The 72,089-nt window shown below is 45.0% G+C and overlaps 1 protein-coding gene across 1 annotated transcript; it reads left to right on the top strand.

The window, feature by feature from the left end:
* Positions 1–26,157: 26,157 nt before the first annotated feature.
* Positions 26,158–32,859, top strand: LOC123394951 (GRF1-interacting factor 3-like). Its single transcript, XM_045089857.1, has 4 exons — positions 26,158–26,328; positions 27,250–27,326; positions 32,041–32,125; positions 32,209–32,859. Exons 1-4 carry the CDS (start codon positions 26,242–26,244, stop codon positions 32,518–32,520), a joined length of 561 nt encoding a protein of 186 aa, XP_044945792.1. The 5' UTR covers positions 26,158–26,241; the 3' UTR covers positions 32,521–32,859.
* Positions 32,860–72,089: the final 39,230 nt, after the last annotated feature.

The raw sequence follows: 72,089 nt of genomic DNA on the forward strand, positions 1-72,089 counted from the left end.
TTGAGTTTTGTGTGCTGAAGTTTTCAAGTTTTGGGTGAGACAATGATGGATGGAGGAATAAGAAATGATAAGACCCTAAGCTTGGGGATACCCAAGGCATCCTGATATGTCTCCTTCATATCTATAATTTTTTATTGTTCCATGCCAATATTATACAACTTTCACGTATTTTTGGCAACATTTTGTATGATTTATTGGAGTAACATATTGATCCAGTGCCAAGTGCTAGTTCATATTTGGTGCATGTTTTTTGTTTCATAGAATATCCATATCAACCAAATTCCAAACGTGATAAAAATTTACGGAAAATTATTTTGGGATATATGTGATTTTTGGGAGGTGGAATCAATGCAAACGGAGGCCCGTGGCCCCCACTAGGTACCAGGGCGCGACCCATACTCCCTAGAGTGGGGTGGTGCCTAGTGGCCACATCGGAAGTCGGTTGGGGATCTTCTTTTGGCACAAAAAATCTAATTTCTGGATAAAACTCACGTCAAAATTTCAGCCCGATCGGAGTTACGGATCTCCGGGGATTTAAGAATAGAAGAGAACTGAGAGGGAGATCCCATCTCAGAGGGAATCCCGCCTATCCGCCACCATGGAGGCCATGGAACATAGGGGGAACTCTCCTCTCATATGGGGGAGGCCAAGTAAGGAGAAGGAGGAGGAGGGGCTCTCTCCCCCTCTCTCCGGGTGGCGCCGGAGTGCCGTCGAGGCAAAGAGCGTGACGGTGATCTACATCAACAATCTTGCCGCCGTCAATGCCAACTCTCTCCCCCTATATGCAGCGGTGTAGCACCTCCTTTCCCGCTGTAACTATGTACTTAAGCATGGTGGTCAACACTACATACTATTTCCCAATGATATGTGGTTATCCTATGATGTTTGAGTAGATCCGTTTTGTCCTATGGGCTAATTGTGATATGATGTTATTGATATGAGTTGTGTGTTGATATGGTGTTGTCCTAAGGTGCCTTCCGTGATGTGAACACATGAAGGATACACGCACGAGGGTTTGCACTATGTTCATGATTCGCTTATAGTGGGTGGCGAGAGTGACAGAAACTTACACCAGAGTAAGGGAGTTGTGCGCGTATGAGAGTAAAGAGGACTTGATGTTTTAATGCTATGGTTGGGTTTACCTTAATGATTTATAGTAGTTGCGGACACTTGCTACAGGTCCAATCATAAGTGCATATGATCCAAGTATGGAAAGTGTGTTAGTGTATGCCTCTCCCTCATTGCACATGATAAGTATCTATCATGTTATATTCAATTGCCTATGGACAATTTTTTTCTTGAGGTACACAAAAAACTTTCTACTAAACAGCCCCTAAATTTATTTACTTGCACTTTATTTTCTTGCAAAGTACTTCTAATTTTATTCTTGTTTTAGGTAAAGAAAATGTTAAGTGTGCGTAGAGTTGTATCGATGGTCGATAGAACTTGAGGAAATATTTGTTCTACCTTTAGCTCCTCGTTTGGTTCAACACTCTTACTTGTTGAAAAAGGCTACAAACGATCCCCTACACTTGTGGGTTATCACATCCCAAGTAATATTCAAGCAATACCCAAGCGTCTAAGCTTGGGGATGTCCGGGAAGGTATCCCCTCTTTCGTCTCCATTCTATCGGCATGTCACTTGGAGCTACATTTTTATTCATCACATGATATGTATTTTGCATGGAGTGTCGTGTATTATAGTTTTCTTTTATTTTAGTTTGCCACAATCATTGTTTTTCGGACACACCTATTTGATATAGACACATGTTCATCATAATTTATTAGAACACTCTATGTGCTTCACTTATATCTTTTGAGCTAGGCAGTTGCTCCAGTACTTCAGTTATATCTTTTAGAGCACGACGACGTGTAGATTTTATAGAAATAATTATACTCTGATGATTTACTTAAATCTTTTTGAGAGTATAAAAAGGGAGTAATGGCAATATGTACGGGTTATAAGATTAGTCCAAAAAGGATATGTATTCAAGGACGATATAATAATAAAAAATCATGTAGCAAAATAAAGGGAATCATGGATTAATTATATTGATGTAGTAATATGAAAGGACATGCATACATGATTGTTTGTTAGTATAAATATCGGTATTAAAGCTTGTATTAGTGATCTAAATATAGGTTATGGCATGATGATGATGTGTGACCGTTCTTATGTCTGAATGAAATCCTATGTGCTATTTGGGTCAGAGGCGCACGATGGTTAACTCCTACCAACCTTCTCCCTAGGGGTATCTGGTAGTACTTTACTTCGAGAGAGATAACATGATTTGCAATAAGTATATGAGGTCTTTTTCACTAATGTGAATCCATGGATATGCGCACTCTCACATTTCCATATTTTCTAGCCTCTTCGATACCTTGCATTACCCATTACCACCTCGAGGATCGGTGCAACCATCGCTGTTGATCCACACCCCATGATATGATATGCTCTATCACACATAAGCCACCATACCTACCTATCATGGCATTTCCATAGACATTCCGAGATATATTGCCATGCAACTTCCACTGTTCTGTCTCATGACTTGTGTGTTCATCATCTTATTGCTTTACATGATCGTGTAGCCGATGTAGTATTTGTGGAAAAGGTACCATTCACCATTACCTACATGTTACGCTAGATCATTACACATCCTAGTACACTGCCACATGCATTCATATAAAGTCATCTTGCATAGTAGTTTTCCATACCGAGTTGTAAGTACATAAAAATGTGATGATCATCATTATTAGATGTAACGCTCCTGGTTATCAGCTACACTAACCAATGCAATCAAACTACAATGATATTCAAGATTAAGCTAATCCTTTTGCTAAATAGTATTTGGTTATCTTGGAATCATATCTCATTTCAAATTTTGTTTAATAAGTGGTTTAAATGTTTTGGCAAACTTGAAAACTAAAATCATGGTTGGGTTGCAAATATTCTTTAAGTATTTGTCAAATTGTAACCAACATTTTTGTAAGTATTTAAGTACCTCAAAACAATTAAAGCAGAGGCCAAAACAATTAATTAAATGCCTTTTAAATTATAGGTTTTCCAAATCTTTTAAAATGGTCCTCAAACTTTTTGTAGAAGTGATAAGTATTGCACTCAAATTGTGTGGCCAAGTCTCATAATTTTACAAAAGACTTTTGGTTTTAAATCATTTGCAAAACAGAATTAAATAAATAAATCTAATCTAAAGCAGAAATAAAAAAGAAAGGCCCCACTGTGGACTAGGCCTAAGTCCATAGTGAGGCCCAGCCCACTAGCCCCCTCCTTCCTCCCCTGTTCATCACAAGAGATGTGGAGGTCGCCGATGAGCGCCGCCGGCCACGCTGTCGACGTGGCGGCCATCCACCCCCCTCCACAAGGCCTATAAGGCATCCCCCGATGCCCTGAAACCATACCCCCCTCGCATTACTCCCCATCATGGCGCCAGTTTCCTCTGTCGCCATCGCCGGCTCGCCCATGTAGCCACCGAGCTCCCCTCGCCTCGCCGACGAGCCCGTCAGCTCCGCCTCGCTCTACCACTCCTTCCTCACACATGATCACGAGCCAGAGACTCCTGCATCACCCCCGCTATCGTCTTCCTCATGTGCGTAGCTGGACCTCCGCTGCCACGATCCGCCCCAACAAGCCCTCCAAGAGCCCACCTTAGCATGCCTAGATGTGACGGTGAGCCCCTCTCCCTTTTCCCTCACTCCACTTGCTCGATTGCGAGCTGTAGCAGTCGATCCCGTCGGAGCCAAAGCTCACCGCTGCAAGAGCTCGTTGTTGTAGGTGCTCCGGTGATGAAATGGTCCCGGGCCCCTGCCCATCGTCATCGTCGCGTTAGGTAGATCACCCTAGGCCCCCTAGTTAGCTCGTTAGCGCCTCGTAGCCCCGACCCCAACGGCACCTGAATGTCGGCGTCCGCCTTTCTCGATGCTAGCGACATTACCGGCCACCTCCGACGATGCAATTGACCTCATAGGACGCAGTCCATCCTGCCGGTTTGAACGCGCCAAGTCGCGGGCCAAATGTCCCTCTCTAGCCAAATTCCGGCGACCTCCTGAGGCCTCCCGTTGTGGTTTTGGTCACCGATTGAGAGCCTCCGGCCGCCGCTGACTTTGCCGGCCAGGGGCCACCCACTCGGTCACTGCCCGTGGGCCAAGGGCCCCCTGTTGACCAGTTGACCGTGGTCAACTAGCTGACTAGGTAGTGCCCAATCACTTCTAGTGGGCCATACACCCGTGGGCCACTAACATGTGGGCCCAAGGTCATTAGCCCTAATTACTCTGTTTAGTTAAATTTAATTATTTAATATGAGTAATAGTTTAGTGACATGTGGGCCCTATTTTTGAATTAGTCATTTAGATTAAAAATAAACCCTGATTAACCCACTGTCTATGATAGGTGGGGTCGAGGTGTCAGGTTTGACCCGAGTCAGCTGGGTTGACTACTAATGTCATGATGACATCATGCTGATGCAATAAATGTATTTTTTTAATTAAATAAATCTGTTAATTTAAATTTATGAAAAATTATATAAAATAATTTATAACCCAGATGGAATTATTTTATATATGAAAGTTGATTAGAAAAATCCAACGAATCCGAATACGTTATCCGTTCATCTCTCACATGCCTCTAACATGACGAACATGGAACTTTCCCCTACGATTCATTTGTCTGATAAATGCCTCAGACCCTGGAAATATCGTCACTTGTTCTCCCAATTCGTGTGCAACGTGTAGTAATGTGTTAGTGTGACAGCCCGATGCCGACGTTCCAGAAGATTCCCCTTTTCTTTCTGTTTTCGTCGTGTGTCTATTTTCTTTTGTCGCATCATCATCGCATCATGCGCATCATCTGCATTGCATCGGCATCTCCGTTACTGCCAGTTTTCAAAACTTGCATCCGTTGTTAGTTGCCGGTTCTCGTCGTTGTCCGTTCTGAGCTCGACCCCACACGCACGCGCCCGCGGCATCGTCAAAACCCTGTTTTAAAAGTGTGTTGAAAACTTTCTCCGATTGGGGTGAGATTTGACATGCGGTGTTGTTTTAATATAGCTAGGCCGCCTGTCGAATTTCGTCGCGATCGGAGTTCGTCTGGTACCCGAACGGTCGACCGTAGCGGCACCGTATTCGGTCTATCGTCGGACGTTTGTCGGTGTTTTAAAATACGTTGCCGCGTTGCCCGTTTTCCCTCTTGTCTCCAGTTATCTACACTACACGGCCACTCACCCGTTCCCGCATGCGGAATCGTCCGATTCCGACCGCACGGTTGGATCCGAAACGCAATTTCGGTTAACCTAGCCCCCCATTTGTCTATATATACCCCCTCCTATTTTTGAGGCAGCCAACCCCCTCTCTCCTCGAAATCCGTGCGAAACCCTAGCCTCTCCCACTCTCTCTCTCCTCCCTCCCTCCTCTGCGCAGCCGCCGGCCCGCCCCAGCCCGGATTGGGCCCTATCGGGCCCTTCTGGCGAGCGCTACCGCCTGCCCGACCTACAGAGCCCCTAGCGCCCCGGAGCCCTACGTGCCACATCCGGCAGCCGGTGCAGCCGCATCCCGTCGGAGCCTTGCTCGCCTCGCGCGCCGCCCCACTTGCAGACCTCGTGCGTCGCCCCGCGTGCTCGCATCCGCACTGCCCCGCCTACTCGCCTCCCTGACCGGAGCTATGCCGTCGGCGATCTCCTCCACCGGCCACCGGCTTGGGCTGGCACCGGCGGGAATGGGACCGGAGGCCCCGGATCCGCCCGGATCCGCCGCCTCCCGGCCGCCTCCGCGCCTTGGCCAGCCGCCCTCGCCTCCGGCCGCCGCCTCCATGGATGCTAGCAACCCATGCACAAGGAGCACGACCGCCAGCGCCCCCTCGCCCCAGCTGGGCCTCCTCCCGCGCGCCCCGCGTGGCCCAGCTCGCTCGCCTCTGCCAGGCCGAGGACCGGACCGGCCCAGCTCCTCCTCCTGGGCAAGGCCCGCAAGGTAAGAGCCCCTGCCTGAGCCTTTTCCCCTCGCCCATGGCGAGGGGAACTAAGTTGCGCCCGCTGTTAGGCCCATTTAGCTTAGGATTTTTCTGAGAATAAATTGTTTTCAGGAATTAGACGGATATTTAATCGACCGTATCTTTTAATCCGTAAGTCGGAATGAGGCGTATTGTATATGGCTTTCATGTAGTTCTGCGCGTAGAATCTGAATTTATAACTTGCATATTTATTTGACGTTGATTGACGTGTCGTATGCATAGATTAACGTGTTGTTCCAATAGGATAGACGCCCGTATTTATTTTTCGCGCATGTCCGGGTTGCCCGAATATCGTAGTAGAAATGCCCATGTTTTTGGAACCACTTTTCCATGTCTTGTAGAGTAGACGTTGGTATTTTTGCGTGTAGGGATTTGCCGCTAGTTTATATTCCGTGTATAGGTAATTATCTCGCATTTACGTGTGGCAATATTTTTGTGTAGCAACCCCACATGTTTTATATGTTTTCGGGGTAGAAAAATCCATGGGATTTTTCTGTGCATTTAGTTTTAGCTTTTGAGTAAGTTAGTTCGCGCGATATTTTGCCATGTTGCCCTCTTGTCTTTTTCGTAGGATTTATTCCGTGCTTCGTTTGATTAAGTTGTCAACTAGGGAGTTGTTCTTTGGTGTTTACTCTAGCCCCTGGTATTTTTGTTATAGACTTTATGTTTCTCTAGCATGCTATGAATTTTCATGCCATTTGGAGTCCTGTAGCTTGTGGTTTTGCTGCTGTCAATATGCCTTCAGATCGAAAACTGCACTTTCATGAAGTATAATTTTCACCAAGTCTGAAATAGTGTGTGAGAAGCCATTTTGTGACTTCTTTTCCTAGTGATCCATGATGCCATGCTAGTTGTTGTTAGTTGTTTATTGTAGTGCTTCTTGCCCTCTTTCATGTCATGCCTTGGTTGAGTAGATTGGAGATGTGTAGCTCGTAGTTGTGGGGTGTAGAAAATGCTATGTGGCTGATTTTGGCAGATTGTAGTGATTTCTTGTTTAGCTCGTAGCTTTCGAACCGTAGCTCCGATTTGATCGTGTCCTATATGAAACTTGCTTAGAATCTCGTGTAGTTTCATTTTCCCTTGCTGGTTGTATGTTTTGAAGTGCTCGTGACCGTCATTGCACACATATTGCATTCATGCCATCATATCTTGCAGTGCTTGTATCTTTTGAACCGTAGCTCCGTTGGAGATGATCTCTATGTGTAAATTGCTTGTAACGACGCGTAGAATCATGTGAACCTATTTGTTTTGCTGTTTAACAACCAATTAAATGTGTTAGTTCAGATCTGGACAGAATTGTAAATTAACATGTGAGGTCATTTCGGAGATGTTATATGTCATTTCCGACCTCATTTAAAATGCCTAGATAGGTAGTTTATTTGCGCTTGACCTCTTGCCTTGTTTAACCACATTTAATATAGCCATGTATCTACTCGGGATAGAACTAAATAATTAACGTGGAGTTTCGTCAATACGCAACTCGTTGCATATTGAACTTCACTTAATGTGTAGTGGCTGTTTGTGTGAATTGTCATGCCATGACTTCCATGTATTCAGCTGCTCATGCATCATATGTGTTGTGCATCGTGTGGTGTATATCGTGCGTTGATTTGTGTTTCCGGTTTGCTTCGTTTCGATAGAGTTCCGCAAGCGTGTCGGATTGTGAGGACCCGTTCAACTACGTCGGTTCATCTGCTTCACGGAGTCATTCTTCTTCCAAGCGGTATCTCAGGCAAGATGACCATTTCCCCAGATACCATTACTATCATTGCCATGCTAGTTTTACGTTTCTATCGTTATGTCTCGTTGCCTACCACATGTTAAATATCAGCCTCTCAACAATGCCATGAAACCTTCAACTGTTCAACCTAGCAAACCACTGATTGGCTATGTTGCTGCTTGCTTAACCACATGTTAGCGTTGCTAGTTGCAGGTGCAGTGGCTTCCATGTGATAACATGGGTTCCTTGTTATATCACCATATTAATGCTATTTAATTTAATGCACCTATATACTTGGTAAAAGGTGGAAGGCTCGGCCTTTCTAGCCTGGTGTTTTGTTCCACCTTTGCCCCCTTAGTTTCAGCTACTGGTGTTATGTTCCATAATTGAGTGCTCCTAACACGATCGGGGCTGTTATGGGGATCCCCTTGATAATTCGTTTTAGATTAAAGCTGGTCTTGCAAGGCCCAACATTGGTTCTACATTTTCCCAACATAATAATTTGATAATACTGAAATGCATAGGGAGTTAGCGCTACCCGAGGAGTAATTCTACATAATACAGGAGGGGCTAGTGCTGATGGTGTTGGTCCCAAACGGTCTGCCTACGGGGCCACCGCGAGGAAACTCGAGGTTTGGCACTCGTAGCTAGTTCCATCTGTCGTGTCCTGAGAACGAGATACGTGGCTCCTATCGGGATCGTCGACACGTCGGGCGGCCTTGCTGGATTAGTTTTACCTTTGATGAGATATCTTGTGCATCCGGATTCCGGTGATGCTTTGGATAATCTCAGAGTTGAGGTTTTCCACTAAGGAATCCGACGAGATCGTGAATGTCGTGATCAAGGATTTTTATGCGGCTTGTGGTAATTTGTGATGGACTAGTTGGAGCACCCCTGCAGGGTTAAATCTTCTTGGAAGGCCGTGCCCGCGGTTATGTGGCAACGTGGAAACTTTGTTTAACACTGGTTCTAGATAACTTGAAGTTAACTTAATTAAAATATGCCAATTGTGTGCGTAACCGTGACTTTCTCTTTCGTGAGTTCCTTCTCCGATTGAGGACATGGTGGGGTTATGTCTGACGTAGGTAGGTGTTCAGGATCATTTATTTGATCAACTGTAGTTCACGTCCACTATGCGTAGATCTTCCCCCTCTTATTTCTTGTACTCGTAAGTTTAGCCACCAAATATATGCTTAGTCGCTGCTGCAAGCTCACCACTTAACCATACCTCACCCATTAAGCTTTGCTAGTCTTTATACCTTTGGAAATGAGATTGCTGAGTCCCCTGTGGCTCATAGATTACTACAACACCAGTTGCAGGTACATGTAAAGGTTACTTGACGCGAGTGTGTTGATTGTTCATTTGGAGTTGCTTCTTCTTCTTCATCATCGATCTAGGATGGGTTCCAGGCCGGCAGCCTGGGATAGCCAGGATGGACGTCGTTCTTCTTTTCTCGTTTGTTTTCGTCCATAGACCGACCCTGCTCTTATTCATAATGATTATGTATTGTACTGTTGTGACTCTGATGTAGCTTGTGGCGAGTGTAAGCCAATTATATATATATATATATATATATATATATATATATATATCTTCTTTTCAGTACATGTACTTGTAACAATGTCCATTCTTGCGACACGACGAGATGCGCCTCTATCCCCGACGAGGCCCTCGTGCCAAATTAAGGATAGGGTCGCATCTTGGGCGTAACAGTTAGATCACCCTAGCATTGTATATTGCCATGACATGCATCATGATGCATCTATTTGCTTTATATTTATTGTTTCTCCCCCTTTTTTCTCCTGTAGACCCCGAGACCGACGTTGCTGCCGTGTAGGACTACGCCCCTAACGACCAGCCTTTTGCAGCAGAGTAACAATCCAAGCAACCCCCCCCCCTTGATCATTCCGATATCGCCCAATTCTTTCTCCCTCATGCTTGCATTAGAATTTTGCTACTATATTTGATTGATCATATTTTGACGCATAGCCTGATTTTGTATCATGCTATTGATACCTGCTTGCTTATCCTATATGTTCAGTATAGGTTGGTTAGTGAACCATGAGTGTCCCCACACTTTGTCCCTCTTTCCCCCGTTTCATCATTGATGACTCGATCCCCCTGATCAACGTCATGAGCCCGACACATCACATCACATCCCCTTAGTTGTACGACTCTGCTGAGTTACTATCGAGTGTCATGGGTGATACGTCATAAATCATTCGTGATGTTGAGTGTAGCGTAGCTAGTCGGTCATGGACTTCAAGGGTGATTTCTCCTTCGCCACTCCCGATAACGACTCTGTCGTGCAACTCCTCAAGCGTGACCCTAGAGGGTGATTCCTCCCAGGTTACCTTGACGGTTACATTAAGTGAAATCCATCGAGGGTGATTCCTCAGATTCCCCTTGATGACAAGGACATGGTTTTACTTTTAAGTATTGTCCCTTTACTATTGTGGTGGGACTGAAGGGACAGGCGGTACCACCCTGGTTGAGGTGGACTTGAGTTCCCTACAATCTCTTGTGAGTCGGGTCGGCCCTAAGGGGTACCCATGAAATAATTACGAGTCATGGTTGGGCAGGCGGACTATCCAAGAGAGGGATGGACCTGGCCCTTGACACAAGTCCTCGAGACGGGGCGACAGAATCGACAAGATCATTGATCGTAACCGAAGTTAACAAAACACTAATGGGTTTGGATATGTGATCTGAGTAGGCCTCTGGCCTTTTTCACACTAACCACTACGCGAGAATTAGTATGGGACTCTTCGTCTTACATTTGGCCGAAAGTTCTTCAGATGCTACAATGAGCGGCACGCACCCAGGTGGCCCGCGTAAGCACCGTCTTTGTATTAAGAGGTGTGAGGACTCACACTAGTCGTCCTCGTAACGCGCACGAGTGCGAAGGGTGATGATCCCAAGACCGTTGAGTACTTAGGAGTAGACCGGCGTGTTGGCCTCTATGTTGAGCCTAGGTAGGACTACGTTGTGTCGATCAGCCGAGGTGGGGCATGACCCAGGAAAGTGTGCTTGGGTGGAGTTGATCGAGCGTGTTGGCTAAGTTGGTGCACCCGTGCAGGGAAGTAGATCTATTCGAATAGTCGTGTCCACGATAACGGGCGCTCAGGGTTGTATCATGATCTTCTATAATTAGAATTGTATACTCGTGATATGAAATTGAAATGTTGGCTCCGGAATTGCTTCCTCGTAGGGAGTCGAGGAAGAATATCTCGGCCTTGTTACAACATGTTTGTATATGTTACTAATATGAACTCTTCTAATGCTACAAGACACTGAAGATGCTAGTCTTCGATAGGACTAGGTCTTTCCTCTCTATTTTGGCATTTATGCAGTTCGATCCAAAGATATAGCCCCATTCCTTTGAAACCAATGTATATTTATCATAGTTCTGATGTAAGTCTTGCGAGTACTTTGGTTGAGTACTCACTGCTGCTTTGCTCCCCTTTTTCGATACGATTGCAACGAAGAGATGACGGAGCCCAGGAGATAGTTGATCCCACTTACGACTACTACTACCCCGATGGAGCCTACTACTACGTGGAGTCCGCTGACGACCGGGAGTAGTTAGGAGGCTCCCAGGCACGAGGCCTTGCCTTTTTTATCTATGTATCTTTTGTGCTAGCCTTCTTAAGGCAAAACTTGTTTTCTATGTGTGTACTCAAATAATGTTGCTTCTGCTGACTCATATGTACTTGAGCTTATGTATTCGAGCCCTCGAGGCCCCTTGTTGTAATATGAAGCTTGAATTATTTTATTTGTATCTAGAGTTGTGTTGTGATATCTTCCTATGAGTCCCTAATCTTGATCGTACGCATTTGCGTGTATGATTAGCATACGATTAAGTTGGGGGTGTCACATTAAAGCACTATCCAAGTTGTTCCATGCTATTATATTATCATTCTTGGATGCTTTATATGGTGTTTTATATCATTTTTAGGAACTAACCTATTAACCCACTGCCTAGTGCGAGTTGTTGTTTTGTTCAAGTTTTTGTCTTTTCATGAACCAGTAGCAAACGGAGTCTAGATGCTATGAAACTTTTTGACAATTTTTATGGACAAAAGAGGACGTGGAAGCTTCGGAATGAGGCCAGAAGTTGCACGAGGAGGTGACAAGGCAACAGGGCGTGCCTAGGGGTAGGCGCGCCCTGTTACCTTATGGGCCCCTTGTGTCTCCATCTGAACTAATTCCACCCCTATAAATTCTGAAATATTGAGAAAACATCAAAGAGCCACCTGAAAAACTTTTGCTCCCACCACAAGTCTCTGTTATGATGGGAGGCTATCTGGAGACCTTTTTCGGTGCCCTGCCAGAGGGGGACTCAATCACGGAGGCCATGTACATCAACCTTGCTGCCTCCATGATGTCACGTGATTAGTCTACCACACACCTACGGGTCCATATCTAGTACCTAGATGGCTTCTTATCTCTCTTTGATGTTCAATACAAAGTTGTCTGTGATTCCCGTGGCAATCTATTCGTTGTAATGTTCTTTGCGGTGTGTTTGTTGGGATTCGATAAATTGTAGGTTTATAATCATATTATTCATGAATATTAATTAATTCTTCTTCTAATTCTTTTATGCATGATTATTATAGCTTTGTATTTATCTCCGGCCTATCGGTTTGGTTTGGCTAACTAGATTGATTTATCTCCAGTGGGAGTGGTGCGTTGTGATGGGTTTAATCTTGCGTTGCTCAATCCTAGTGACAGAAAGGGGCATGACATACATTTGTATTGCTTCCATTAGGGATAAAACAATGGGGTTTATTCATATTGCCTGAGCTTACTTTGTCTACATCGTGTCATCTTGCCCCAAGCATTACTCTATTTCATACTTAATACTCTACATGCATGCTGGATAGCGGTGGATGAGTGGAGTAATAGTAGTACATGTCGGCAGGAGTCGGTCTACTTGCTTATGGACATGATGCCTATATACATTATCATTACCTTGAATAAGATGTTATAACTATGCGCTATTCTATCAATTGTCGTGTAGTAATTTGTCTACCCACCATATGCTATCTTCAAGAGAGAAGCCTCTAGCGAAAACTATGGACCCCGGGTCTGCTCAAATTATATTAGAAAAACCACAAAAATATTGCTGCCATTTATTTTTTGTTATTTAAAATTATATTTCTTTTTGTATTATCTATCTATCACTATTTAATCCTTGCAAGTGACGAGTTCAAGGGGCTTGATAACCCTCTTGCCCGCGTTGGGTGCAAAGTGTTTGGTTCTGTGTGTGCATGTGTTGACGATGATGGTTTGCTTAATACTCCTATTGGTTCGATAACCTTGGTACCCATTGAGGGAAATACTTATCTCTAGTGTGTTGCATCTCCTCTCCTCTTCCAGGAAAATCCCAATGCAGTTTACAAGTAGCAATATCCATCGCTGATCCAATGCATATGCTTTTCTCTTATTTATCTTTGCTAAATTACTACTGTTGTTGTTGTTACAATCATCACAAACTTCTAATGTTACTATTCTTGTTACTATTGCTACTGTTACTGAAACTATCAAGACTATCAAACTACTATGCTACTAAACATTTTGTTTTATAGATATCATTCCCATGTGTGGTTGAATTGATAACTCAACTGCTAAGACTCATAAATATTCTTTGGATCCCCTTGTGTCGAATGAACAAATTTTGGTGAAATACTACCCTTGAAGACTATCGTGATCCCCTATACTTGTTGGTTATGAGTGACTCAACATTGTTCGAAACAATTACAAGCTGATAGGTGACTTCTACAATGGTAACATGGAATTTAAGTTGTGACATACATTATCAGTATGACAAGTTGGTACGTGGCGAGTTCGATAATGATGTTGATGAATACGAGAAAGGAAAGTTATGGAACTATGTTATTTTTTGATGAGGTATCAACTAGATAGAATATTAATACCTTGTACTACAGATTCTTATTACCAATGCAAGTAAACATATATATTATTTATTATCTTTAGAACATGATAGGTTAAAAAATGAGTCGACTATCATTCGAGAAAACGACAAGAACGCAACCAATCTAGAGAAGCACATAGGATTATAGTGTGTGTTCCCACAATTCATCACCTATTTTTTCTAGGATTAACAATATTTACTTAGTTTATATTAATTTTGAACAAGACAAAATGATCAATTAAGTGGGTTCGTGGAGCTAAATTTAAAAGTTTGTAGTTACTCAACTAGACATGAAAAACATATGATTGTCATCTTATGGAGAGAAATGCCTTAGTCTTCATATATTAATACATAAGTTCAAAACTTACTCTATTATGCAGTAATTCTGATTGGAAATAAAATTAATCATAATGCATGCTGCTAACTAATTCTTCAAAGAGTAGAACAGATGGGTACATATAAAAAAAGTTGGGTGCAAAGCATGGATGTATGCAGTGTAGGTTCAAACCTTAACTTGTGGTCATCAACTTTAGTTTGGAACTAAGACTTCTCAATTATTTTCTTAAGGCCAAATTTACGCTATGGTTAAACATGTGTTGCTGGTACTTTGATATTTTTGCATAGAAGTATTACATTTACTCTTTTCATGACCAAGTGTGTTGGATGGTCTACACTTGAACTTAAATTTAATTAATCCAACATTATTCATTCCTAAAGGCAAATTTTCTTCAAATCTTGTTTTTTGGCTGCTCTTGCTTGTGCCTGTTAAAGATCCTTTTCTCAATCATGTTCATTCAGTATCATCTTGATATATTCTCTAGCTTGACCTCCAAGTTAAACATGGTCATTTTGATTTAACTAGAGTGAATGGGAGAAGGTTTGCTTTTGTTACTTAGTACCTGTTCGGATATCCTCCTACTCCATGAAAATAGAAGATTTGCGGAGCACCCGTTCCCCCGCTCCATGTATTTTAACATCAGCTCCGCCAGCTCCAGGAGATGAGTTGCGGAGCGGAGGAAAGCCGAACAGGGCCTTAGTTTCATTTTGATTTAACTAAAGTATTTGCAGCTTAGCAGAACACACTGACGTTTATCAAGATGAGTTTCAAACATTATTTTCTCTTGATGAGAACATTTATTATTATTTTTTGTGTAGCAAGGAACATTTATTTATAGAAAAATCATATATCAACGCACATGCAACCTCGAGCCCGATACGGGTGGGTTGCGGCATCATCCACGATGGCTCATCAGGATCTCACCCAAGTTGAAAATTATGTGGCTTGTCGGTGTTGGAAATATGCCCTAGAGGCAATAATAAAATGGTTATTATCATATTTCCTTGTTCATTATAATCGTCTATTGTTCATGCTATAATTGTATTAACAGGAAACAGTAATACATGTGTGAATAAATAGATCACAATGTGTCCCTAGCAAGCCTCTAGTTGGCTAGCTCGTTAGTCAATAGATGATCATGGTTTCCTAGTCATGGGAATTAGATGTCATTGATAACGGGATCACATTATTGGGATAATGATGTGATGGACAAGACCCAATCCTAAGCATAGCACTAGATCGTATTGTTCGTATGCTAAAGCTTTTATAATGTCAAGTGTCTTTTCCTTCGACCGTGAGATTGTGCAACTCCCAGATACCGTAGGAGTGCTTTGGGTGTATCAAACGTCACAACGTAACTGGGTGACTATAAAGGTGCACTACGGGTACCTCCGAAAGTGTCTGTTGGGTTGGTACGAATCGAGATCGGGATTTGTCACTCTGCGTGACGAAGAGGTATCTCTGGGCCCACTCGGTAGAACATCATCATGAGCTCAATATGACTAAGGAGTTAGTCACACGATGACGTGCTACGGAATGAGTAAAGAGACTTACCGGTAACGAGATTGAACAAGGTATAGGTATACCGACGATCGAATCTCGGGCAAGTTCTATACCGACACACAAAGGGAATTGTATACGGGATTGATTGAATCCTTGACATCGTGGTTCATCCGATGAGATCATCGTGGAGCAAGTGGGAGCCATCATGGTTATCCAGACCCCGCTGATGGTTATTGGCCGGAGACGTGTCTCGGTCATGTCTACCTGTCTCCCGAACCCGTAGGGTCTACACACTTAAGGTTCGATGACGCTAGGTTTATAGGGAATTGTTATACGAGGTTATCGAAAGTTGTTCGGAGTCCCGGATGAGATCCCGAACGTCACGAGGAGCTCCAAAATGGTCCTGAGGTAAAGATTGATATATAGGATGGATGGTTTTGGACACCGGAAATGTTTCGGGCGTCACCGGTAATGTACCGGGACCACCGGGACCACCGGAAATGGTCCCGGGGGTCCATCGGGAGGGCCCACCAGTCCCAAGAGGTAGCATGGGACAAAAGAGGGAGGGCAACCAGCCGAAAGTGTGCTGGTGCGCCTCCCAGAAGGAGGCCCAAGGCGCTGGAGGTGGAGAGGGGGAAAACCCTAGGCGCTGGTGGGCCTAAGGCCCACCTAGGGGTGCGCCACCCCCTCCCCTGCCCTGACCGCCGCACCTCCCATCTGGGGGGCTGCCGCACCACATAGGGTGGGAACCCTAGGGGTGGCACCCCCCTCCCCTCCTCCTATATATATTGGGGGTTTCGGGGCTGTTTGACACACAGTTTTTCATCTCCCTCGGTGCAGCCTTGCTCTTCTTCCTCCTCTCTGCCGGTGCTTGGCGAAGCCCTGCCGGGAGACCTCGTCTCTCCATCGACACCACGCTGTCGTGCTACCGGAGATCTTCCCCAACCTCTCCCTCCTCCTTGCTGGATCAAGGTGCGGGAGACGTCACCGGGCTGCACGTGTGTTGAACGCGGAGGTGCCGTAGTTCGGCACTAGATCAGAATCACACCGCGATCTGAATCGGTGCGAGTACGACTCCATCAACCGCATTCTAGTAATGCTTCCGCTTAGCGATCTTCAAAGGTATGAAGATGCACTCACCCCTCTCTCATTGCTGGTCTCTCCATAGGAAGATTTGAATATGCGTAGGATTTTTTTTGAATTTATGCTACGTTACCCTAGAGTGGTATCAGAGCCAGGTTTTCTATGCGTAGATTCTATGCACGAGTAGAACACAAAATGTTGTGGGCGATGATTTGTCAATTGCTTGCCGCTACTAGTCTTATTCTTTTCCGGCGGTATTGTGGGATCAAGCGGCCCTGACCGACCTTACACGTACGCTTACGTGATACTGGTTCCACTGACACACATGCACACCGTGCATAAAGGTGGCTAGCGGGTGTCTGTCTCTCCCACTCTAGTCGGATTGGATTTGATGAAAAGGGTCCTTACGAAGGGTAAATAGCTTTGTCATATCATTTTTGTGGCTGTCACGTAGGTAAGAAGGCGTTCTTGCTAGAAACCCAAATCAGCCACGTAAAACTTGCAACAACAATTAGAGGACGTCTAACTTGTTTTTGCAGGGTTTGACATGTGATGTGATATGGCCAACGTTGTGATGTTGCATGTATGATGTATGAGATGATCATGTTATTGTAATAGGTTTCACGACTTGCATGTCGATGAGTATGACAACCAGCAGGAGCCATAGGAGTTGTCTTAATTTATTGTATGAGATGCAACGCCATGTGCTTACTACTTTTACTTCATTGCTAACGGTTAGCTATAGTAGTAGTGATAGTAGTAGTTGGCGTGACGACTTCACGGAGACACGATGATGGAGATCGTGGTGTCACGCCGATGACAATGATGATCATGCGATGCCTGAAGATGGAGATCGAAAGAGCAAAGATGATAATGGCCATATCATGTCACTATATGATTGCATTGTGATGTTTATCATGTTTTTCATCTTATTGCTTAGAACGACGGTAGCATAATAAGATGTTCCCTCTTAAAATTTCGAGAACTTATTCCCCTAAGTGTGCACCGTTGTGAAGGATCGTTGTCTCGAAGCACCACGTGATGATCGGGTGTGATATATTCTAACATTCACATACAACGGGTGTAAGCCAGATTTACACACGTGAAACACCTAGGTTGACTCGACGAGCTTAGCATGTACAGACATGACCTCGAATACAAGAGACTGAAAGGTCGAACATGAGTCGTATGGTTGAATACGATCAGCATGAAGTTGCTCACCATGGTGACTAGTCCGTCTCACGTGATGATCGGACACGGGTTAGTCAACATGGATCATGTATCACTTAGATGACTAGAGGGATGTCGATTCAAGTGGGAGTTCATACTTAATTTGATTATATGAACTTAATTGTCATGAACTTAGTCTAAAAGTTGTCTTTATAAATATTGTAGATGGCCAATGTCAACCTCAATTTCAACGCATTCCTAGAGAAAAACAAGCTGAAAGATGATGGTAGCAACTATGCGGACTAGGTTCGCAACTTGAAGCTCATCCTTGAAGCAGCTAAAAAGGCTTATGTCCTTGATGCGCTGCTAGGTGACCCTCCCGCTCCCGCAGCAGCCCAGGACATTCTGAACGCCTGGCAAACGCGGAGTGATGACTACTCTCTGGTTAGGTGTGGCATGTTATACAGTTTAGAAACGGGGCTCCAAAGGCGTTTTGAGCAACACGGTGCATATGAGATGTTCCAAGAGCTGAAGCTAGTTTTTCAAGCTCATGCCCGTGTCGAGAGATATGAAGTCTCCGACAAGTTCTTTAGCTGTAAGATGGAGGAGAACAGTTCTGTCAGTGAGCACATACTCAAAATGTCTGGGTTACACGGTCGTCTGACTTCACTTGGAGTCGAACTTCCGGATGATGCTATAATTGACAGAATCCTCCAGTCTCTCCCACCAAGCTACAAAGGTTTTGTGCTGAACTACAACATGCAGGGGATGGAGAAGACCATTCCCGAGTTGTACTCGATGCTCAAGTCTGCAGAAGTAGAAATCAAGAAAGAGCATCAAGTGTTGATGGTCAACAAGACCACTAGTTTCAAGAAGGGCAAGGGTAAGAAGAACTTCAAGAAAGATGGCAAAACCGTTGCCGCGGCCGGTAAGCCAGATGTCGGGAAGAAGAAAAAGAATGGACCCAAGCCTGAGACTGAGTGCTTCTATTGCAAGGGAAAGGGTCACTGGAAGCGGAACTGCCCCCAAATACTTAGCGGACAAGAAGGTCGGGAACGTTAAAGGTATATGTGATATACATGTTATTGATGTGTACCTTACCAGCGCTCGTAGTAGATCCTGGGTATTTGATACCGGTGATGTTGCTCACATTTGCAACTCAAAGCAGGAACTGCGGAATAAGCGGAGACTGGCCAAGGACGAGGTGACGATGCGCGTCGGGAATGGCTCCAAGGTTTATGTGATCGCCGTCGGCACGCTACCTCTACATCTACCGTCGGGATTTGTTTTAAACCTTAATAATTGTTATTTAGTACCATCTTTGAGCATGAATATTGTATCAGGGTCTTGCTTAATGCGAGACAGCTACTCATTTAAGTTAGAGAATAATGGTTGTTCTATTTATATGAGTGATATGTTTTATGGTCATGCTCCACTGGTGAATGGTTTATTCTTGATGAATCTATATCGTGATGTTACGCATATTCATAGTGTGAGTACCAAAAGATGTAAAGTTGATAATGATAGTCCCACATACTTGTGGCACTGCCGCCTTGGTCATATCGGCGTTAAGCGCATGAAGAAGCTCCATACTGATGGACTATTAGAGTCCCTTGACTTTGAATCATTTGACACATGCGAACCGTGCCTCATGGGCAAGATGACTAAGACTCCATTCTCAGGAATAATGGAGAGAGCAACCGACTTATTGGAAATAATACATACTGATGTGTGTGGTCCAATGAACGTTGAAGCTCGCGGTGGCTATCGTTATGTTCTCACTCTCACCGATGATTTGAGTAGGTATGGGTATATCTACTTGATGAAGCACAAATTTGAGACGTTTGAAAAGTTCAAGGAATTTCAGAGTGAGGTCGAGAATCAACGTGACAGAAAAATTAAGTGTCTACGATCTGATCGTGGAGGAGAATATTTGAGTCACGAGTTTGGCACACACCTAAGGAAGTGTGGAATCGTTTCACAACTGACGCCGTCTGGCACACCGCAACGCAACGGAGTGTATGAACGTCGTAATCGCACTTTATTAGATATGGTACGATATATGATGTCTCTTACCAACTTACCGCTATCATTTTGGGGATACGCATTAGAAACTGCAGCATTCACTTTAAATAGGACACCGTCTAAATCCGTCGAGACGACACCGTATGAACTATGGTTTGGCAATAAACCTAAGTTGTCGTTTCTTAAAGTTTGGGGCTGCGATGCTTATGTGAAGAAACTTCAACCAGAAAAGCTTGAACCCAAAGCGGAGAAATGTGTATTCATAGGATACCCTAAGGAAACTATTGGGTATACCTTCTATCTTAGATCCGAAGGTAAAACCTTTGTTGCCAAGAACGGATCCTTTCTAGAGAAAGAGTTTCTCTCGAAAGAAGTAAGTGGGAGGAAGGTAGAAGTTGATGAGGTAATTACACCCCGTCTCGAACAGGAAAGTAGTGCAGCGTGGGAAGTTGTTCCTGTGGCGCCTACACCAACTGAAGAGGAAGTTAATGATAATGATCATGAAGCTTCGGATCGGGTTACTACTGAGCCGCGAAGGTCCACGAGGGTACGCTCCGCACCAGAGTGGTACGGCAACCCTGTAATGGAAATCATGTTGTTAGACAACGGTGAACCTTCGAACTATGAAGAAGCGATGGCGGGCCCGGATTCCAACAAATGGCTTGAAGCTATGAAATCCGAGATAGGATCCATGTATGAGAACAAAGTATGGACTTTGGTGGACTTGCCCGATGACCGGCGAGCCATAGAAAATAAATGGATCTTCAAGAAGAAGACTGATGCAAACGGTAATGTGACCGTTTATAAAGCTCGACTTGTCGCAAAGGGTTTTCGACAAATTCAAGGAATTGACTACGAAGAGACTTTCTCTCCCGTAGCGAAGCTGAAATCAGTCTGAATCATGTTAGCAATTTCCGCCTTTTATGATTATGAAATTTGGCAAATGGACGTCAAAACATCGTTCCTTAACGGGAACCTTAAGGAAGAGTTGTATATGATGCAACCAGAAGGTTTTGTCGACCCTAAGGGTGCTAACAAAGTGTGCAAGCTCCAGCGCTCCATCTATGGGCTGGTGCAAGCATCTCGGAGTTGGAACATTCACTTTAATGAGGTGATTAAAGCGTTTGGGTTCATACAGGTTTACGGAGAAGCCTGTCTGTACAAGAAAGTGAGTGGGAGCTCTGTAGCTTTCCTCATACTGTATGTGGATGACATATTACTGATGGGGAATGATATAGAGATGTTGGAGAGCATAAAGGCCTATTTGAACAAGAGTTTTTCAACGAAGGACCTTAGAGAAGCTATATACATATTAGGCATCAAAATCTATAGAGATAGATTGAGACGCCTCATAGGTCTTTCGCAAAGTACATACCTTGACAAGATATTGAAGAAGTTCAATATGGAGAACTCAAAGAAAGGGTTCTTGCCAGTTTTGCAAGGTATGAGATTGAGTAAGACTCAGTCACCGACCACAACAGCAGATAGAGAGAAGATGAGTATTGTCCCCTGCGCTTCAGCCGTAGGCTCTCTAATGTATGCCATGCTGTGTACCAGACCTGATATAAACCTTGCCATAAGTTTGGTAGGGAGGTACCAAAGTGATCCCGGTATGGAACACTGGACAACGGTCAAAAATATCCTTAAGTACCTGAAAAGGACTAAGGAAATGTTTCTCGTCTATGGAGGTGATGAAGAGCTCGTCGTAAAGGGTTACGTCGACGCTAGCTTCGACACAGATCTGGATGACTCTAAGTCACAGACCGGATACGTATATGTTTTGAATGGTGGGGCAGTGAGCTGGTGCAGCAGCAAGCAAGAAGTCGTGGCAGCATCTACATGTGAAGCGGAGTACATGGCAGCTCATGAAGGAATTTGGATGAAGGAGCTCATCACCGACCTTGGAGTGGTTCCAAGCACGTCGGGTCCAATGACACTCTTTTGTGATAACACTTGGGCCATTGCCATAGCCAAGGAGCCCAGGTTTCACCCGAAGACGAAGCACATCAAACGCCGCTACAACTCCATCCAGGACCATGTCCAGAGTGGAGTGATAGAGATTTGTAAAGTACAAATGGATCTGAATGTTGCAGACCCGTTGACTAAACCTCTTCCACGAGCAAAACATGATCAACACCATAATGCTATGGGTGTTTGATACATCACAATGTAACTAGATTATTGACTCTAGTGCAAGTGGGATACTGTTGGAAATATGCCCTAGAGGCAATAATAAAATGGTTATTATCATATTTCCTTGTTCATGATAATCGTCTATTGTTCATGCTATAATTGTATTAACAGGAAACAGTAATACATGTGTGAATAAATAGATCACAATGTGTCCCTAGCAAGCCTCTAGTTGGCTAGCTCGTTAGTCAATAGATGATCATGGTTTCCTGGTCATGGGCATTAGATGTTATTGATAACGGGATCACATCATTGGGAGAATGATGTGATGGACAAGACCCAATCCTAAGCATAGCACTAGATCGTATTGTTCGTATGTAAAGCTTTTCTAATGTCAAGTGTCTTTTCCTTTGACCGTGAGATTGTGCAACTCCCGGATACCGTAGGAGTGCTTTGGGTGTATCAAACGTCACAACGTAACTGGGTGACTATAAAGGTACACTACGGGTACCTCCAAAAGTGTGTGTTGGGTTGGCAAGAATCATCGGGATTTGTCACTCCGCGTGACGGAGAGGTATCTCTGGGCCCACTCGGTAGAACATCATCATGAGCTCGATGTGACTAAGGAGTTAGTCACACGATGACGTGCTACGGAACGAGTAAAGAGACTTACCGGTAACGAGATTGAACAAGGTATAGGTATACCGACGATCGAATCTCGGGCAAGTTCTATACCGACAGACAAAGGGAATTGTATACGGGATTTATTGAATCCTTGACATCGTGGTTCATCCGATGAGATCATCGTGGAGCAAGTGGGAGCAACCATGGGTATCCAGACCCCGCTGATGGTTATTGGCCGGAGAGGTGTCTCGGTCATGTCTGTCTATCTCCCGAACCCGTAGGGTCTACACACTTAAGGTTCGATGACGCTAGGGTTATAGGGAATTGTTATACGAGGTTATCGAAAGTTGTTCGGAGTCCCGAATGAGATCCCAGACGTCACAAGGAGCTCCGGAATGGTCCGGAGGTAAAGATTGATATATAGGATGGATGGTTTTGGACACCGGAAATGTTTCGGGCGTCACCGGTAATGTACCGGGACCACCGGGACCACCGGAAATGGTCCCGAGGGTCCATCGGGAGGGCCCACCAGTCCCAAGAGGTAGCATGGGACAAAATAGGGAGGGCAACCAGCCGATAGTGGGCTGGTGCGCCTCCCAGAAGGAGGCCCAAGGCGCTGGAGGTGGAGAGGGGGGAAACCCTAGGCGCTGGTGGGCCTAAGGCCCACCTAGGGGTGCGCCACCCCCTCCCCTGCCCTGACCGCCGCACCTCCCATCTGGGGGGGCTGCCGCACCACCTAGGGTGGGAACCCTAGGGGTGGCACCCCCCTCCCCTCCTCCTATATATATTGGGGGTTTCGGGGCTGTTTGACACACAGTTTTCCATCTCCCTCGGTGCAGCCCTGCTCTTCTTCCTCCTCTCTGCCGGTGCTTGGCGAAGCCCTGCCGGGAGACCTCGTCTCTCCATCGACACCACGCCGTCGTGCTGCTGGAGATCTTCCCCAACCTATCCCTCCTCCTTCCTGGATCAAGGTGCGGGAGACGTCACCGGGCTGCACGTGTGTTGAACGCGGAGGTGTCGTAGTTCGACACTAGATCGGAATCACACCGCGATCTGAATCGCCGCTAGTACGACTCCATCAACCGCGTTCTAGTAACGCTTCCGCTTAGCGATCTTCAAAGGTATGAAGATGCACTCACCCCTCTCGTTGCTGGTCTCTCCATAGGAAGATCTGAATATGCGTAGCATTTTTTTTGAATTTATGCTACGTTACCCAACAGTCGGTTCATCGATGATGCATGGACGGATTCAAATGAGTGGTGAGGGAGGTTGCGACTGCTCATGATGGTGACATGGTCTAGAGGGATGTCAGGCCACAACTGACGATGGAGGCGACGCCTCAGGCAAGGGGGTGGCAAGGCGGTATGCATCAATGTCCGTCAACTATGAGTGGCGTTGGCAAGTGCCGATGATGGTGACTTGGGTAGGGGTCAACATCAACTAGGCGACGTGTAACAATACTCGTCAACTGTGTGTGGTAATGGCATGGGTTAGGCTGGGTGAGGTTGGCGGTTTGATAGAATGGATGAAGAAAACAATAGTAGCAGAAGGAAGGAGAACAACAATAGCAACAATGGTGCATCACCGACGGACAAGAAGCATGGGGTTATTAGATTCGAGTGTGGCTAGGAGGAAGGTCATGTGCATCAAAGATGATGACATGTTTAGAGGAATGGCCCATGCCGACGAAGGGAGTAACTCGCAAATCTTCCGCCCAGCAACACAAATTCCCCCATTGTTCCTCATCTCTCCGCCCAAATAGATCTCCTTAACATACTTGTTCTCATTGCTGATATGTTTAGTATGTATTTTTCACATGTTGGCATGTGATTCCAAATAAGTTATCTTGGTTCAGAAAAATGTAATATTCAATATTCTCCATACAAATAGATCTCACTAACTTATTTGTTCTCATTGCTAGTATATAATATTTTTTAATATATTTTTACTTTTGTAAACCAGAGATAAAAACCGATGGCTTTGGGTGATGCTTTGAAAATGTTGATTGAGAAAGTTAGTGACATAACTATGATGGATCACAAAACTAATCGAGTTATACATAAGAAAAAATATGCATACAAATAATTCTTCTTCTTTTTGTATATATGTTGCACACAATAATACAAAATATTTATTTCTATATATGTTTATTTTTACATCTATGAGAGAGATGGAGATGGATTATGTCCAGGTTCATAAAATGCACCAACAAAGGTCCCAAGACGATGTCGTTGGTACAGGCCAAAAATTCATCGTGTTTTATGTAACAATACCAAAAAATGGCTCATGGTAACGCACATACACTCTACCAGCGTTGTTGTTGTGTGTGTACCGATAACCTCATCACTTCTAAAAGAGATTACCACATCACTTGTGTTGTATGTAACCAAGCAACATCTCTTTACATCTGGACAAAACACATAGATAACCAAACACAAATGCATATGTTGCTGCTCAACCAGGTTGGAGGGATGCATGCAAACAAACAATATGCAAAACTTGGTTTCTCAACGAGGCTCACTAGGACGGTCGGTCCGACAAAATCCAAGACCCTCTGCAGAACTAAAAATTAGGGTCTATCTTACAAAAAAAACTAACTAGCAAAGTCATACATAATATAATGTCTTACATGACAATTGTACATGTAAAAAAGTCTTACATATCCAACTGTGGTTGCTATTTATTTAAATATCCTCATTCTTTTAGTATTAATTGAAATGAAAACTTTCATTAAGGAGTCAAGAACCGTCGAACTCACCTAGTTTTGGGTCCTCTCTAGTAGAATTGCTATATCGTGATCTTTAATCAAGGAGGTAAGAACCAATCTCTAATGAAGTAACGATCCCTGTCAATAGTTAATTACAAAATTAGGAATTAGGAATAGGACCCAAAATTAATAAAAATGGAACTCGCTAAGCACATAAAGTCTGGAGTCAGTTACCTATCAATTCGACTAGACAACGTTGACGAATCTAAAAATTGAGAGAGGAGGCGAGGAAGGCAACGTCAGTAGTGCCGTGTCGTCTTGTCGGCCTGAATGCGAATTACCATTTCCGATCGATCCAATCACTAATGACCAATTGACGAGAGACGAGGGCATGAACCACGAGGCGGCGACACGAGGACACTAGGCGACGAGAGGAGGCGACGTTCATGTAGCCACGATTGAGAGTCTGGTTGCCCTGCGCCCCTGCTCGATCTCGATCCCTATACCTGTAGCGATCTTTTTTTCTCAGATCCATGTAGCGCTTGTACATAGCATGACTGCACGAGGAGTACATCATATTTCAATGACAGCGCTCGTCGCTCACATCATGTTGGCCTCACCCTCGTCGCCTTGACTTCAGGCTTCCATTATCCAGCTGTCCAATATTAATTAGATTTTCTTTTTAATACTAGATCTATATAAAAAAAATAGGTCATCCGCATAGTTGACACCACTATGGATCCGACCCTGAGGCTGAGTTAGGCTATATAGGCAAAGTGACCAAAATAGGTAAAGGTAACCAAACAGGCCGTGACAAAATGTCAAGGGGCATATATGTAATTGACTTCCAAATTACAGGAGTATCTGAGAAGTCTTCTAGGGGGCAGGTCGGCATCAGGTGGGCGCTTTGTGTTTCTTCCTACACCGGCAAACCCTCCAAACCCTCCCAACACAGCCCAACAAAGAGGAAGCGAGAGCCGCCACGATGCAGCAAGCGATGCCCATGCCGCCGGCGGCGGCGGCGCCTGGGATGCCTCCTTCTGCCGGCCTCAGCACCGAGCAGATCCAAAAGGTTCCCTCTCTCCCCCTCCACATCTCTGTCAGCTCTCGATAGGGCTGGCGTGCCTCCTAGGTGGGGTTTGAAGGGTTTGTTGCCGGCCAAATATTCGATCGTTTGTCGCCCTTACCAGCCGTGGTTTCGTCTGGTGGATTAATAGAGATGGCGTTCTTATTGACCGATATTGATGTGATTTGAATAGCTTTTTTTTTTTTCTGATTTAGTTGGTACCAGTATTCTCCTTCAATAAATTAATAGTATTATCTCCATCCTTCTGTAGCCTATTAGCCTTATTTCCATTCCAGCTGCCAATCTTTGAATGTTGCGTTTGTTTTGCAGTCACTAGCAACTAATTACTGTTATGCATCCTTTACTGTCTTGCTAGATTCAAACAAGTTTTATTTTTTGCTTCGTGCTGGATGCATGTACTGCTTACTGGAAATGGAGTATGGTTTGCTTCGTTCGACTAACTAAAACCCACATTGTTCGACCAAGTTGCTTTACTCCAGAAAAATGTTGAGAGCAACCTTGGATTTACTCCGTTTGAACTACTTTCTAAGTTAACAAGGGTGCTCATGCTTATGCTGTGCAACAAACAGACCAAAAATTTTCACTCCCAGAATATAGTTCTGTACTTTTGACTCCCAAACTCCAAATGATCTCTTGTTCTTCAGATTTATACTAATGCTTTGTGGTCCTTTCTTCTTTCTAGTTTTATAATTTGGGCATTGAGATGATTGAACAAAATCTGTAGTCTCGATCTTTAATTCTTGTGTTTTCGTTCATACCTATAGAACTTCTAATGCTGCACTGTGTTGTTTTTATTTATTTATTTATATTTTGTTGTCCACCTGGCTTTCTATTTGAATTTACTATCTCTATACACGACCTGTTATAATTATCCAATCCCCCTAATTGGCATTATTCATTGTGCAGTACCTGGATGAAAATAAACAACTAATTTTGGCTATCTTGGAAAATCAGAACCTGGGAAAGTTGGCGGAATGTGCTCAGTATGTAACGGACTGAACCTCTTTTTCTGAAGATTATACAATTCAATATGGTCTTTAATTTTGCTAACTGATGAGCCATCCTGCTTTCCTTTGTATTCTGGCTTTTTATGCACAAAATACAATTATTGTGTTTCTGCTGCCGTCTTCAGCTGTTCCTACTTATCTTCTTACATTTATCATTAGCTAGTACCATTGTTCTACTAAAACCAGACCAGCCGACGCCCAACAGGCCGACAGTAAATATTGGAACTGGCTGAGTAAATGAAGCAGGCAAAAAACTGTAAAATAATATGCTTGCAAAGAAAATGCCCGCTTGAGCAACTGAGCTGTCAGTGAATTGAATTGGGATTTCTGCTTTAACACCCTTAGCCATTACCACATGTGATATGATTGATGTGGTTATGGTTAGTCAAAAAACACTACTTCTTTGATGATGGATTGCTATTATTTGTGAACGCAAAAGCACATACTTGAGATTTGTAAACTGTATGTTTCGCTTGGTGTCTCAAATTTGGCTGAGGTGGCCACTGAACCTAGCAAGTTTTTTTGGGTGTCATTACAAGGAAATATATTGTACCAAACATTTTTGTTGAACCACAGGTCAACTGTCTAGAGTACCAGTGAAAAAGGTTGAACGGACCATTGTATGATTATCTTTTAAAACTAGGTAGCGTGTCTTGGTGCCCCTGTGTTAGAAACACTCAGTACAACATGTAAATATGAACACCACCACTAGCTTGTATTCACACAATACCTACTGGACACACAGAGGTTGAATATTGACGGGTGTCTCCCCTACCACTGAACAAATATTCCTCTAGGTGACACACAGGGAGCCAAACCCTAGTGGTTAAAGGGTCGTCCAACCATTTTCAGTTACCATCCGAGCACCAACTTGGTTCTTTATGTGTCTTAACGCTTTGATCGATAGAGAAGATATCACCATCGACCTTTGTGCTGTGCCTCTAGGGGATTTACATTGTGTTTGCAACCCAATGGCTCATGATGTTGGTACCATAAGTTCTGTATCCTCTCCCTTCCTTGGTTTGAAGACATAAGTGCAGTGGAGGGACATGAAATTGTGGATTTGATAAGTTCTAGTGCATTCAATCAAACCTTGTGCATCTTGCGGATGACCACGGTTTTCTTAAATATTCATAATAGTTATTACAAGCACGTATTGTTCGTGAACTTAGTATTACTATGTTTTTCCCGCCAAAGGTTTAGCTGCCTTACTATATATATTATATTTATTGTTTTGCCTCTGAAGCAATTTTTTTAATGTTTCCTGCACTTGGAAACTACTGCTTGCAATGATTAATAGCGGTAGATATTATACTATAATTTATGTCGAATCATGTAAAATATAATATTTCGGAACTGGTGAGGCACTTGCTACATCGTGATAACAAATCAAATAGTCCTTCAGTTTTATCCCTACTATTAAGAGGGAGTATGTCGTTCATCCCCCCAGGGCCCCACCATCGATGGATCTTTCCCACGGTTCTCTATTTCCTTGTACCGGTCGCAACCCCGCCCAGTTTGGTAAGTGCTGATTTAACCACATCTCCTTTCTTCCTGAAGATGCACCCACATGTCTCCCAGCAGATCCACTGCCATAATAAACAAATCAATCATCAATAAAAAATTGCCTCCAACCGATTCACTACCATACACGACAAATCAGGGGGTGTTTGGTTGGGCTTCCAGCCAGCTTCCGGCTTCCGGCTTCGAAGCCAAAAGCTCCTATTTAGGGGCTTCCGGCTGCAGCTGTGGCTTTCGGCTCCGGCTGTGACAAGGCCGAAAGCCACAGCTGCAGCCCGAAGCCCCTAAATAGGAGCTTTTGGCTTAGAAGCCGGTAGACGAAAGCTGGCTGGAAGCCCAACCAAACACCCTCTGACAATCAATCTATCTACATCTACATCTATCTTCTACACTACCTAAAAAAGACAACGTTCCCATTTCGCTCAACCTTTGTCCGCCTCCATTCCATGCTTAGAGCACCAAGAAAACCAGGGGAAAACCGGACCGCTACAACCTACACATGCACGTCCGTCCTCCCCTCTATTCCCTCTGGACTCTGGGTTTATTTCTTCAAGGTTAATCATGTCTTTGTTTTTCTAGAGAAAGAAAGAGAGAGAGGTTAGTGGAGCAGGAATTATTTGTAGGTAAATCGAATCCACAGTACTGCCGTACACGAGTATTCTAAAGGTATATGTTACACATGGTTAATGTTAAACCATTAGAAGGTGTATGCCCCCGTTGCAACGCACGGGCAATTAGCTAAAGGGCAGCCCAGTGCACATAGCTCTCACTTGCGCACTGCCCCATTGGGTGCCTCCATGCCTCTTTTCAAGTTCTGAATGATCATCAATGTCCTCATGGTGTATGCAAAATATCCCTCTGTAACTTTTTATAAGATATTTTTAGAGTCCATGACAGTGTCAAAAACGTCTTATATGAAGTTACAGAGGAATTAGAGAATATTCCCTTTATAAACTAATATAGGATGTTTTAGAGACTTGACAAAATATTTCGGATTGCCCACACCATGCCCAGCCTCTTCACCGGCGCCTTCAACATCAATAATGTTGCTCGCAGTACCACCAAGTGAAGACTGGCTTGCTGCCATGCTACTCCCTGCAGATGCCATGTCGTATTTCCCTCCCTTGCAGTAGGCAGTAGCAGCAAAGCAGCAACATAAGCTAGCAATAGCAAGCAGCCAAGCACACAGCAAGCACGCACGCGCGCGACGGAATAACTTACCTCTCTCTTGCGGCGGTGGTGGAGAAGGCTCGAGTCCAGTCACCCGAGGTGGTGGCGTGGCGAGTCGACAGGGCGGCGAGGCGATTCTAGGCGGCGGTGGCGGCACGCTCCTGCCCTCAATCCACTGCTTCCTTGTGCGGTCGAACAGAAAGAGCGAGAGAGCAATGTTTGGTTAGTTCGTGACTTTGTGGGCTTCTATTGGGCCTGCTCGCGGCTGCGCTCTCGCATTGCTGTGTCCAGCCATGTCACGAGCCTGCCCCCTACCGTATAGGCTCTTTTCCCTCTTTAAAAAAAAATCAAAAATCTTGATACTCCTGGATACACGCATCCTGGCCATATCATGCGTATTGCCTTATCGGAGCCGCCTGGCATGCAGACAGGCCAACTCTGACAGTATGAGCTTCACTTTGTTTTTTTCTTTTCGAAACGGAGGCACAAGATTTGCCTCATCTATTAAATAAGGAGAGAATAGAGTTAGAGTTTTACAGGACACCTGAGCGGCATGACAACTACTCACAAGAGATTACAGACCCAAGTTTTTTGGTGCCGGCCAAAACCCACAATTTTGCCTCGTCCAGGATGGAGGTAAGAAGCACCGAAGGTGGAGCGAATTTTTGGCGAAAGACTCTGGCATTTCGCTCATTCCAAATGGTCCAAGAGATGAGCATGGTGAGGGAGGTCATTGCACTTCAGTTTGGCCTTCGGTTATCAGACCGTTTGTCCCACCACCCGATGGTTGAATCATCAAGGTGCGAGTCGGAGGTGTTGACATGAGGAAGGCCCAGCTTCTCGATGGTGGATCTCCAAAGCCTAAGAGTGTACCGACACTTAAAGAAGAGATGCGGCTCCGTTTCTTGCTCTCTGTTGCAAAGCTGGCAAAGGCCACAATTGTCCCATCCACGCTTCTCCAACCGTCCGGCCGTCCAAATACGGTCTTGGAGAGCTAACCAAGCGAAGAATTTAACCTTAGGGGGGGGGGGGGGGCAAGCCTTCCAAACCATGCGGTCCATGGGAGAGAGTCAAGCCCAGAAACTGAGCCTTGTACGCAGAGGCCGCCGACTAAATCCCGTCATTAGCATGCTTCCAAATGATACCATCTTCGGCATGCCCATCGAGGTGGAAGTCATGCAGGAGCATCCAAAGAGTGAAGAACTCGCTAATGTGATCAGTGGTGAAAGCGGTGCTGGTGCTAATTTTAAGAATCCAAGCATTCTCTTTGAGTGCCTCCCGAACCGTCAAATGCTTCCTCCTTGAGGCCTCGAAGATTAGCGGTGCAATATCCTTGGGCTTCCGCCCAAGCAGCCAAGGAGAGTCTCGCTGTCTTTTATGCTTAGCATCATAGTTCCAAAAAGTGCTAGGCGTTAATTGTGCGTTTTGCCACCGGCTTGCGCTTTTCTGACCAAAGCGCATGCTTATGCGCAATTATGTGCAGTTATGCGCTAACTGCCTAGAGCCTAGGCACACTTAAGTGCTCGCTTAGGCACGCCTTTTTTAACTATGCTTAGCATTAAGAAGTACCACATTGCCTTACATGTACCCGTTCAAAATCTTTTATTTGGGTGCCAGATCAGCAGTTCCATTGTGCTGGTCTTCTGGATGCCTTTGCTCGTGCATCCTTTCTGCTCGTGTGTCACTAATCCAATGTTGCTAAGCATGCCATGTTTTTGCTTTTCTGATTATTGAAGGTTTTAGTTCTCTGTTATTAGTATTTTCTCTTGTTAGCGGGGGCATAATATTACATCATGTTTTGCTTTTACGTCATGTTTTTGCATTTCCTAATCTACTTTGCACTGCATTGAATCGGTCTTGTGTTCTATACTTGTAATAATAGATGCATTCAACAAGTTTCCTTATACGTAACAATATTTGCTTGTGTGAATGTGTGGTTCCTTCTGAAACGGATATGGAGAAACGCATACTCACAACTCATCTCCCATATAACTTTCAGGTATCAAGCTCAGCTTCAGAAGAATCTTTTGTATTTGGCTGCGATTGCTGATACTCAGCCACAGACCTCTGTAAGCCGTCCTCAGGTTAGTCATGTCTTAGACCAACATACATACAGTATACCTATATTTTTTCTACTGCATGCACCTAATGTTACTTGTGCATACAGATGGCACCACCTGCTGCATCCCCAGGGGCAGGGCATTACATGTCACAGGTGCCAATGTTCCCTCCGAGGACCCCTCTAACGCCTCAGCAGATGCAGGAGCAGCAACTACAGCAACAACAGGCTCAGATGCTTCCGTTTGCTGGTCAAATGGTTGCGAGACCCGGGGCTGTCAATGGCATTCCCCAGGCCCCTCAAGTTGAACAACCAGCCTATGCAGCAGGTGGGGCCAGTTCCGAGCCTTCTGGCACCGAGAGCCACAGGAGCACTGGCGCCGATAACGATGGTGGGAGCGGCTTGGCTGACCAGTCCTAAGAAAGCTACGAGCTTGCGTTTTAGGTCGCAGAATGCATGTATACTAGCACCCGGACAAACAGAGGATCATTCCTGTGCCCTTGAATGATAAGTGGCCGTGATCTTGGCGTGGATGATGAAGAGTAGTAGCTGTTATGCTTGCCTTGGCTTTACCGATTACAACAGACGTAGATTATTATCATCTGTGCTGTGCTTGACTTTCTGCATTTTATCATAGGTCTTGTATCCAGTTTACATGGAATAATAGGTCCCAGTTGTTTGTTCCTCGTGATGGTTGTTGTCTGTCAACTAGACTAGTGTACAATCCTGAAATGGTGGTAAGATGTTTTTTCTCCAGCAGTTGTTGCTAAGTTGCGTTGGTTGGTGTTGAAGTAGCATATAATTTTCCAATTAAAGGATGTTTCATTTGTCTTGTGAATCCTGATTATTTTAGCGGGATCTTATAACTATCATATACTCAGCATATTATATTTTTTTAGTTATAATTTTTTTTTAGCGGAGTATATAACTAACGTAGGTGGTCTCCACCAAAATATTTATCTCAGCATACAACCATGCTGTTGGTAATCCTCGTGGGTAGCACTTTGCTAGAATTCCTTGTGCGTGAAATAAGGAGCACGAGCGTACTGTCAGAATTTAGAGACACAAAAACTCTGCATTTGGTAGGATTAGTTGCTAATTTTTTTTAAATATTGCTTTTTTTTAAATCTTTTTGAAAAATAATGTGTTTATTTGAATTTTTTCAAAAATATTGTAACGTCGGCCTCCCAGTGGCCGACTGCCACTTGTCGGCTTGCCACTGGCTGAAAGGTGGCAGTCGGCCACCAGTTAGCCGACAGGTGGCAGGATGGGGCAGTCGGCAGGGGAGGGGGGCCTGTCGGCCTGCCCGTAGCCGACAGGTCCTGTCGGCCTCCTCTGAGCCGACAGGTGGCCTTTGGGCGGGAAACTCCTTTTTTTTCACTGTTTTGACCTTCCTCTCAATTTTGAGCATGAAATGAACCCATTTTGATCCATTTTGACCCTTTTAGAAACGCCAGAGACCGTGGCGTTGCTGCTTCACTATGCAACGCCAGAGACCGTGGCGTTAGACAATAGACAAGTTTTATGGGACGAACTCATCAGTAGTGACACGCTACTGAAATACACATAAATATCATACATAGAAGGTCAAGAGCTGTGCATCAATCACGCCGTCTCCCTCGACGCTCTGGTGGTGTTGGAGGCGTACTCCATCCAAACCTGTGCACTGGCCTAATGTTACGAGGGGGTAGCTCGGACCCACCCTGATCCTAATCTGTATCCTGTGTATCCTGTGTGGGCCATGGTGGAGGAGTCGAATACATGGCGGACCACATGTCTAGCTGCCCTGTTGGCTCCTCTGGTTCACTCCCGAACCCGGATCCGGACGCGGACGCATCATGATATGCATAGGATCCTGGAGGAGGGACCATACCTGTTGGAGGTGGATGGAACGTGAAACCAGGAGCGGATGAGGGAGGATGGGGGTGTGGATGATGCCATGCCGAGCTACCAGCCAGGTCGGGAGGGGGTGGATGCTGCCATGCCCAACTACCAGCCTGGTCGGGAGGGGGTGGATGATGCCATGCCGAACTACCAGCCTGGTCGGGAGGGGGTGGATGGGCAGTCGGTTCCACCCCCTGTACACGTGGACGCGGATCGTGTCGATGAACGGAGGGACGCGGCTCGTGTCGATGCACGGAGGGACGTGGATGCTGATGTTGCACAACGTCCGAAGTGCGGGTGCATGTGATAACTTTGTAGATATCCCTTATCCTCTGCTCGAGTCGCTTGATCCATGGTTGAACCTGAGACCTTTGCAGAAGAGGTCCAGATGACAATGATCGTTCAAAGTTCATCACGTCCGTATGAAGATTGTATGTCAACTCAGCCTGAAATTGTCGTGCAAATTAATAAGTACGCATGATCAATTACGTAACAACAAGATGAATTTTGCAAAGAAAATAAATATTACCGCGTGCTGCCTTGATCCAGAAGTATCATATGACGGGTAAGTGTCAGCCGTATGCGGGTCAGGAATCTCATCTGTATTGGAGTGCTGAACAATGCGTAGCCGTGTCCCTCTCCTGTATTGCTCCAAATATGCATTGAATTCAGCAGGATTGAAGGCTCCTTCTTCAAGCCAAACACGTTCAGTGGCGGTGTTCCATTCTAGAACGTAAGGTTCTAGCCGGATCAGCCACTGAGCTTGTGTCTTGTTGCTTCCCTTCCTTGTCATCCTGCAATTGATGGTCTTGTTTAACCATAGATCATAATAATGGATAATGTACTATGCAGTAATTATATAATACCTGTGGACTACCGCTTCAAGCATGTTCTCTGTAGCGGGTGGGTTCTCCATCTGTCTAAGACCAAACTGTCTCATGACCCGCTGCTGCGCCATCTCCTCAACGAAGACATCGAAGATAATCTTGGACTTCGTCATCCAGTAAGCACTATCTCTCGTGCATAGATAAGAAATACCACCGGGATATCTCGATAGTCTGGCTGCTTGTGTGTAAGGTTGCCAAATTACTCCAGTGTAAGTATCAAACTGCTCATTCAGTGCAGTGTAGGCTCGCCTAGTCTGTTCATTAGCAAACCGTCTCTGCGTAAAACAATAGTCAGTTTCAATGATACTGTAGAAATAATGTGGATAATATTATACAAGGAGACATACCTTGCGACGCGTCCAGCATAGGCCGAAAGTAGGCATATCGATGTTATCAACATCTAACAAGTTGCCCTCATTAAAACCATGCTCGATATCTATGTTTGGTCGTCCTACAGAGAACCTCTCCCACGACCACAGTTGTAAAAACAGAGGGCAACCAAGAATGGCCGACTTGGGCGTCGTTAGCTGGCAACCATTGCACATACCTCAGTATGTAGCTGCTAATACCGCAGATCCCCAACTCCTTGGTGTGATCTGTTCCGGTGCCTGAGCGCTCGCGATTTCTAGTGCAATGGGGATGTAGCGCGCACTCACAGTGGTGACATGGTTCTCAGTGAACATCACCTTCCCGAGAAGCCACATGAGGTATGCCTCCAGGCTACGAGTAATCTGTATATCACTCATTTCTACGTGTGGATACCCTGGAAAATTCTCGATCTGCAATATGGCAAGGAGAAAGTATTAGTTATTAATTTGAAGCATGTCAATTTGAATCATGTGCATTGAAAGATAAGTTGTTAGGAACATTACCCTGAATTTTTGTAACCAGTCAAACTTAGGTCCGTGTGGCTCTGACGCCAGAACTGGAGCATTAGCATATATATTCAAAAAACGTGCTCCCAATTCCGTTTGCCACTCTGGGGGGTCTGCCAACGGTCCAATGGGATTTCCGGCCAACGGAAGTCCTAGCAACATTGAGACATCTTGTAGAGTAGGAGCCATCTCACCCCAACGAAAGTGGAACGTGTGGGTCTCAGGCCTCCATCGGTCAACTAAGCAAGTGAGCAAAGAACCGTCAATGCTTGTGTGCTTCGATGTGTCAGTTCCCTCAACTAGACGTGCGAAAGGTAGAAGTCCGGACCATTTTAGTCTGCATATAAAACATGTAAATCATGTTACTTACAATGTACATTTTTTACAAATGCTTCTAATTCACGAATAAAACGTTTACCTTTGAACCCACAGTGGATGTATTCTCCAGTCAAACTTCGAAGTGCGAGTGACAAGTGGTACGAGCTTCTGCTCACTTAATAGCTTCCCACGATGCTTACTATCAATCTCCGGATTAAGAAGAAAATGGTTCTCCATTGCTATACTAATGAAATATAGTAAATATACAATACCGGAGAAGTACTACACTCACTAAATATTTTTCCACATCTATCAGACAACTAAATATATTCAAACTACTACATTCACTAAACTAATTCACAGAAGTAAAAATAATTTTACCCTTGAAGCGTGCGCAGAAACGAAGAACGACGAACGACAAACGACGAACACCGAACACCGATAGCAAGAACAACCGTCACCACCAGCTCCAACTCCACCAACTTCACCCACACCTCCGCCACCACCACCACTACAACCTCCTCCTCAACCTCCTCCACAACCTCCACCACCACCACCAAAAATAGCTTCAAAGAACCACCGCAACGCGAATGAGAAGGATGATTAGGCTTCCCTCAAACTTACGCAACTAAACCACGGTTCAAAACGTAGTTTTATCGGAAGATTTTTCGTCTGGGGGAGAAAGAGAGAAACGAGAGCAAGGAGAAGAAAGGGAGGAAGAAGAAGATAGAGAAGAAAGAAGAAGAAGAAAGAAGAAGAAGAAAGAAGAAAGAAGGAAGGGAAGGAGAGCCCCTTTCGGCCAAGAGGTGGCCGACTGGCCTCCTGTCGGCCACCAGGAGGCCGACTGGCTGGCGCAAGCCGACAGGGATCCATCGACGTGTTCTGGCCAGTACTCGGCCGACGCGTGGCCGACTGAACACCTGTCGGCTAACTGGTGGCCGACTGCCACCTTTCGGCCACTGGCAAGCCGACAAGTGGCAGTCGGCCACTGGGAGGCCGACGTTGCAATATATTTCAAAATTTTCAAATAGACACCATATTTTTCAAAAAGATTTGAAAAAAGATAATATTTTAAAAAAATTAGTGGATTAGTTTCTAGTGCATATGCCCACAGCACCATCTTCACGATACTTAACCCACCTGATTAACACACAAGAGTAAACATTGTTTAGGTTTAACATTGGAGGCGTCGCTGGATCTGGAGGCTGTTTCACGCATTATGGTTGACCACGCTCCAGAATCGGTGGCTAAGGAGTAAGGACTCACTCCAGCTATGAAAAAAAAAACCTTATAGATTCTATGGCTGCCAGGTTTTGGCATTGCTTAAATTTGTAATAAGTAGATTTCTTATGCCCTGGCTGGCTGGAGTCTTAGATATTTGGATGAATGAATGCTGTTTTAAACTCTGTGCTCCGTTTTATGCAATAAAATGGAGCAGGGAAAACCCCTTTCGATCAAAAAGAAAAAAAGTTTAGGCTAACCATTTTCCAACCTTCCCCTCCAGCGAAGTATACATCCAATAGCATGTTTCAGTTTCAGTTCCATCCTTTCCCTCCAGCGAAGTACTCCCTCCATTTTTAAATATAAGACATTTTAGAAATTTCATCATAGACTAGATACTAAGTAAAATGAGTAAATCTACATTCTAAAATATGACTACATACATCCGTATGTAGTTTATAGTGAAATCTCTAATATGTCTTATATTTAGAAACGGAGGGAGTATAAGTGTAGAGATGTTAATATGGACTACATACAAAGCAAAATGAGTAAACTTATACTCTAAAATATGTCTACATACATTCATATGTAGTCTATATTGAAATCTCTACAAAACTTACACTCCCTCCGCGCCAAAATTCTTGTCTTCGATTTGTCTAGATATGAATGTATTTAATCACGTTTTAGTATTTAGATACATCCATTTTTAAACAAACCTAAGACAAGAATTTCGGGACGGAGGGAGTATTTAGGAGTCTATATTAAAATCTCTACGAAACTTACACTCCCTCCATCTCAAAATTCTTGTCTTAGATTTGTCTAGATATGAATGTATTTAATCACGTTTTAGTAAATAGATATATTCATTTGTAGACAAATCTAAGACAAAAATTTTGGTACGGAGGGAGTATTTAGGAATGGAGGGAGTACATTAGGCTGCCCGTAATGGTAGTACCATAGGTAGTATCATGCACGCCAACTAGACAATTTCGATGAGGTGGCATAGAATTAAATGAAGAAAGAGAGGGTTGAGTATCATATCATGATACCGTATCATATTAAATGATGTGCTACTATGTGTCTTGCATGGCAATAAATTAACCATCCTATGATACTAACATATGATACTATGCATTATGGATGTGGTATCATACACTAGTATCATATGTATGATACTAGTATATGATACTATCCATTACAACCAGCCTTAGAAGTCAAGACATGCATCACCCATCAGCTCCAACTTTCAAAGACAAACATCATAAAGCCCTTCTTCCGAGTTAAAGACACACAGACCAATCTATACCATCCCTCAAGAATTTATCTGTATTCGATGACACAGTGACCAATCCAAACAACATAAAAAAAGTGGCAATGAAACAAAAAAATGGGTCCAGAGTTGGCTCTAATCGTCTGGAGCTTGCAGTCCTTGAAATGTTCTAGCAAATGCTCCCAAGTATCTTCTCTCTGCATGTAGGCAGTTCACACCAACAAATCAGCAAGTTAAGCATAAAATGGCCACAATAAAGAATACAAGGTCTTGATCAACACCCAGGAGCCACGAGCCACTTACCTCGACAGTCTCCAAGCCATATATGACCCACTTGTCCTCGTCGCGAGCAAAACAAACGGAGCGGTCATCAGCATAGCAGACCTGCAATAGTTTGGATTGCAAGGTAGCATAAGATGGATGATAAATTGCACTGCATTTGCAAGTAGTGACTATGCTTGCATATGTAAGCAGGCAGATTATGTAACCAGAGCATTAAACCGACCTTGCAATAGGCTGTACTAATACTGATAAAAAGGTTACTCCAGCTCATGTTCTGCAACCACTTCATCTGATTTGATGAGGCCATTTCCTATTAGATACAAAGGGAAGGAAAATAATGCAAAATATACTTGTGAGAGCAGCAAACGTGACAAGGTCCAACCAGTTTACCTACATATGACACTTCTTCAACCGTTCAATCAATGGAACATTCACAAAAAGAACTTAGCAACATAAGGATCACACATGCTATTGATTCTTGCTGAAATTCTTCTGTTGGGTCTTCTAAATATCTTGATATCGGGTAGACAGGAAAAATATATGCCACAGATAGGACCATTTGAAAACTTGCAAATATCTCTCCAAGTACGAACCAACTCAGATATGACGTATCATAGTTTAAACATTCTATCCACTTCTTAGCAGCAAAATGCCTTGTCAATGTCACCTAGGCAATCTGAACCACATGATAACGCCACTTAACCATGATCCGTTTCGTTTCACAAAAATAAGAACCTTGCTTCAGTCTTAGAACAATACCAACTTGGCCTCCAGCACCAGTCAAGGAACAGTAAATAATTAGCAACACACTTATTTTTTCGAGAAAACGCAGAGAGATTTATGCGTTTCTTTGTATTGAAAAGGTAGAGTTTATGTTACATTCCTCCTAGGAGGTACAATACTGATGATGATTACATGGAATTAGTGCACGTGCCAGGTCTGGTGGATGATGTCGCGGAGGCCAGCCGCTCCCGCCTTGGTCCAGAGGGACGCCTCGTCTTTGATCCTCGCAACCAGGCGGTTCGCCGAGGGTTGGGTGCCCTCGAACACGCAGCTGTTGCGGTGCTTCCAAATCATCCACGGGGTCAGCAGGGCCGTGGAGGCAAAGCCTTTGCGCATGGGCTGCGGAGTTCTCTGCTTGGTGCTATGCCACCAGGCAAGGAGGGAAGACTCGTGGCTGGGGTGTGTGCAAGGCAAGCGGAGCCAAGTGATGACATCTTGCCATACCTGCCTGGAGAAGGGGCAGCGGAGGAGCAAGTGGTCCATCGTCTCGGAGTCCTGGCAGCACAAGAGGCAAGGATCGTGGTGCTGCAGCCCTCGCCGAGCCAAGCGGTCTGAGGTCCAGCATCGATCTTGGTCAGCGAGCCAATGGAAGAAGCGCACTGGGGGTGGTGCCCAGCTCTTCCGTATGAACTTCCAGGATGCGCTGGGGATGGATCCCTGGAAGGTAGCCTTGTAGCAAGACTTAGTGTAAGTACATCTAGTGCCCCTTAGTGATTTTGGTGGTTTGAAGACTTATAGGTTAAGTATCTAATTTGTTTGTGAGTATACACAGGATCTATAAGTCATTGAGGAGTTTGAGATATTTGAAGAATATCGACCCCTAAAAATATATGTCTTCATTTGAAGAAATTGGTCTGAAGCTGAAGAAATGAATCACGAGGAATCTACGATGAAATTGATATTCCTCATGAAGATATTGATATTGAGAAGATCGGTGGTTCCTGAAGAAAATCATTCTGAAGAAATTGAAGCGTGAAGATTTACGTTTTCTCTTTTACTTTCTTCGCATTTGTTGAATAGGAACACCGTACTGTAAAAGGGGGTCAAAGTAACACTATGGAACGGATTTCCTCATGATGCTCAACCCAAGCCTAATCCTACCAAAAGCCTCAAGTGAGGAATATGAGTGACATGAGGACTCTCACAGTTGAGGGTTCTGACCGTTTCGATAACCACGCCAAGTCATTGGTCTTATCCACTCCAACGGTCATATTATTTAAGGGCATTAGTGTCAAATCATGTCAGGATGCTCCCAGGCTATAAATAGCCACCCCCCACAACCACTAGCTGGTTGGCTGCTCCGTTAGAAACTGACACTTGTCATAAGAGCAACCCAAATTCCTCAGAGCTTTCTAGAGTAATTCATCAGTGAGGAAATACCCCATACACCGAAACCACAAACCAAACCTAGTGATTGAGCATCACTGAAGAAGTTGTTCTTGTGTGGGACTGAAGCCTTTTACCTTTGAGGACTGTGCATCCTCTAGACGGTTAGGCGTCATGGTTTAGAGCAATCCAGCAGTCAATTGTGGATCGCCGGGTGACCAAGTTTGTGAGGGTTTGGAAGTCTGCCCTGAAGACTTACCACGAGTGTTGGGCGAGGACTGTGTGTCCTTAGCTCAAGGAGAATACGGTAGGGACTGTGTGTCCCGGGACTGGGTGTCCTTTGGTTTCAATACCAAGCCGCTCCAAACCAGATGTACAACTGTCACAGCAGTTGGAACTAGGTCATCAACAACAGTCTTCACTAAGAATCGGGTTCTAATTCCTAAACTCTTTACTTTCTCTGTATTATGTGTTGATGACTTTCACTGTGACTGTTTGAAGAATTTGCTGAAGACTTTCTCTGAATTTCTTCACAATAGTTAATCATCATCTGTATTTTGCGTGCCTGCTTACTGTGCAATCTGTTTTCACATTCTTCACTCTGTAATACTGCTGTTGTGAAAGTTTGCACGCCTGATCCTTTACTGTTTCCGCTGTAAGTTAGTCATCAGTGAGGAATTTCCTCAAAAGGAATTTCCTCAGTGATGAAATTCTAAAAATCTCCTATTCACCCCCCTCTAGTCGATATAACGCACTTTCAATTGGTATCAGAGCAAGGTACTCCCTTGTTCTGTGTGATTTTGGGTTAACCACCTGGAGTTTTGGTTATGTCGACTGCAGGCATGTTTAAGGTGACTGCAGCATGTCCTACCTACGAAGGAAAGAGCTTTCCCTTCTGGAAGAACAAAATGCAAATGCATTTACAAGCTATTGATAATGATCTCTGGTATATTGTGGAAAATGGAGTCCCCATCATATCTGCCAGTGTCACTGCGGCTGATGTGAAGAAATTCAAGCAACTCGATTCTCAAGCGAAGAACATCATCTGTGGTCATCTGAGCCCTGGCCAGTTTGGAAGAGTAAGTGCCTTGGGCTCTGCAACACTAATCTGGGAGAGACCGTGCAAGGTAAATGAAGGAGTATCAACTCAACGTGACTCTCGTGTTGATATTCTTCGCAATCTCTTCAATCGCTTCAAGAGACATGACAATGAAAGCTGCCAAGACACCTTTGATCGCCTCACTGACATATCAAATGAACTGCAAGCACTGGGAGCTCGAGACATCACTAATCACGAAGTTGTGAAGAAACTGCTGAGATCTTTGGATTCTTCATTTGATACTTTAGTTCTGATGATTCAAGAAAGACCAGATTACAAGATGCTTGATCCAACTGATATACTAGAAAGGCTAAATACTCATGAATTCCAGCTAGAAGAAAAGAGAGATCTATATGGACCAAGCTATTCCAGACCACGTGCACTGAAGGCTAGAGCAATTTCCTCATCTGAAGACGAAGACACAGACGACAGCATTTGTGATCCTGAAGAATTTGGACAGGAGCTTGCAATGCTTGTGAGGAAATTTCAGAGATTTACACGACGATGCCAATTCGGTAAATCTTCAAGAAGAGACATGAGGAAATCAGAATCTGCATCTGAGGACTACAAGAAACGAACCTGTCACAAGTGCAAGAAATCAGGTCATTACATTGCTGATTATCCCCATTGGGGAAAGGAATCAAAGAAGAAGAAATACAAGGATGACAGTTCTGATGACTCGAAGAAGAAGAAGAAATCTTCAAAATCCTCATCTTCAAAGCCCTCATCGCACAAGAAGACCAGTTTCAGAAAGGCTCGGGCACTTATTGGCAAGGAAATGGACTCCGAGGAAGAATCAGAAGAATTGATGAAGAAGAGGGTTCTGATGAAGACTCAGAATCCGGACAGGCTAGTCTTGCACTAGCAACCACCTTCGTCAGCAAGTCAATCTTCAATCTTGAAGAAAATGATTGCACCATCCATACTGATGACTATGCTAATGACATCGCTCCAACCGATTGCTTCATGGCAAAAGGTTCAATGGTATCAAATAATGCCCCCTCCTCTGATTCAAGTGACTGTGACCATAATGATTATAAGAAACCCAGTTACAGTAAACTTGCTATTATTGCCACTAAACAACAAACTGCTCTTGAAAAGCTTCAGAAACTGCTAGACAAAAGTGATGATCTGTTGAATGATGAAATGAACCTTACCCAAATCCTCACTGATGACATGAAAAGTCTTCAGTCTAGATTTGATAATCTTCCGGATCGTTATGATACACTCCTCACTGATCATGAGAAGCTTTCCTATGAATTTCTTCAAAGGAAGCTTGATCTTGAGAAGCTAAGGATGTCTCATGATGATCTTCGTATGGAAAATGATTCATTACTAGCTCAACAGATCAGCGCTAGTCAATTTGAATTTATTCCTCCATGTCTTAAATGCATTGAACGCGAAACTGCTGATTCTTCACCAGAATCCTCAAATGCTACCATTGCTACAAATTCTTCAACTGCACCTGTTGTGTCTATTTCGTCACTTGAGGAAAACACAAATGTCACTAATGAAAATGCAGGGTTGAAGGAATTGTACGTGACAGGCATGTACAAAAGCCTCAAAGGACATCAAATCCTTTGTGATGTGCTCAAAAAGCAGATCTTGAACAGGAACCCGAGGAAAGAAGGAATTGCCTTTGAGAGGAAACTAAATGCTGATGGATCTTATTGGAAACCTGAGCAGTATCCCAAAACCTCATGGGTTGCTGCTACTGGGCCTCCTTTTGATCCATCTAATCTAACTGGCTTTTCATGTGAACTATCCTATTCCTCAGATGAGTCATTTGATTCCAACTATAAACTATTCAAAAATCAATCTGGTGAAGTATTTGCTCGATATGTTGGAACTAACTGCAGGAATGGCCCTCCTCTGAGGAAAATCTGGGTTCCCAAAAGTTGTCTTGAAAATCTTCAGGTAAATGTCCTCATGACACCACCACTGAAGAATCTGAACCCCAGATCAAATTCCTCAGAAGGACCAAAGTCTTCAAGAGGATCAAAGTCCTCAACTGGTCAAAACTATGCTCGTACCCGTGCTTATGCGTCTAACATGCAGGGAAACTATAACGGATATGAATATGAGTTTTACTCCTCAAATCATTATGTTCATAAATCCTCAAACTAGTTCTCTGCATATTCATATGAGTACTTTAATCCCCCTACTGTTAAGAGAAGTGCATTAGCTTCAATGCCACCTTTCTCATATGGTGCTCGCAGGATGATGAACGCTTTGCCACCCCTTCAGATGTGGGTGGTGAAGAAATCAAACTAATCACTTCTGCAGGACAGGTCTCTAGATGAAAATCATCATCTGAAGAATTTGCTGGAGACCTGAAGAAATGCTTGATAGGATGCAAGCTAATGATTGATGAAATAGAAATATTTCACACGTCCTTACATTTCTGTTATGATGAAATTATTGATCTAATGAAATTAGTATCATATTCTTCAAATCTGAAGCATATGAGATGGTAAGCTGTACTAATTCATCTGCAGGATGACAAACCCAAAAATACTGAGTGGGTTCTCGATAGTGGCTGCACACATCACATGACTGGTGATAAAAGCTTACTGATGAATATGCCACTAACTCCATCACCTCTGAAGCAAATCACATATGCTGATAAAGGTAAAAGCAAGGTATTGGGACTTGGCAAAGTGGCTATTTCCAAGGATAGGCATATGGACAAAGTGATGCTTGTTAAATCCCTTGGTTTTAACCTTATGTCAGTCTCAATGCTTTGTGATCTTGATATGATTGTTATCTTTGGTAGATATAGATGTGTAGTCGTCATGGAATCTGACAGATCCAAATTCTTCGAAGGTGTAAGAAGAGGGGATTTGTACATTGTTGATTTCTCTACAGGTCCTCAACCAGCCACTTGCTTACTAGCGAAAACCTCAGAAGGATGGCTGTGGCACCGAAGACTAGGTCATGCATGCATGAGGAATTTGCACATGCTTGCAAAGAAGAAGCATGTCATCGGCATCGAATCAGTCAAATTCCTCAAGAATCATCTCCGCGGTGCTTGTGAATCTAGGAAAATGACCAGATCCAAGCATCCCTCCAAAACCATCATGACGACTACACGACCATTCGAATTGCTTCATATGGATTTGTTTGGACCTACTCACTATGCCACACTAACCAATGCAGCATCTCTATATGGCTTTGTCATAGTTGATGATTATTCCAGATACACTTGGGTGCATATTATAGTGTATAAAACTGAAGTGCAGGAAATCTTCAAACAATTTTCTTCAAGGGCCTCGACGAACTTTGGCATCAAGATCAAACATATCAGGAGTGATAATGGAACCGAGTTCAAAAACACTGGTCTTGATGATTATCTTGATGAACTTGGTATTACTCACGAATTGTCTGCTCCTTATACTCCTTAGCAGAATGGTGTCGTCGAAAGGAAGAACATGACTCTGGTTGAAGTGGCGAGAACCATGCTTGAAGAATATCAGACTCCTCATCGCTTTTGGCCTGAAGGAATCAACACTGCATGCCATATCATCAACAGGGTATATCTTCACAAATTCCTCAAGAAAACCTCATATGAACTCCTCACTGACAAGAAACCCAATGTAAGTTATTTCAAAGTCTTCGGTGCAAAATGCTGGATTAGAGATCCTCACCACAACTCAAAATTTGCACCTAAGGCACATGAAGGTTTTACGCTCGGTTATGGAAAGGACTCGCACACTTACAGAGTCTTCAACAACTATCATAACAAAGTTGTTGAGACTGTAGATGTGCGGTTCGATGAAACTAATGGCTCGCAAAGAGAGCAATTGCCTTCTGATCCAGATAAGCTGTCTCCTGAGGAAGCAATAAAGCTCAAGCCTACTGAAGACATTGTTCCATCTGAGGAAATTGATGAAGAAACGATCCCCATCGCTGATAAAAACCAAGAAGATGTTCCTGAGGAAATTGCATCAGCACCACTTCCTCAGCCCAGACAAAATCCTCTACCAGCTCATCCGAGGATTGCAAACGAAGTTGAAGTTGACAAAATCCTCAACGACATCAACGCGCCAGGTCCTCTCACTCGCTCAAAAGCTTCACACTTAGTTAACTTTTGTGGGCATTTCTCCTTTGTATCCATCACAGAACCCTCAAAAGTTGCTGAGGCTTTTCTGGAACCGGAGTGAATCCAAGCTATGCAAGACGAACTTCTTCAATTCAAGCTGAATGACGTATGGGAGCTCGTCAAACGACCAGATCCTCGCAAGCACAACATCATCGGCACCAAGTGGATATTCCGAAACAAGCAAGATGAGGACGGTCAAGTGGTGAGGAACAAGGCACGACTTGTAGCCCAAGGCTACACCCAGGTTGAAGGAATAGATTTCGATGAAACTTTTGCACCTGTTGCTAGACTTGAAGCTATTCGAATACTACTTGCTTATGCTAATCATCATAACATCACCTTGTATCAAATGGATGTGAAAAGTGCATTCCTCAATGGTAAGCTTGAGGAAGAAGTATATGTTGCTCAGCCCCCAGGTTTTGAGGATCCAAAGAATCCAGACAAAGTCTTCAGGCTCAAAAAGGCTCTGTATGGCCTCAAGCAAGCCCCTCGGGCATGGTATGATACATTGAAGGAATTCCTCATGAAGAAAGGCTTCAAACCTGGTTCACTCGATCCAACTCTTTTCACTAAATCCTATGATAATGAGCTATTTGTGTGTCAAATATATGTCGATGATATTATATTTGGCTGTACTGACAAAAGATATAGTGATGAATTTGCCTACATGATGAGTGAGGAATATCAGATGTCCATGATGGGGGAGCTGAAATTCTTCTTAGGTCTTCAAATTCGTCAACAAAGCAATGGAATCTTCATATCACAGGAGAAATACCTCAAGGATGTTCTGAGGAAATTTGACATGCGCGAATGCAAAGGTGCCAAAACTCCAATGCCTACCAACGGCCACCTCGGCACTGATGAAAATGGTAAAGATTTTGATCAGCAGGTATACCGTTCTATGATTGGCTCTTTATTGTATTTATGTGCATCTAGGCCAGATATAATGCTATTGTTTGCATGTGTGCACGTTTTCAAGCAAAACCGAAGGAATCACATCATAAGTCTGTGAAACATATTCTTCGATACTTAGCTCACACACCAACACTAGGTTTATGGTATCCCAAGGGCTCCAATCTTCATCTGGTAGGGTATTCTGATTCAGACTATGCTGGTGACCGTGTGGATCGCAAGTCAACTTCTGGCACATGCCATTTCCTCGGAAGATCACTAGTTTGTTGGTCCTCAAAGAAGCAGAACTGCGTATCACTCTCCACTGCCGAAGCTAAATACATTGCTGCTGGTTCTTGCTGTGCTCAATTGCTATGGATGAAGCAAACCCTCAAGGACTACGGCATCAACATGAAGAATGTACCTCTCTACTGCGACAATGAGAGTGCTATCAAGATTGCATACAACCCAGTACAACACTCGAAGACCAAGCACATCCAGATTCGTCAACATTTTCTTCGGGACCATGTCCTCAAGGGCAATATCCTCATCGACCATGTGAAGACTGTTGATCAACTGGCTGATATCTTCACTAAGCCCTTGGATGAGAAAAGGTTTTGCAAGTTGCGGTGTGAGCTAAATATCTTAGAGTCTTCAAATGTTTTGTAAAAACATGCACACATCCTAACACTTATGCAAAGTTGATGACTTAGATGTGCAACACATGATGAAACGATTTTCTTCAACTGATGAAGAATGTCACTCTGAATGTGAAGAAATTAACAAAGAAATTGATTCTCAGGGCCCTACGACAATTGTACGCGGCTTCTGTAATCAACATTCTTATATGGTGGGTAACGCCACCGCCCAATGTGAAATTCCTCAACTTGATTTTCTTCAAATGATCAATTTCCTCACAATGCATTTTTCTACAAAACAACTGTTCTTCATTGTGATGATCTATTACAAAATCTTCAAAAACACTTGATGACTTTCATTTGCCTAGGTAGACTGTGATTTCTAGTCCTCAACAGCATTCACTTATTGCTATTTCTTCAAGTTGATGTTTCTGCTAAGTGAATGTGATCGGACCCTACTTTCCCTCTATGCTATACTTATCCAGTCTATTCAATTCTTCATATGCGTCCTATTTGAAACTTTGTTCAAAATCCTCACTGCATCCTTGTCAGCTGATGATTTTGTAACGAAAATCCTCAAATCTTCAAAAATTGTTTTCTTTTAAGGCACAGTAACCGAACCCCCATTTCCCACGATCGGATAACCACGATCTCCACTATCTCCACCGCATTGTACGGGAGCTACACGTGTCCTGCGGAGACGTAGAGGCAGGGGCTATTCGGTCCGAAACTTTCGCGCCAAACAGTAACTTTTGGGCTATAAATATGTCCTTACCCCCCTCAGTATCCTCTTCTTCGCCTCATCGCTCTCCTGCCACAGCACACTCCACCGAACCCTAGCGCCACCGCTGGTAGTCTTGTCGCCGGTGAGGAAGAGCTTCACTGCCTCGACCTTTTCGTCGCCAGGATCACACCGGAGTCGGACCATCTACGTCCTTTGCCGCCGTAGACGTCCTCTGCCGCCAAGTTAGGGTGCATTGGACACTCGACCGAAGAGCCTCTCCAACACTACTGTTTGTGTTCTTCGTTCGCACCTTCCAGGGTAAATATATCCCATTTTTACAGGAGATTAGATCTGAAATTTTACCTCTTCTATGAGAAATCTGTTTGTCCTCAAGATACGATGCGCACATGATTCCTCAAGAGCTAAGATTTTCACGAGATTCCTCAATTGTGCAAATTTTCGGATCTGTACAACTCTGGAACCCAAGAACAGTATGCTTAGGCAAATTCCTCAACCACTGGTTATATTCCTCAAACTGTCGAACTTTTTCATTTTCTTCAAATCTGAGAACGCATATGACCTCTCCAAATTCCTTGCAACTATACTCTGTTCACAGGTACACACATGTCAGCTGATGAATCTCTCGGTTCTCATCACATTAACTCATTTGCATCGTTTCTGGAAGAAACTCTTCAAGGCTCTTCAGAATCCTCAAGAGTTCAAAATCATCAGCAAAGTCCTCAACTGAAGAAAATGGAGGAAGAAAGAAAACAGAAGGGAGGAAAGAAACTGGAGCAGAACACAACTGCTGATATTCCTGAGGACATATACATGGACTATTGTACGCCTGATGAACATGAGACAATGTCCAAGTGAAAGATAAGGCTGCAGAAGATAGAACGCCGATGGGCGAAGGAATGGAAAGAGTACAGGTTTGTGACTCCCAAATATGCGAAGAAATTCGCTTTGAAGCCTCCTGGCAGAAGGGCCCCACTTGAGGATCATCAAGTAGCACATCCATCAAGCCTCAAAACCATTGATGACTATCCAGATGAAAAAGAAAGGCATCTGGCCAAGCTCAAGAGGCAAGCAGAAGCTGCAGTGAAGAAATTCAATGAATCCTCAGCTGCTGCCTCCGGTGCTGCTCATTCCTCAGCTGCAGAAACCTCAGGCTCAGAGATTCCTCAAATGCAGTCTGCGCCATCAAAGCGAAAGGCTCCAAAGCCTCAAGAGAAGTCTGCTCAGACTTCTGTCACAAAACCCTCAGCACCAAAACCCTCATTACCAAAACCTTCAACACCAAAACCATCAGCGCCAAAACCCTCAGCACCAATCTCCTCTGCACCAAAATACTCAGCTCCACCTCCAAAGCCTCAAGAAAAACCAGTACCGAAGCATGTTGTGAAGCCTACGACTGCCAGCTCCAGCTCCTCACTCCCAGCTGCAACTAGCTCGGAGACAAAGTCTTCAACACCACTTGTGAAGACTTTGGCAACTACTGAACGTGCACCTCTGCCCAGCCCCAGCAAAATCATCGCAGTCCCATCTGCATCAGAGGGAAGTGATGAATATGATGATGAAACCCTGCAAGCCATCATCAGAAACAAGCAAGAAAGGGTTGCTCAAGCATCAGGCAGTGCTATTCCTCTGGCCTTGGACCCCAAGGTCCTCCTCAACTACATCAATATATGGTATGAGGACCCAAACACACCCATTGATGATTTGAAACTTCCTCCTGGCATCAGCCACATGGTGGCCACCTTCATAAATGAAGCCAAGTGGAAAGAACAGCAGGCCCGGCAGGCAAAGGCTGCAAAGTCCAAAAAGGAGAAATTCCTGAGGCAGAATCTCCTCAAGCTGACTCCTGATGCACTGGTGTCAACCCAGGCAGAGCTGCAAGTATTGACTAACAAGTATGACAAGCTGTCAGATCGCAAAAGCATCAAGCGCAATTTCATCAAGCTAACCACTAGTGTTGTTGATGACTACAACAAGAAAACCGCACCACCAGCACCAACTCCTCAGCCCCTGGTTGAACAGCCACCAGATGCATCTTCTGATGAGGAGGAAACTCCTCAAGCTGAGGAAGAACACCAGGAGCGCCATGCTGATGAACCGGCCATTGAAGAAATCATCACGGAGACTGCAACTGATGAAATTGCAACCACCGATGAGACTGCTCCTGATCCAGCTGCTTCTTCAAAGCAGGCTGATGACTCTGTTCCAGCTGGTTCCTCATTACCAGCTGAAGAATCTGCAGAAAGAACACCTTCACCAAAAGCTTCAAAGGTGAAGAAGATAATCCCGTATGCATCAGACGCGAAGAAGACAAGGGCTGCTGAGAAGGAAGCAAAGAAGAGAAAAGCCTCCTCAGTAGTAGAAATGACAGAGGCAAAGCGCCTCAAAGAAACTGAAGAAACTGTTCCTCTGGATCCAGTACCTCTAAATGTCGCCCCCTCATATGATATGGTCATCATTGATGACCCAGCTACAAGGGCTGATGAGGAAATGAAGGATGTCGCCTCTGAGGAACACACTGATGAGGAAATCCAGATTGATGACAGTCCTCAACCCCTCATTCCTCAGACAGAGACCACTCAAGCATCAGCTGCAGCAGCTGATGAGACTCCTTCTGCCACAAAGCCAGCTGAAGAAAAACAAGCTGAGGAAAATGTACATTCTGAGCAGACTCCTCAAGATGAGGAACAGGCTGACCCAACTCCTCAAGCTGAGAAAGAAGCAAAAATTCCTCAGCCTGAAGCTCATCCAGAACAAGCATCATCTCCCCAGCAAGAAGTACCAGCTGATGAAATTCCTCAACTTGAGGAAAAAGTTGAAGAAAATGTAGCCGCCCAAGACAATGAATTCATTGTGCTCAATCGAGAGACTACCATGATTGTCTCCCCTCTCATTCCTCAGCAGAATCTTAAGCCAGCTCAGCGCCAGCCATTCTCCAAGCGTCCAAAGTTTCAGAAAGAAGATTCCTTTGAAGAACGCATGTATTTCATCGGAGAGAATCCATATGACAAGCCTCAAATGAGGCATCTGAAGTTTTGGACAAGGACTCATATGACCTACTATTCCTCAGTGCTCTGTGGCCGCAACAAGATATTCCAGCACATGCACATTCCTCATGTTGAGCTTGAAGCAATCCCTTGCATGGAACCAGTCCTCAGTGTACTCCACGATGCAGGTTTGCTTCCTATGTGCTCCGACATATCAGACTGGAACAGTGAGCTTATTCTTAAGTTCTATGCCACTCTGCACATCTCTGGCAACGCTGATGACATCAACACTTGGGTGTTCGACTGGATGTCCCAAAATACTCACTACAAAGCTCCGGCTTCTGAAATCCTCAGAGAACTGCCCGTACCAATCCCCTCAGATGGGGCAGTGAAGCTTTATGGTGAGCGTGAGATGCCAAATGGAATGATGGAAGTCCTCATGAAGCCTTTGGCTGCAGGAAAACCCTCAAGAACCACATTCCTCGTCCATGAGCTCAAGTACACACCCCGGTCTGTCTACAGAATTCTCTGCAGAGTGCTCGCGCCAATCAAAGGGCATGATGATGAAGAAGATGTTGTCAGCCTCATGAAGAATATCCTCTTCAACATCATTCACGACATTCCTATCAATATTCATGATTTCTTCTTGAGGACTTTGGCTGACAATGCCATGTGCCCCTATGATCACAAGATATATGCCCCGTGGATCATGAGATTCATCAGGACAAGGACATGCATCAACTTCCATGCTGATTTCCAAAACCATGTTGGTTATATGCCTCCTATCCGGGTCAACAAGAAGACTTTCGAGACCATTGAGGGAAAAGGAAAATCTGTGCTTGAAGAAGGCAGCAAGCCCCTTGATGGCCAGTTTAAAGAACCAGAAGCTTATTCCTCATGGGGCGATACTGAGACTCGTCCAGCAAGCCCAGTTCCTCCTCGCGTGCTGAATACCAGAGAGCTCCTCCTCAGTCTTCACGAGAAGGTGGATCGCAACCACAAATGGGTCAAACGCCAGTTTGGTGCCATTGTGAAAACCCTCACTGAGACACAGAACTCCGTGAAGCTTAATCATCACTATCTGCATGAGGTTTTCGATCGCACCTGGGCTACACTTGCACATCTGAAGACCCAGACTGAGCTTGAAGAAATGAACTTTGAGCAGGACTTTGAGTGGTCGTGGCCTCCCAAGAGAAAGTTCAGGCCCATTCCAGTGCCAGACCTTGAAGACAGCTCCTTTTCTTCATTCCGCACTGCTGAATCTGACGAGGAACAACTCGACACTGCAATCGGCCCCAGGAAGAAGACTACTCCCAAGAAGCATCACGACTCTTCCTCGACCGCCAAGAAATGAAGTCTTCATGGGCGTTAGTCCTCAGTTTGTCCCTTTTTGTCACTTGATGACAAAGGGGGAGAAACTCGAGAGTTAGTCTTCAAGCGGGAAATTTTTGGGGCTTATAAACTATATTAAGTTACAAACTCTTGGCTCTTCTGAAGTTTTTATGTAATGAGTTGTAACTTAAGCCCGATGGTACTCTGACGCTTTTGAACGTTTTTCTTCGCATGCTTATTCCTCAAAGTTTTAATGCACGCATGCTGGAATTCGTCAGATACCATTTGCCATCATGCATCTTCATTTTCTTCATATGATATGTTATATATATGCATGATTTACAAGACTTAGGGGGAGATCTCCATGATACAAATCATCAATGTGCATCTGCTATAAAAGCAAAATCCTCAAGGTATGCACATCTTCAGGGGGAGTCTCTCTGAATCTTGTTTTCAAATTCCTCAAATGAGTATTTACACTTCATATTTTTGATCCCTGTTGAAGACTTAACCTAATTGTCATCAACCACCAAAAAGGGGGAGATTGTAAGTGTATCTAGTGCCCCTTAGTGATTTTGGTGGTTTGAAGACTTATAGGTTAAGTATCTAATTTGTTTGTGAGTATACACAGGATCTATAAGTCATTGAGGAGTTTGAGATATTTGAAGAATATCGACCCCTAAAAATATATGTCTTCAGTTGAAGAAATTGGTCTGAAGCTGAAGAAATGAATCATGAGGAATCTACGATGAAATTGATATTCCTCATGAAGCTACTGATATTGAGAAGACCGGTGGTTCCTGAAGAAAATCATTCTGAAGAAATTGAAGCATGAAGATTTACGTTTTCTGTTTTACTTTCTTCGCATTTGTTGAATAGGAACACCGTACTGTAAAAGGGGGTCAAAGTAACACTACGAAATGGATTTCCTCATGATGCTCAACCCAAGCCTAATCCTACCAAAAGCCTCAAGTGAGGAATATGAGTGACATGAGGACTCTCACAGTTGAGGGTTCCGACCGTTTCGATAACCACGCCAAGTCATTGGTCTTATCCACTCCAACGGTCATATTATTTAAGGGCATTAGTGTCAAATCATGCCGGGATGCTCCCAGGCTATAAATAGCCATCCCCACAACCACTAGCTGGTTGGCTGCTCCGTTAGAAACTGACACTTGTCATAAGAGCAACCCAAATTCCTCAGAGCTTTCTAGAGTAATTCATCAGTGAGGAAATACCCCATACACCGAAACCACAAACCAAACCTAGTGATTAAGCATCACTGAAGAAGTTGTTCCTGTGTGGGACTGAAGCCTTTTACCTTTGAGGACTGTGCATCCTCCAAACGGTTAGGCGTCATGGCTAGAGCAATCCAGCAGTCAATTGTGGATCGCCGGGTGACCAAGTTTGTGAGGGTTTGGAAATCTGCCCTGAAGACTTACCACGAGTGTTGGGCGAGGACTGTGTGTCCTTAGCTCAAGGAGAATACGGTAGGGACTGTGTGTCCCGGGACTGTGTGTCCCGGGACTGGGTGTCCTTTGGTTTCAATACCAAGCCGCTCCAAACCAGATGTACAACTGTCACAGCAGTTGGAACTGGGTCATCAACAACAGTCTTCACTAAGAATCGGGTTCTAATTCCTCAACTCTTTACTTTCCCTGTATTATGTGTTGATGACTTTCACTATGACTGTTTGAAGAATTTGCTGAAGACTTTCTCTGAATTTACTCAACCCCAAATTCTTCACAATAGTTAATCATCATCTGTATTCTGCGTGCCTGCTTACTGTGCAATCTGTTTTCACATTCTTCACTCTTTAATACTGCTGTTGTGAAAGTTTGCACGTCTGATCCTTTACTGTTTCCGCTGTAAGTTAGTCATCAGTGAGGAATTTCCTCAAAAGGAATTTCCTCAGTGATGAAATTCTAAAAATCTCCTATTCACCCCCCTCTAGTCGATATAACGCACTTTCACTTAGCAGTGTATGTTCCATTCGTGGTCCACTTCCAGGTGAGCCGATCGGGCGTGTTGGTCAGGATGGTGTGCTCGATGGTATTCCAGAGGCGGATGTATTGGCCAATATCATGGATGCCGAGAGTGCCCTCGATGTCGCGAGCCCAAGTGTTGGCATTGAGCCCCTCCGCGATGGTCCGCACCTTGCTTTTGCACGTGGGGATGGAGGCGTGGAGCTGCGGCGCGATCTCGTCAACGGATCAGCCGTCAATCCAGCGGCCATCCGAGAAAAGGGCCGAGAGGCCGTTTCCGAGGGTCATTGTGGTGTAGGCGAAGAACAGGGTGTGCTCATCCGCCGAGAACTGTAGGTCAAGTCCGCTCCACGCTCTATATTGGTCGGTGCGGCTGAGCCACAGCCAGCACATCCATAGTGCCAGCCCGGTGCGCTCGAGGTCCGGGATCCAAGGCCTCTGAGCTAGATAGGACGGCAGGTCCGACGCCAGTTGACATGGCAATTGCCCCCATTGGCAGCCTCGCGACCATCTCACAAGAAGCCACGCTTAATCTTCTCAAGTTGCTTGATGGTTTTCTTGGGCGGTGCGAAGACGAGCAGTTGGTGAATGGGGACTGTGCAGAGGACGGATTTTACCGTCGCGAGGCGCCCAACCTTGTTCATGAGCCATGCCTTCCAAGACGGAAGTTGGCCCCGCACCTTGTCCACCAGGGGCTGTAGTTGCGCCGGCATAGGTTGCCGGATTGTGAGTGGGATTACCAGGTAGGTGACTGGGAGCTCGGTGATAGGACAGTCGAGTAGATGTACTGCGGTGATTGCCGCGTCCTCATCGCAATGAATGAGGGTCGCCGTGCTCTTGGCGAAATTGACGTGGAGTCCAGAGGCACGACCGAAGAGCTGTAATATTGCTTTGAACGCGGTGATCTCGGCCGGCGATGGGTGGCAGAACAACACGACATCGTTTGCGTACAACGAGATCGCCGGCACCGTGCGCCGCGAGTGGAGCTGCTGCAGGATTCCCAGCGAGGTGGCCCGATTGATGAGCCGGCCAAGGACATCGACGACAAGGACGAAGAGTTGCGGAGACAGCGGGTCGCCCTGCCGGAAGCCACAACAATACCAAATGGGGGGGGGTCTCCATTGAGCAGCACCCTAGTGCTTGCTGAAGATAGCAGGATGGCCATTCATGCTCGGAAGCGAGCACCAAAGCCGTAGCGCTGCAGCACCTCGAAAACAAAAGGCCAGGAGATCAAGTCAAATGCCTTCATCAGGTCAAGCTTGAGGAGGGCTCGTGGGGCTTTGAGCTGGTGGAGTAGCCGCACAGATTGTTTGACGAGGACGAAGTTGTCATGCAGACTGCACCTGGGGATGAATGCATTCTGGTTCGGGCTGACGAGGCGATCCAGCCATGGGCCTAGGCGGAGTGAGAGCACTTTAGCGAACACCTTGTCGACGAGATGGATAAGGCAGATCGGCCTGTTGTCCCCAAAGGAGGCGGCGTCGGCGCGCTTGGGAAGCAAGGCGAGCAGCGCCTGGTTGAGGCGAGTGAAACCCCGGCCGCGCATGTCATAGAGCTACTGGAAGACGTCCACAAAGTCTTGCTGCACTGTGTGCCAGCAAGCGCGTAGGAATTCTGCAGTGAAGCCGTCGGGGCCCGACGCCTTGTGCGCAGGCAGGCGCTGGATAGCGTGCCAGATTTCATCGGCACCGAACGACGCCTCGAGGTCGTCATTGGGCTCGATGAGCTCGTCAAGGTGGAGCGAGCACTTGCGGTCGACGGCGGAGCCGAGTAAGCCATCAAAGTGCAAGAAGGCCGCGTCCACCATGTTGTCGTGGCTAGTGAGCGTGCGACCGTCCATCCTGATCGTGTGGATCATGTTCTTCTGCCTGCGGTAGGTGCTCTGGCGGTGGAAGAATGAGGTGTTGGCGTCTCCATCCTTCAGCGAGGCGATCCGTGCCCGTTGGTGGGCAACGGTGCGCTCAAGCGAGGCTAGCCCGAGGTAGGATATCTTCAGTTGGGAACGCAGCCAATACTCGTCAGGGGTGAGGGCCCGGTCCTCTCACGCCTTGTCGAATTTGGAGATCAGCTCCCACGCAATCACGAGCTTGAGGCGGCCGCCGTCGACCGAGCGAGCGCTCCAGCTAGTCAGCGCTCTATCTGTAGCATGGAGGCGCAACACCATGCCCTTGAAGGGGTCGGCGTGAGTGACGAAGTTCCAAGCCATGGTCACCACTTCCTGGAAGCCATCAAGACGGAGCCAGAACTGCTTGAAGTGGAAGCGACGGTGAGCGCGAGGCAGGGGGCAGCAGTCCAGCAGCAAGGGGCTATGGTCGGAGACGACGGACGCGAGGCAGTGGAGGTGGCACTCCTCATGCAGATCCTCCCAGTCCGAGGTGCAGAGGATGCGGTCAAGGTGCACGAGTGTAATGGCAGCCGTTGAGGTACACCTCTTTGAGCGCGAGGTCGTCGATCAGGCGACGAAACTTGCCGATCATGCGGCGGTTTAGGTTGCGGTTGTTCTTGTCCTCCTCGCGATAGATAAGGTTGAAGTCCCCGCACAACATCCAAGGCCCAGGGCAGTCGACACGCACGTCGCGCAGCTCTTGCAGGAAGGCGATCTTCGCCGCATCGGCCTGGGGTCCGTATACGACGGTGAGCCAGCAGTGTGCTTATAAAAGGTCATGAACATCAACCAATACCAAATATAACTCATTGCGTTTCCTCATTTCTGGATTACCTTAACATGAGAATTAAATGATAAAAGTATTTATTCAGCTCCATTAACAATTCAATTTAGGAAAATAGAACAGTTTGCTGTGCATGTACCATGGAGGTGAGAGCAGACATAGCTGTAGAATGAACACTTTTGCAAAAGAACTCAGTGTCAAGGGGAGACGTGATGCCAGCCAGAACTTTAGATAGTGTGTCCTGGCTTTCGCTGCCACCCAACCAGTTCAAAACTGTAAAATAATATCAAAAGGATGCAACATGATGAATATTTTTGGTGTAAACTACTTATCCCTCTGTAAAGAAATATAAGTGTTCAGATCACTAAAGTAGTACAAGCTACGATGTATGAATAAAATAACAGCCTCCTGAACCAGCATGGAGGAAATTGACGGTTTCTTATCATGAAAACGTATATGTCTTTCCTTTGGAACATTTTCATTCTGAGAGACATATTTCTATTTTATTTAAATCAATTTCGACAATAACAAGTCAGATAACCCTCACACTCATTATTGTATGTTGAAACACGTCTTATCTCTATCTCTAGATAGTTAAACCGAAGGCTTGCCTCGCAAGGCAAGGTTACAGGAGGTAGTTTAAATCTGTTGTTAACTTGTTTATCTCAATCCCCCTCCTGTAATATCTCTAACGATCTCACGTAGATCATTCCATGTAACCTACCGATAGTTGGCTCTCCTGATCAATATATAAACACCGCGGCTCCCATGTATGGTGGTAGAGACGCTTCATATACTTTTTACATGGTAATCAGAGCAACCTTCCTCTCCTACATCTAGCCCTCGTCCTCCCTCCTGCTACATTCACAAAACCCATCCACATCCACCATGTCCAACTCCACCCAAGCCTTCTCCACCGGCCTAAACAACAAGACCTCTGAGCCTCTCTCTCGAACCAACTACATCCTATGGCGAGCCCAAGCTCGTTCCCAAATCATGGGAGCGGGACTATATGGGCACATCGATCAAACCATTGCCAAACCACCAGCAACCATCACCACAAAAACTCTGACGGGAAGGACCCATCGGTTCTGAACTCAGTGACTTCTCCAGCAGCTGCGCCCTCACCAGCTCACGACGCCACAGATGATCCGGAGCCTCCTGCCACTGGTGCTACCCGATCCTCCTCGGGATCGCCGGCTCTGGAACATGCCGAGGGATCTTCTGCACCTTCTTTTGCTGCGGCTGGATCTTCTACTCCGACTCCGCCACAAACTCGGCTCAAAACAGGGGTAATTCAATATACCAATTATAAGGTTAAGTTTGGTCTGGCTTGTGCAACAGGTGAACCGAGTACATTCCGTGAAGCAAGTATGGATCCAAAATGGCGACAAGCTATGGAAGAAGAATTCCACGCACTTCAGAAAAACAAAACCTGGCATCTTGTGCCTGCACACCGAGGTGAAAATTAATTGATTACAAATGGGTGTTCAGAATAAGGAAAAAGTCAGATGGCACTATAGATCGCTACAAAGCCAGACTTGTTGCCAAGGGTTTTAAGCAAAGGTATGGTATTGATTATGAGGACACTTTTAGCCATGTGGTTAAAGTTGCGACCACCCGCCTTGTTTTATCCATTGCTGTGTCGAGAGGTTGGAGTCTTAGACAGCTAGATGTGCAAAATGCGTTTCTTCATGGCGTTCTGGAAGAGGAAGTGTATATGAAGCAACCTCCTGGGTTTGAATCTAAGAATAAACCTTTTCATGTATACAGACTTGATAAGTCTCTCTATGGACTGAAGCAAGCTCCCAGAGTGTGGTACACTCATTTGAGCTCAAAATTGCATACTTTAGGTTTTGTTGCTTCCAAGTCTGATACATCGCTATTCATTTACAATAAGTTGAAAACCGCCATCTTTGTTCTCATATATGTTGATGACACCATTGTTACAAGTTCATCAAATGAAGCTATAACTGCTTTACTGAAAGATTTAAACTCTGAGTTTGCTCTTAAGGATTTAGGAGACTTGCACTATTTTCTTGGCATTGAAGTTCGGAAAAACAAAGAAGGTGGTCTCCATTTGTCACAGGAAAAGTATGCAGCTGATCTCCTTAGAAGAACTGGACTACAACACTGTAAACCTTCACCAACACCATTTTCCAGTTCATAGAAACTCTCTCTCACAGAAGGAGAACTCTTGACTCAAGAGGATGGGACCAGATACAGGAGCTTGGTAGGTGCCCTTCAGTACTTAACACTTACAAGCCTGACATTCTTTTGCTGTAAATAAAGTTTGCCAGTTTCTTCATGCACCAACCACTGTTCACTGGACAACTGCCAAATGTATACTGAGATATGTGAGCAATACACTACAAATTGGTCTTACCGTCAGCAAATCACCGTCTACACTTGTCAGTGCTTTCTCCGACTCTGATTGGGCCAGCTGTTTAGATGACAGAAGATCAACAAGAGGATTTGTCATTTTCTTTGGGCCAAACTTGATCTCCTGGTGTGCAAAGAAACATGCAACAGTTTCCAGGTCTAGCACTGAAGTATAATATAAAGCACTAGCAAATGCAACTGCCGAAATCATTTGGGTTAAGTCCATATTGAGGGAACTTGGTATTAGCCAGACACAAACTCCATGTCTTTGGCGTGATAATCTTGGTGCCACCTATCTGTTAGTAAATCCTGTTTTTCATGCTAGGACTAAGCATATAGAAATCAACTACCATTTTGTCAAGGGAAGAGTTGCAAGCAAAGATTTGGAGATCAGATTTGTTCACTCAAGGGATCAAGTCGCTGATGGGTTTACAGAAACTTTGCCTACAAAGTTATTTGAAGTTTTTAAACGTAATCTCAACTTAGGAAAGTTTTGATTATGGGAGGTTGTTGAAACACGTCTTATCTCTATCTCTAGATAGTTAAACCAAAGGCTTACCTCGCAAGGCAAGGTTACAAGAGGTAGTTTAAATATGTTGTCAACTTGTTTATGTCAACCCCCCTCCTGTAATATCTCTAACAATCTCAAGTAGATTGTTCCATGTAACCTACCGAGAGTTGGCTCTCCTGATCAATATATAAACACCACGGCTCCCATGTATTGGGGGTAGAGATGCTTCATATACTTTTCACATTGTACACTTGCAGTACTGCAGGACTTGGGTTTCAAGATGTGTTGTGTTGCAGAAACTGATTAGTTTTTTACATCTTGAATATCATTTTCTGTTTTGGCAGAAAAAGAGCTACATAAATTGCCAACGTTACCTATTGTAAAGAAGTGTGGTGTGTTTGAAAGAAACAGATCAATATTCTGCAGACTTCCACAATGCTCGCATTTGTTGTCCTTGCAAAACTGTTCATCCAATAAAGCCGGAAGCTCTGCAAAGTACTTGATCTGTACAAGGACAATTAAAACCTCTAGTCAACAATTCCTACTTTCTAGAATACTCCCGCGTCAATATCCACTTATAAAATGTGGATTGGGAAGAAAAACTACTGCATATAGCATACCTTTGCTATTTGAGGTGAATCGGTATCAAGTTTGTGGAAAAGTGTGGTATACAGGTATTCACCGGAAGACTTCCCACACCTACAGCTGATTTGAGCATCAAATTTGATCCCAAATAAACAATGTGTTGGGCATATGCAATCTCCACACGTGATTGGGTTTACTACATGTCTCTCGGTCTCATTGTTTTCTCTAAAATGTGAACAAGTTTCTAACATATGCAATTCAGTGAGAATTGTGCCCACAATCTCAGAAGCAAAAGTTTTCCCAACCTGCAACTGGAATTCATTCACAAGGAATCCAGGATTACCATTGTGAACACATAATTGCATGCATAATCATATAGGACATACACATAATGCATTTGATTTTTGATCAATACTTTACACACGGTGTAAAAGAAACAAACAAGATTTTTTTCCCGAGAAAACGCAAAGGACTCTTTGCGTTTCGTTTCATTGAAAAGATGGAAAGTACAATCCTCGTAAGAGGCTGGTTATACATGGGTCGTCCGCTCGGTCAGTGTACATCCCAGGATGTGGGTAGGACAACCTGTAGTCCTTGTGCCCCAGCGAGTGCCCAACATTTGGCCTCATCTATGATCTTATCCACTAATGTGTCTAGTGAGGGTCGCGCATTGTTGAAGGCGCATTCATTCCGGTGTTTCCAAATCATCCAGGGGACGAGCATGGCGATTGATTGCAGGGCTTTGCGCTGCACCGATGGTGTCTGTTCCTTAGCCCTCTGCCACCAGTCAAGGAGTGTAGGTTCGCTGGTGTGTGTGTGTGTGCTGGTATGCGTGTCCAGGCTAGGATGTCGTGACAAGTTTTCCGGGCAAACGGGCATCCCAGCAGTAGGTGTTGCATAGTCTCCGGGGCTTGGTCACAGAGTGGGCATCGGGGATGGTGTGATAAGCCGCGTCGAGAAAGCCGCTCCGCCGTCCAACATCGATCCTTGCCTGCCAACCAGTTGAAGAACTTGACGCGAGGCGGCGCCCATCTCTTCCACGTGATTTTCCATGCGGGGCATCGCTTTGAGCCTTGGAACGTCGCGGCGTAGCATGATTGTGCCGAGTATGTGCTGCTTGTTGTCCATCTCCACATCATTCGGTCTGGCTCGGGCATGAGGGTGATGTGTTGCACGGCCTGCCAAAGCTGCAGATTCTGTCCAATCTCGTGCATCCCGATGACTCCTTGGATGTCACGCGTCCATGAGTTGCCGGCGAGCCCCTCCGCCACTGTTCTCGTTTTGCAGCGCCGTTTGGGTATGCAATTGTATAACGCCGGTGCAAATTCGCGCACACACTGACCATGTAGCCAGTGGTCATCCCAAAACAGGGCAGCCTGTCCATCTCCAATGACCATGGCAGTGGATGCGAAGAATAGCGCTCGCTCCTCACGGGGGAATTGTAAGTCGAGTCCTTGCCATGCGCGGTCTCCATCGGTGCGGGCGTACCACAACCATCGGAGTTGGAGTGCCAACCCGGCGCGCTCTAGGTCTTGGATCCCCATGCCACCGTACTCAATTGGGCGACACACTTGGCGCCAGTTGACATGGCAGTGTACGCAATTGGCCGCGGCGCGGACGACCCACAGAAAGCCTCTCTGAATCTTTTCCAGTTGCTTGAGAGTTTTCTTAGGGGGGGGGGGGGAATTCCAGCATCTGGTGAACCGGGATAGCGTTGGGTACCGATTTGACCAATACGAGTCTTCCGGCCTTGTTCATGATCCATGCCTTCCATGTCGGCAGCCTCGCAGCCACCGAGTCGATGAGTGGCTGGAGCTGGGCAGCCGTGGGGCGTCTCAACGTCAATGGAATGCCCAGGTAGTTGATGGGGAGATCTACCACCGCGCATCCCATTAGGGTGATCATCATGGTCGCACTAGGGTCTCCATGCATGATGGTGGCCGAGCCTTTGCGTAGTTAACTCTTAGGCCGCTGGCGTTGCCAAACAGGTTGAGGATGCCCTTGATGGCCTCCATGTTGTTGAATGTGGCATGGCAGAATAGCATGACATCGTCGGTGTACAACGAGATAGCCGGGATGTTCCACCGTGGGTGCAACTGTCGTAGGATGCCATAGTCATGCGCGCGACGGATGAGGCGACCGAGGATGTCCACGACAAACACGAAGAGTTGTGGTGACATGGGGTCCCCTTGGCATAGCCCGTATCGGTGCCATATAGGCGGCCCTGGCTCTCCATTGAGCATGATCCTGGTGCTCGAGTTGGTGAGTAAGATCGCGATCTACTCCTGAAATAGAGGCCCGAAACCGTATTGGCGGAGCACTTCAAACAAGAAGGGCTATGATAGGGAGTCGAAAGCCCGCGTTAGGTCCAGTTTAAGCATGACTCGTGGGACCGCGAGCTGGTGCAGCTACTTCATGGATTGCCTGACGAGGACGAAGTTGTCATGGAGACTCCGCCCTGGGATGAATGCATTCTGGTCGCGGCTTCTCCAAGTCTTGGGGCAAGACGTAGCGAGATCACCTTTGCGAAAATCTTGGCCACAATGTGTATGAGGCAGATCGGACGGTAGTTGCGAAGCTGACAGGCGTCGGCGCGCTTCGGGAGCAGGGTCAGGAGGGCCTGATTTAGTTTGCTTAAGCCGTGGTCACGTAGCTCGAAGAGCTGCTGGAAGGCATCTAGAAAATCCTGTCGTACAATGTCCCAGCATGCCCGGAAGAACTCAGCTGTAAACCCATCAGGTCCTGGTGCTTTTCGGGCTGGGAGGCGTTTGAGGGCGTCCCAAATCTCCTCGTGGCTGAATGGTGTGTCGAGGCTAGTCAGGTCGCAAGGCACAATGAGCTGCGACAAGTCCATTGAGTGGTCGTGGGGTGTGTGAGAGCCGAGCAGCTCGTCAAAGTGTGAGAAGGCTGCATGTGCCATCCCCTCCTGGTCTATAATCACGTTGCCATCCACGTGAGGCTGAATATGCGGTTCTTTTGCCGGCGAAAAGAGCATTGCCGGTGGAAGAACGTTGTGTTGGCGTCACCGTCCTTAAGGGAAGTGAGTCTTGTGCGCTGCCTCGCAATGGTCTGCTCCAAGGAAGCAAGCCCAAGGTAGGTGATCTTAAGTTGCTTGCGCAGCCAACCTTCAGCAGGGGAGAGCATGCAATCCTTGTGGGCCTTGTCAAAGCGTGAGATCAGCTCCCTAGAGATGGCCATCTTGTCCCGGATGTTCCCTGCGGATTTGGTGCTCCAGCTTGTCAGTTTGCGGGCCGTGACTTAGAGCCGTAGCATTAGCCGCCGGAAGGGGTCCGTGTCATATACCGAGCCCCAAGCGGCAGCCACCGTGTTGTGGAACCCATCCAACCTGAGCCAATAATCCTCAAAGTGGAAGCGCCGGTGCGCCGCGTGCGTGGGTGAGCAGTCAAGTAGGAGGGGGCAGTGATCCGACACGACGGAGGCAACGCAGCGCAGATGGCAGCTTCCATGTGCATCCTCCTAGTCTGAGGTGCAGAGCACGCGGTCTAGGTGCACCAGGGTTGGTGGTGACTGTTTGTCCGACCAAGTGAATCGTCGATGGTTGAGATATATTTCCTTGAGAGTGAGGTCGTTGATGACACGGTGAAATCTGCCCATCATGCGACGGTGCAAGTTTCCGCAACTCTTATCTTCATCGCGCAGTATCAGGTTGAAGTCCGTGCATAACATCCAAGGTCCCGCGCATTCTGTGCGTATGTTACGAAGCTCCTGTAGGAAGGCGAACTTGTCGGCATCTTCCTGATGGCCATATACCAAAGTGAGCCACCAGGGCATGCCGGAGGACGTCGCTACCTTGGATGTGAGGGCGTTTGTGGTGAACATCGGGTCCCTGTTGGTCATAGCCCGACTCTTCCAGGCCAGCGATATGCCACCCCGTGTACCTTGTGCCGGGAGATATGTATAATCATGAAACTCTAACCCTAGCGTCTCGAGGACAACAGACGAGCAGATCAATGCCATATTTGTTTCTTGTAGGCATACAATGGATGCAGAAGTGGTGTCTAGCAGCGATCATATGGCTGTGCGTCGAACGTGCGCGCTGAGACCATGCACATTCCAAACTGCAATTCTAAGATTGTGAGCCATGAACATGAGATCGACAGAGGGTGCAGCGGGTGCGGCCTATGACACGGCGGTCATTTCTGCGGCGGTCGAGGCCTGCAAGCCGGTGGGGATCTCATGACCAACCAGGGCTGCAACGGCCTATAGCACCGGTAATGGAATTGGTGCTGCGAACAGCCCATCGTATGCCTTCATCTCGGCGGAGGTGATCCGCTGGTTAGTCTCAATGATCCCTAGCGTGTGTAGGACCTGGATCTGCGCTCTTCCTTCCGCGGTGGGTGGCGCATGCATCGGTGGTGTAGTCGTGGTGGAGCGGCCGCGTCGAGGGATGAAGTTGAGAGGACGACGCGGTCTTCTCCCTGGAGTGGAGTTGGCAGGACTGCCGTGATGTGTTTTGTGGCAGCCATGAGGAACTCGCCCAGAGTCCATGTCGTTGGTGCAGCAGCGCATCCGCGAGATCGACACATCGTGATCGGTGGAGATGCGAGCCGTTCCGCAGACGCTCAGAGTGCGCCATGCGCGGGCCTCTCTGTTGTGGGCTCAGTAGAGCCCTCGACGGGCTTGGCGTGTGGGCTGGTTGGCATTTGCCTCAGGTGTGGTTGGTTGGGCCCGGGGCCTTTGAAGAACTGCACGGGCAGGCATGGTTCCGGCTGTCTCGTGGGGTATTTCGCACCACTGGCTGAAAGTGCTTCCCCGCCCACCGCGACATGCGTGGGTCTCGGGCGACTGGTCAGCGGGCGCGTCTGTCCCCGTCATGATCACTGGCGTCGGCGAGGTGCCGCTTTGCCCTGACAAGTGATAGAGGCGAAGTTGTCCCTGTCTTTCGATGAGATCGTGGGAATCATTTTGGTGGAGTAGACTTTCGATCCGACTACGAACGTGTGAGGACGTCGCGCCTTAGCAATCGCGAAACCAACTCCGAGAGGTTATTGACCACGCCGGAGCACGATCAACCTGACCACGAAGGTCTGTTTCCTGTGAACAGAAATCGAAACTCTAAAAGCACTAGACACTAAGACCAGCAAGTCGACACGACGATGTAACCGCAAATTCAACTAAGCAAACTACTCAAAAGACTATGCAAAGGCTCAGATTGGTTCGGATATGATGATCTAACCCTAATTTTTTTGGCATTCTCGTGGACGATAGGTATGAAGAACAGATGCGATCTAACTATGGAAAACTGGTAAAATCTCACCGAGCAACCTGGAAATCTGATACCACTTGATAGAGGCGAAGTTGTCCGTGTCTTTCGATGAGATCGTGGGAATCATTTTGATGGAGTAGACTTTGACGACCCGACTAAGAATGTGTGAGGACATCACGCCTTAGCAATCGCTAAACCAACTCCTAGAGGTTATTGACCACGCCGGAGCACGATAAACCTGGCCACGAAGGTTTATTTCCTGGACACAAATGAAGAACAAGCAAGAAACCGAGATGCAATCAAGATATTGCGAATATAAGAGTAAAGCTTTATTGATGAAGATGGGGTTCTGTGACGCCTTTGTCTGGTCGTAGAATACAAACGAAGAACGCGAAGTTGCATCTATGGCGAACTTGTAATCTAAACAAAAACCAAGGCTAAACGTCGCCCTAAGGGCTGTATATATGAGGGAATAGAGAGGCAATTTCGTGACCCTTGGAGGAGGGGTCCAAAAACAGCCGTAAACTCGGTTTCCCCACACATACGGACTCTAAAAATAGCCTATATTATGGTATTTCGAAATTACATGGGTCCGGCCCAAAGATAAGGTGGTGCAACACCTATAATAGCCTATGGACGAAATTTATAAAGTGACATCTTGAATATTTCATCCAAAGCCTTCATGCTCTCCTTATGGTGGTTTTAGAGTGCGAAAATCACCAGTGAAATCTCCATTGTTCTCTCCCACGCGTGCACCTTCTTCTCCACGCGTGATCCCGCTCCAACGGATATCCTTCTTGTCCATGCTAGGTCCTTCATTCATGAGCACAACAAAAGTATCTAACTTAGGCAACATCATATGTTCGTGAACATTAGAAGTATTCCCAAAAAACGAAAGTACCTGGTAATTCAATTGGCGTGCACGAGCTCTAGTAACTGGTCCAGTATGTATACCGGCTGGGGTTGTGGGTGTTACAATGGTGTTGATGTCCTCATCATCCTCCCCTTCTCGAAATGAATTCGTCCTCGACGGAAGCTCATCTTCCTCACCCAAATATGGCTTCAAATCTGCAATGTTAAAAGTGGGACTAACCCCAAAATCTGTAGGCAGCTCAAGTCTATATGCATTATCATTTATTTTCTCTAAGACTTTGAAAGGACCATCAGCGCGCGGCATTAGTTTTGACTTGCGCAAATCAGGAAACCTATCCTTATGCAAATGCAACCAAACAAGATCTCCAGGTGCAAAGACAACATGTTTTCTACCCTTATCTCCAGCAAGTTTATATTTAGCATTCATGCGCTCAATGTTTTCCTTAGTTAACTCATGCATCTTTAATATCAAATCAGCACGTTCTTTATCATCAAAAGTAACCTTCTCCGAAGATGGAAGAGGTAACAAATCAATAGGTGCACGAGGTAGGAAACCATACACAACTTCAAAAGGACACATCTTTGTAGTAGAATGCAGCGAACGATTATAAGCAAATTCAATATGAGGCAAGCATTCTTCCGACAGTTTTAGATTGTTCTTCAAAACAGCCCTAAGCATAGTAGACAAAGATCTATTGACTACTTCAGTTTGTCCATCAGTTTGGGGGTGACATGTAATACTAAAAAGCAATTGTGTCGTCAACTTAGCCCATAAACATTGCCAAAAGTGGCTAAGAAATTTAGCATCACGATCTGAAACAATCGTATTTGCCACACCATGCAAGCGAATAATTTCACGAAAGAACAAATCGGCCACATTAGCGGCATCATCACTTTTATGACATGGTATAAAGTGTGCCATTTTAGAAAATCTGTCCACGACAACAAATATGCTATCCCTCCCCTTCTTTGTTCGAGGTAAACCTAAAACAAAGTCCATAGATATATCCTCCCAAGGAACACTAGGTACATGCAAAGGCATATATAAACCACAAGGATTAACTCATGACTTAGCTTTTTGGAATGTCGTGCAGCGAGCAACAAAACGCTCAACATCCCGTCGCATCCTTGGCCAAAAGAAATGTGTAGCAAGTACGTCCTCCGTCTTCTTTATGCCAAAGTGTCCCATCAGTCCTCCTCCATGCGCCTCCTGTAACAACAAAAGATGAATTGAGCTAGCTGGAATGCATAACTTATTAGCACGAAACACAAATCCATTATTAATGATGAACTTATTCCATGTTCTCCCTTCTTTACAATTTTCCAACACATCTTTGAAATCAGCATCATGCACATATTGATCTTTGATGGTCTCCAAACCAAATATTTTAAAGTCAAGTTGTGAAAGCATAGTATAACGACGAGACAAAGCATCAGCAATAACATTTTCTTTACCCTTCTTGTGTTTAATGACGTACGGGAAAGTCTCAATGAATTCGACCCATTTAGCATGTCTACGGTTCAGTTTTGCTTGACTTCTAATATGTTTCAAAGATTCATGATCAAAATGTATGACAAATTCTTTGGGCCATAAATAATGTTGCCATGTTTCCAAAGTCCGAACAAGAGCATATAATTCCTTATCATAAGTAGAATAATTCAAACTAGGCACACTTAATTTTTCAGAAAAGTATGCAACAGGTTTACCATCTTGTAATAACACACGTCCTAATCCAATTCCACCAGCATCACATTCAAGCTCGAAAGTCTTATTAAAATCAGGAAGTTGGAGTAAAGGAGCATGTGTTAACTTATCTTTCAAAACCGTGAAGGCTTCTTCCTATGCGGTACCCCAAGAATAAGGCACATCCTTCTTTGTAAGCTCATTGAGAGGTGCAGCAATGGTGCTGAAATCTCTCACAGAACGCCTGTAAAACCCGGCGAGTCCAAGGAAACTCCTCACTTGTGTGACCGTTCTGGGCTGCGGCCAACTCTCAATAGCTTCAACTTGGCTTTATCAACTTCAATTCCCCGTGGAGTAACAACATAGCCAAGAAAAGATACTCGGTCTATGCAAAAGGTGCACTTCCCAAGGTTACCAAATAGACGCGCATCACGTAAAGCAGTAAAAACAGCACGCAAATGATCCAAGTGTTCCTCCAAAGATCTACTATAAATCACTATATCATCAAAGTAGACTACCTCAAATCGTCCAATGAAAGCACGTAAAACCTCATTCATTAATCTCATGAAAGTGGTAGGTGCATTAGTCAATCCAAAAGGCATAACTAACCACTCATATAAGCCAAACTTAGTTTTAAATGCCGTTTTCCATTCATCTCCCAATTTCATGCGAATTTGATGGTATCCACTATGCAAATCAAATTTGGAGAAAATTGTAGAGCCACTTAATTCATCAAGCATATCATCTAGCCTAGGAATAGGATGACGATAACGAATAGTAATATTATTGATGCCTCTACAATCTACACACATATGCGATGTACTATCCTTTTTCGGCACTAGAATAATAGGAACACCACAAGGACTAAGAGATTCACGTATATAACCTTTGTCGAGCAGCTCTTGTACTTGACACATAATCTCCTTCGTCTCCTCTGGATTGGTACGGTATGGTGCACGGTTAGGTAGTGATGCACAGGGAATTAAGTCAATCTGATGCTCAATCCCTCTAATAGGTGGTAATCTTGGTGGTACGTCTTGTGGAAAGACGTCAGCGAACTCTTGTAAAATGTTAATGACAGCAGGAGGCAAAGAGGGTGGCATGTCCTCGAATGAAAATAATACCTCTTTGCATACGAAAGCATAGCAAACAGATGTAGTAATATCCAAATCAGTAATATCAGATTTAGTGGCAAGTAAACAACCACTCTTCAGTTTTATTTCAGAGGCAACACTAGATGATGATTTACTAGTCTTACTCTGTTGCTCAAATTCTTTTGCTACAATCTGATTTTCACTCTTATGTAGGTCTTGTTTTGCTTTACTAGCTCTAGCAATGTCATCTTTCATAATATGTTCAGGAGACATAGGAAGCAAAGTTATATTTTGATCCTTATGAACAAGAGTATACTGATTTGTTCTACCATGGTGTCCATATTTTTTATCAAATTGCCATGGTCTACCAAGTAAAACGGAGCATGCTTGCATGGGTACCACATCATAATCAACAAAATCAGAATATGTAGCAATGCTAAAATGCACACGAACAATACGTGTTACCTTAACCTTGCCACTGTTAGCAGCAATAGGAACACAGAAGAATAGGAACCTACAGACTACTAGGAAGTGGTGGTGGTGGTGTGTCACAAATCCGTCAAGCAAATCCCAATCTCTTACAAATTCTTACCCAACAGCAGGTGGCGATCGGCAACTGGTGTAGTCAAAACTCTCAAAGCTTGGATAGAGCGATTGCCAGGTGGTGTCAAACACACGATGTAGATGTATGTGGAGCTGGGAAGGCTTATAATATGGTAGCAAGAAGGGTTAGCAATAATCAGTTCACAGATGCAAAATTGAAAAGATGCTCAACGACGGTACCATGCTGGTCCTAGGCTAGACCGTACTAGAGACGCGAGCCTAGAACACCAACGAAGTCACGACGACACGTACTAATCAAGGGAAGAGCCACTCTGATTTTTTTCTCTCGTTTTTTTGGCACTCCTTTTTTTTGCGCTTTGCTTTTTCAGAAAATCATTATAATGGAGAGTGTCTCAAAACTCTTCCCAAGCACCAAAAACAGGGTAGGCACGCATTTTTTTTGACATTTTTTTTAAATTTCTCGAGCAATTCGGGGCTGCGACGACCAAAAATTGCGACAAAAATCACTATGATGGCTAGTGTCTCAAAACTCTCTAAAAAGCCTAACAAAACGATAGGAGTTTTTTTCACCCCTCAAAATTTTGGCCTAAAAAGTGCTCTGGAAAGCGTGCCAGACTCTTTTTTTTCCCGAAACCGAAATCAAACAGATCTCGAAATTAACCTAAGACGAAAAGGAGGTAGACTAGGATAGTGGTGGGTATATGGTCTTGGTATATGGCAGCAAGGCTAATGGTGGCGTGGTGGTGGTATTTGGTAGCAGCGATGATGGTAGCGTGGAGGTGATATATGGCAACGATTAAAGACGGTGCGGCGGTGGCGTGACAACCAGGGGCGGACCCAGAATTTTTTGTGAGAGGGGGCAAATAATGTCACATTCATGAACCAAAAAGGAAAATACACTCTTGTAAAAACTGTGGGCATAACCATTTTATTCTCCACATGGTAATCAGGTTCATTGAAAAAATACGAGAAACGAACTAGTAACAACTTGAGGAAAAATAAATCATACTAGCATAACAATGACTTGTTTCGAAGTTGCAAAAGAGAACATTGCCTCATTGTTCTATCACTCTAGCCTACAACCTGCATCAACAATGAAATACATGATCAAATTGAGGGAGAATGAAAACATTGAAGAAGGTCGGTATTAAAAAAGACAAGAACTTTATGTAGCACATTACCTTTCGCTTCATCCCACGACGATCTTTCACCGCATGAAAACGTTTAACTATCACTTCATTGGGAATTTTGCTCAACAATTCTTTTTCTACATAGCAGATAAGGGTATGGTTCATAAAATCATCACTGATTTTGTTACATAGAACATTCTTCACAATCTTCATAGCTGAGAAGCACCTCTCAATAGTTGTAGTGGCAACATGCAAAGTTAGTGCGAGCTTTATAAGTCGGTATACTAAAGGATAAGAAAGATTCTTCTTTGTAGTCACCATCAATTCAGCCAGATCTCCAATATTATCCAAGCTAGCAAACCTTGTATCATGGGTTACATTATCCAAATAGAGATCAAGTTCATGCTCAAGGGCCACAAAATCATTGAAGTCATCAGGGTAAAAATGAGCCAATTTCATCAACTTCTCAACATTATAGTGACTAAACTGATCACTTGGACTCAAAGCTGACATAAAACAAAGTAACTCGGAACTTATAACATTGAATCTGCCATTTAACTATTCTACCAACATATCTAGGACAACAAAGAAACAATCGATTCAATAATGATGCTCATTGTTAATGCCGGTCCTTTGCCTTGTCTTCTT

Source organism: Hordeum vulgare, chromosome 5H, assembly GCF_904849725.1.
Source record: "Hordeum vulgare subsp. vulgare chromosome 5H, MorexV3_pseudomolecules_assembly, whole genome shotgun sequence".
Lineage (NCBI taxonomy): Eukaryota > Viridiplantae > Streptophyta > Magnoliopsida > Poales > Poaceae > Hordeum > Hordeum vulgare.

Excerpts from the sequence above, each read along its gene's own strand:
- LOC123394951 (XM_045089857.1), top strand. The coding sequence starts at position 26,242 with ATGCAGCAAGCGATGCCCATGCCGCCGGCGGCGGCGGCGCCTGGGATG. Across the intron at positions 26,329-27,249 it reads GCACCGAGCAGATCCAAAAG|TACCTGGATGAAAATAAACA; the intron begins GTTCCCTCTCTC and ends TTCATTGTGCAG. Across the intron at positions 32,126-32,208 it reads CCTCTGTAAGCCGTCCTCAG|ATGGCACCACCTGCTGCATC; the intron begins GTTAGTCATGTC and ends TTGTGCATACAG.